This window comes from Cinclus cinclus, chromosome 23 (genome assembly GCF_963662255.1).
Source record: "Cinclus cinclus chromosome 23, bCinCin1.1, whole genome shotgun sequence".
Lineage (NCBI taxonomy): Eukaryota > Metazoa > Chordata > Aves > Passeriformes > Cinclidae > Cinclus > Cinclus cinclus.
Window position 1 is genome coordinate 3394254 of NC_085068.1, and position 71804 is coordinate 3466057.

The 71804-nt window shown below is 48.6% G+C and overlaps 1 protein-coding gene across 1 annotated transcript; it reads right to left on the reverse strand.

Moving 5' to 3' along the window:
- Positions 1-6373: 6373 nt before the first annotated feature.
- Positions 6374-29441, reverse strand: ZBTB40 (zinc finger and BTB domain containing 40). The gene is given in 15 exon segments (XM_062507405.1): positions 6374-6448; positions 7891-7969; positions 8516-8546; positions 8865-8995; positions 9487-9612; positions 12462-12578; positions 12580-12668; positions 20565-20568; positions 20904-20946; positions 20949-21038; positions 21541-21766; positions 27982-28115; positions 28713-29167; positions 29169-29260; positions 29262-29441. Coding segments are annotated over 15 exon segments (1872 nt in total).
- Between the last annotated feature and the right edge of the window lie 42363 nt (positions 29442-71804).

Below are 71804 nucleotides of genomic sequence, written 5' to 3' on the forward strand. Positions count from 1 at the left end.
TGGCAAACAGCCACGGCCAGCATGGAAGCTGAACACAGAGAGAAGTGCTGATGTCTCTGCCTGCCCCGTTGGGATGTTCACAATGATGCACTGCTGAGCTGTGTGGTCCCACCACCTCTAGGACACACCTCGTGGTGTCTTGCACTGTGGCAACCAGCCTGAGGCCCCAACACTACAAGGGGGCTTCCATCCAGCTGGATGTCTGAATACTCATGGAACCTGCATGGTCAGATGAACATCACCAGGACAAGAGGGAAAGAGGGACCCATCACTTGATAACTCCAGAGCCGGGTCCAAACCACATTAAGACAGAGCTAGTAGGACCTGTGGAAAGTGGAATAAGTGAGAAACTGCCTCTTTGTTTCATCATAAAAAGAGGAGCAGTCATAACAGTGCTCTCACAGGGCTATTGCAGCAGGTACAGAGCTCTCAGGTGGTCACCTGAACCTCAGGAAACCTCCCTGGCTCTGCACAGAACAGACTGAAGTACTACACACCCTGGATAAGTGGTAGAACTTTGAGTCAGGTATACCTCAGGAACCTGGTGAGACAAATTGTCCACCTTGAGTTGTCCTGCTCCAACCTGTCTTGGCTCCAGGATTGCACTGGATCACACACTTAGAAGTCCTTTGGGTTTGGTCCATTTTTTCTCTAGCTGAAGAATGGAAGCAGCACTCTTGGGTTCAGGGTTTGCTTAGACTGGAGAGGACATTTTCAGGGGCATGTAGTGACAGGACAAGAGGAAGTGGCCTTAAGGTGAACAAGGGTAGATTTAGATTGGATATTAGGAAGACGTTCTTCCCTGTGAGGGTGGGGAGGCCCTGGCACAGGGTCCCCAGAGAAGCTGTGGCTGCCCCTGGACCCCTGGAAATGTCCAAGACCAGGTTGGATGAGGCTTGGAGCAACCTGGGCTAGTGGAAGGTGTCCCTGTCCGTGGCAGGGTGTGGAACTGGGTGGGCTTTTAGGTCCGTTCCAATCCAAAACATTGCAAGCTTCTATGACAGTTCTCTGCTCCAGTTAGAGAAACACAGCTAAAGCCACGGATTCAATCCTCAGGGAAAAATTGAAAAGATCTGTCAAAAATTTGCAATCACAGAATCACAGAGTAAGTGGAGGTTGGACAGAGGCTATGAAAATCTCCTAGTTCACCACAACCCCCTGCTCAAATAATTATGGCACCTTTTTCTCCCAACTTCACTAAGCTGTTAGAGATGGCACACTGGTGGAGCTGGTCACAACTCAGGGTGTAACAGCACAGAGGCACAGCAGGACACACAGCTGGCACCTTTCTATGGGTGACATCAACAGAGCCCATCAGATATCTGTTTCATTCTTTTTGAGGTCCTGATTTAACAGTTGGAGCTTCCTGGAACTACTCCCCTAGAAAAGAGGGGCCTGGAGCAAGTCCTGCCGAACAACCCCCAAATTAATTCCAACCTGGACAACACCATCGGCTTTGCAGCAGTGTAACAGGGTTTGGCCCTCCAACAGTGACAGCCAAAATATTTACTTAAAATCTGAGGGGATACAGTGCTCCCCTCAGGATCCCAGGGAAAGGCATTTCTTTCCCCCTCGGGCTGCTGCAGAAGTGTTCATGTGGGTGGCAGAGGATTTTTACCTTTAGAGCATGAGTCCGGTCACCTCTGAAGAGGGGACCTGAGTGAGCTGGACCAGCACAGCAAATCCCATTTCCTCATCGATTTTCTCAAAGGATGCTCTGGAAGTAGCTGAGTGTATGTATTTGTGTGAGCAAGGGATATTCGAGACTCATGCCGTGAGATTATAACCAACACCAAAGGTTGTTCTCTCTAAACCCCTCTTTTAAGGTGTTAACGACTTATAAAAAACCCAACTCTTTGTGCTGGAGATGTCTCAATCTTCATCACAGATAAAAGGTTTTGGGGGGGAACCTGAGCCAAAATCTCTATGGGTGTGTTCTGCATTATCTGAGCTTGTATATAAAAAAAAAAAAAAAAAAAAAAGGCAGGGGAAGCGTTCCCTGGTAATACAGTTTGTCATAATCCTCTTCTGCCATCATCCTGCCCAGCAACAGCCACTTGGGTCTTCCCCTGCTCCTCCTCTGAGAACAGGACTGCGTTCTGATTGTGCTCTGCACCTTCCTGCTCCCCGCTTTCCCACTGGAGCCATCCAGTGCCCTGATCCACCTGTGCATGTATACAAGATGCCCTCCTAGACCATCCCTTGGGCAGCAGCTGGGAAATGCTTGTGCCCCCATGAGCTCCCTGCTGCCTCCAGGGCAGAGTGACTGTGCTGACTCCATTTCTCAGTGCCAACAGGGCCATCAGCAATGCCAGGACAAGGCAGGAAGCAAAGAGGCTCAGCAGATAGTGGAATCATGTGTGCTTTGATTCCACAGGGTTGTGAGGGGAAACCTCATCCAGCCTGTCCAGCACACGTGGTAAAGAGCATGGAGGAAGACTCAGCAGGAGAGCTCACTGAAGTCAGGGAGGGACATGGCATGCATGGCATGAGGGACATGGCATGGCATTTCTTCTTCATCCAGAAGAAAATGGAGCAACCCCTCAGTGAGCGGAGACCTGCCCCAAACACACAAGAGCAGAGGGTGGGGACAGCTCCCCTCAGAGCAGGGAGGGAGGCTGAGCCCTCAACACTGCCTCAAATTAAAGAGCTGCAGGTGAAACTGCCAAAGGCTTGTTCAGGGTCCCAGCACTGTGGTTTCCTCCAAAGCACTGCCATCAGTGCTGGGGGTCAGCAGGGCACAGGGCCAAGGCAGCAGAGGCATTCTGAGGATCAGAAATCAGTGGAGATGCCAATGTCTGAAAACTCAGGGCTCAGCCAGTGTCCCCAAGGGATGAGAAGGTCCCAAAATCACTGCTGAAGCTTATCACCACCTTGGGGCTCCATCCATCCCCCTCACCTGCAGCCATTGATTCCAGCTGCTTTTGGAATTCTTTCTGCTTCCCATCATGGCAGACAGAAGTTTCCATATTTAAACCAACACCAATTAGTCCCCCATCAAATTATTGGTCTGAGTAATCCCCCCAGCCCAGGGGAAGGGGGATTCTTCTTCCCAACAGAAGACCTCTCCCTGCAAGCACCTGGCCTGAGCACAGCCCCAGGAATGAGCTTGTCACACAGAAAAAGGAAATTGTGTTCTATCGCTCTTGGCAAGATGAGCTGCCTGCTCCCTGAGGGGAAAGAGGACCACGGGATCCCTGCTGGTGTCACAGGGTTTTGGAAGGGGGAGAGCATCAGGGCAGGCTCAGGGACTGAAGCACAGCAGTGTGTGGGGCTGTCCCAGGGCTGTGGCCCACATCCCTGCATGGGCTGTGACTGACACATGGAGGAGTGCAAGAACCTGAGCACCCTGTCGCTTCCCAGAGCTGCTCCAATATGCTCAAAATAATCTCTGAAGCATCTGCTATTCTTTGCCAAGTGCTGAATCATCTTCCTGCAATGTTTGCATTAGGAATTCAGGAGTGGTAGAGCCCTTTGCAGAGAGCCAGGGAGGTGGGGACAGGTGCAGCACTGAGCAAGGAGAGCATCAGCAAGAATGTGCTCTCTATGCTACCTGCTCTGCTGGGCCTGTTAAGTGCCAACACCTGGGCACGTCCCAGAGGGACACAGGTCTGGACACATGGCTGAGGGTTTGGTTTCATCACCATGAAATGAGACACTGTGAACCCCCAAAGCAAGTCCAGCCTGTTCTCATCCTCCACTAGAGCGGTAGGAAGACCCAACCTCACTTGTGCAAAGCTCCTGGAATCCCAAATCCAATCCCCTACCAGGGGCTCCCATCAGCTGCATCAGTTCCTGGCCAGCTGTGCCACCAATGATCTGAACCAGCTCATCAGGGGAACAGCAATGCCTTGCCTTTAAAACAGAAAAACCCTTGGAACCACAGAGAAATGGATGAGAAAAAGGGGTGTATTTATTTACACTTTGACAGAAACTTTGATAGAATCCTACACTGGGGGATTTGAAATCTTTCAGCACATCCTGGTTACACACAAGGACACAAGAACTCGTGTGTGTTTAATAGATCTACTGAGATGTGGCAGATAGCAAAGGATTATCTGGGTTAGTCTGTGTGAGAGGCTGGAGGGAGCTGCGGAGGGAATTCACTGTTCAGAGACAGGCTGTGTGGCAAGGGGAATGCACTGCTGATAAATGTGAGTTCACATTCACCGTGGGGATCATCTGACCTGCTCTTGAGTACCACCAAACTCACCATCATCTATAACCCTGCTGGAGAGAGCCCCACGCCTACCAGACAGCTCAATAGTAACAGCTTTACATGCTCAGAGACAAAGGAAACAACTTCAGATCTGAAATGCAGCGTTACTAAACCAAGGTGGTGTTAATATGGCATTAAGGATCAACTGATGGGGCACCTCCACTCTATGCAATGTCTCACTGGACCCTCTGAGCTGGAAAAAATAGAAAGAACACAAGTTGGATAAAGGGAACAACTCCCACACTTGTAATCACCAAAAGATCCTTCCAGCCATCCCACACATCTTCTACACAGCACAGAGCCCTCTGTGTGACTCCTGCAGAAGGTCAGAATGGGAACTATTTACCTGCAGCTGTAGACTTTCCAGATGTGCCTCTCATGTCTCTACAGAGAGCAGAGCATGGGCAGACACATGTTGAGAGGTGCCACCTCTGCAGCATGAGCTTTGGGAAGAAGATCTGGGTGATAGCAGACTAGGGGAAGGTGGGTGCAGGGCTGGGGTGAGGCAGTGGGAGGACCTAGTCCAGGTGAAGGACAGCAAAGTGGAGGGACAAGGGTGGCTGGCAACGGCTGGAGTTTAACTCTTCCTTACCAAAGTGGTGGCCAAAAGGCCAAGGTCATCAAGTAGGTGACATATGGCCTTGGCCTCCTTGGGCAGAGAAAGCCAGATTCACATGTCAGGGAAAGATATCATCACACCCATCAGCAGGTTCAGCACAGCTGGAGGGGCATGGATTATCTCCCCAGGCAGCCTGAAACCTGAGGCAGGGCTCTGCTTACCTTATTTCAGCCAAGAGGAGGAGGGCAAACTCCATCTCCAGCAGCAAGCCTCCATTGGGTGGAAAACCTGTGAGCTGAGACAATTTTGCACAGTCCTAAACTAGATCTAATCTATCCAGACAGACCATTTGCTGGCAGCTCCTTTGTGCTGCTAGCAAAGATGTGCACACCAGACCCATCCTGGCCAGCCCTTTCCATCAGCAGGAGGCTCTGGAGCCAGCAGGAAAGGGTCTAAGAGGCACAGAGAAGAGCTTTCCATATGCTGCAGAGTTCTAAGCATCCCTGATGCATGGCATGAAGAAATATAGGCAAAAAAACTTGACCCTGAGCTCCCTGGGAGCAAGACAGGGACTGACTACTCTTGTTAGAAATGGAAAGGTCAGTGTCTGGACTGCCCACAATGCTGGGCATCTCCAGGGTGTCCAAGACAAGGGAAATACGGCCAATCTAATCATTTGTAGTCTGCACAGATGGGCCCTGAGTAGTGTTGATGCTCTTCAGCACTTGCCAGAGAGCAGAGATGGCAGTGAGCACCAGCACAGGGACAAAGGCTGCCACCAGTTCACTCCTCAGCCATGCCAAGCACTGCAAGCTCCCTCACTCTTGTACCCTATGGCAGATTTTCCACCTCTTGACTCATGCTGGTAGTTCTTTCCTGCACAGCCTCCAGTTTGTCATTTACATGTCACATACTGCTATGGATGAACAGCTGTAGGCAATGACATGTCATTGCAGCAAGGCTCAGAGCAGGGCCAGCAGGGAATGCCTTCTGACCTGCCAAAAGCAGCTCCTAAAGCTGCAAACATCACTCAGGACACTACACGCCTCCAGTTCTGACCAGCAGCCCTCAGGATGTGGTCACACATCTGACCAGTTCCCTCCTGTCTCCATGCAGCCAGCATTGCTTCTTCCCAGGCACATGGCCTGACATTTAACAGTGCTGAGCTGCTCAACTGTGCCCATGTTTTGGGCAATTCAGATCCTATAGCTCCTTACTGCTCCTTCAGCCTCTGTCTCAGCAAGGGCTTTCTGTTTCCTTGCAGGTCACAGAAACCAGTGCCACGGCCCACTCCCATTGTAGATGAGAACTCTGTAACACAACTTACAGAGCATCCACGTGTCTGCTATTACATGGACTAAGAATGACACTTTATCAGGTTTACTTAACATGACTTAAAGTCTGCGTAGAGTTTCTGCTTTGAGTAATCATAAATGGTGCAGGGAAAGAAAAGTGAGAGCTTTTGCTTCACATAAAAGGAATGACTGTGCTAACACAGGGAATCAGGAATTGTGGTGAGTTACTGAAGGGGGGCCCATGGAGCTGATGGTACTGGGGGATCAGACACATAAATTGGAGAGGCAGCTGAGTGCCCATCAGCCAGCCAACTCCTTTCCAGGGCAGAAGGTTTCTGAGCCCATCTCCTGGGGACATGCCTCAGATCTCACTGTCTGCAGCAAAAGGCCAAAATTTGGGGAAGCCCCTCTGGTTGCTGAAGCAGCTCATGTCTTGCTATCAAAGGGCACTCAGGTTTGCTGAGCTGGATGGAGGCCACTGGAGACATCACTTACCTTTTCCAGTGCCCAAATTCACTGGGACATGCTGGCAGCCTGCCAGATCAACAATAAAATTTGCCAAGCCATCAGCATCAGCTGGGGCTGCCAGGGCTTGTCCAAACCACAAGGAGGGTTTTCAGACCACTGGTATTCATTCTCCTCCTGCTCTCCCCCACAAGAGGCTTCAAAGAACATCCATGCTGCCTCTGTGCTCCCACCACTGCCATCCCTCACTTCTGGGCAAGCAGCAGATCTTTGTACCTAATTACACACAGGTCGGATTTAAAAATAATAAAAACCTTAACCCCAAAACGAAGCCTAGAGCACTAAATTTTATATACTGTGTTAAAATAACACCTGGGGGCTGTAAAATGACACTTTGCATGGGAAATGTCAAGTGATGGCTGCTCGGGGCCACTACTGTACCCAGGGTACTCTGCCTTCTTCCAAATGATCCCTCAGCAACATGACAGACACCGGGTCAAAACTGGAAGTTGTGCAGAAAACAGACATTTCTTAATGGTCACAGGTTTAGTCCTGCACCTAAACGCACTAAATGCAAGGAGATTGTGCTGTTTTTGGCTGGGGTGGAGTTAACTCTTCATAGTGGCTGATGTAGGGCTGTGTTTTGAATTTATGCTGAATGCAGGGTTAACATAGAGATGGTTTTGTTATTGCTGAATGGGGCTTACACAGGGCCAAGGCCTTTTCTGCTTTTCCTAAGGCCATGCTGGGGAAGAGGTTGGGAGGAGGCACAGCCAGGACAGGTGACTCAAACTGACCACAGGGATATTCCAGACCACATGACATCATGCTCAGTGTATAAAGCTGGAGGGAAGAAGGAGGAAAGGGGGACATTTAGAGTGATGGTGCTTGTCTGCCCAAGTTGCTGTTCCATGGGATGTGGGGCCCTGCTCTCCTGGAGGTGTTGAATACCTCCCTGCCCATGGGAAACAGTGAATTAATTCTGTTTTTCTTTGCTTGTGTGTGTGGCTTTTGGTTTCCCTACTGAACTGTCTTTATGTCCTGGTTAAACCAGGACAGAGATGTATAAATCATAGAATCATAGGATGGTTTGGGTTGGAAAGGACCTTAAAGCTCATCCAGTCCCACCTCTTGCCATGCGCAGGGACACCTTCCACTAGACCAGGCTGCTCCAAGTCCCATCCAGCCTGACCTTGGACTCTTCCAGGGATCCAGGGGCAGCCACAGCTCTGGGCAACCTGGGCCAGGGCCTCCCCGCCCTTACAGGGAGGAATTCCATCCTAATATCCATTCTAAATCTACCTTCTTTCAGCTTTAAGCCATTCCCCTTTGTCCTGTCACTCTACCATTACCTGATCTAACATCCTCCTTGGGATGTCACTTCCCAGTTCGTTAAAGGCACTCTGCCATTTCCCCAAAAGCATCTGGCAGCTGCAACGGGAGGACACAGTGAAGGACAGGATGCTCTCATAGTCCAACCTGATGTTACAACAGCTTCTCTGCTTCCTTAGAGGATGGCACCAAAGTCAAGAGGGTCACAGGACCACCTCCCAAAACCCAACAAGTCACACAGCACCCAGGACAAGACTTGAAAAAATCATGTTTTCAAAAATGAAGGATTTTTCCTTCCAGAGAATTGCTTCACATGAAGCTCTGCAGCTACATGTCTCCTTCTCCATATTTTATTTTTACAGAGAAAAAAAAATAAATTGCAGCATAACAAGAAACCACCAGCAATCAGTATTTCCAGTGTGGTACACACCAGACCAGGACATGTCCTGGGCAATTCATCTCCCTCCCAGATAAAACAGAGGTGTTGCTAACACTGCAATTTGCTCTGCTGTGCGTATCGCATCCATCAAGAAGGAACTGGAATGGGGGGATGTGAGTTATTATCGCCTCATAATGATATGGGAGATGCTCCATGGGCTCTGTAAAGCCACAGAGCTCTTGCTGGGTGTGTGCTGCTGGCAGTACTCTGCTGAGGATATGTCCACACAGGGTCTTGCTGGGCAGAAAAACAGAAGAAAGTCCCAAACAGGATGGGTAAGCCTGAACCACCTCTGATGTAACACCTACACTGTCCTACACTCCAGCAACAAGGACCAAAGGGATCACAGCCAACAGGCCCCATATTCATGTTCTGTCCTGTCTGAGCTACCTCTGCCCTAGGACAGGGCTAGAAATAAAGCAATTTCTCCTCAAGCCCTGCTGAACCACAGCTTTTCAGGAACAAAGAGCACTGTCATGCTCCCTGCAGATACTAGCTCACATGTAAAGGCCAGGACACCTGTAAAGCATTGTCAGGACAATCCATTTCCCATACCAGAGCACTCCCACAGCTTGTGCAGGACTTCCACAACTCCCAGCTCCCACAAAGTCAGAAAACGGGGAACAGCTTCCAACTTCACCAGCCTCTGGGACAGAATCCACTGCTTTCCTCCCAACACATCTGTTCTGAAACCACCAAGAATAGTTCATCGTTCTGTCATTATCCCCACTGCTCATCCAAAGTGCTGTGCACAGTGTCCAGGCAGGCAGGAGATGGGCTCCAGCAGTTCCCCCTCTGGCCCCTCTCCTCCTGGCCAAGGGGCATCCCAGATTTTCCATCTCTTCACCTCATTAACAGGTGCATTCCACTCTCTCCACAGGTGGCCAAAACCCAGTTTCAGGTTCTTTAAGCAGTGATATAGAGGGTTTGGAGATGACCTGTTCAGAGCTTGAAGTTTTCTTTCAGCCTGGCAGTGGCTCAAGATTTCCCCACAGCTGGCAGCCCAGGAGCTGAGGAGGCTCAGAGGAGCCTTCCACAAAAGTGCAGAGGCACATGGGCATTAGCACTAATCCTCAAGGCCTTGAGCACCATCTCCTGGTCATTCATGGATTTAGTGTCAACCTCACCTCATTGCTTCCTCCGTGTCACCATCCCGGCAAAGCCTGAGGGGACAAACCGTACATGGGAGCCTTTCAAGATGTGCAACATTTGAGCAGGGTCACTCATGCACTTGCTGCCAGACACGCAAAATGCCATGAACTCTGCCAGCCTCTCTCCCGAGAGCTCTGCTGCTCTCTTCCTCCTTCCAAGTTTTAACAGGAACAAATTCTCACACTTGCACAGCCACACTGGCACACTCCCGTGCCACCATCTCTGCCTGGTGGCACTGAGCAGCAGGCACAAGATGGTTCTGGAAAGCTCCAATCTGTTCCCCTGCCGTGCTGCCGTGGCTCTGGGCAGCAGGATACAACAGGCACTGCTCACGGCGTGTTCCCAGGCTCTGGGATGCAGCAGGATCACTGCTCCATGTGTAAATATCTCAGTGCCAGAGTTCAACCTTTTGGCATGAGGAAAAGGAAGATAAATGCTACCAGTCCCCTCAGAGCCACAGGAGCCCTGCATCTATCTAATTGTACTTCATGATGGATTCAGCAAGCCATTAATTATCAGATTATATTTTAGGAAGCTGCAGATAAAAAAGCTTTAGGAAATTTAGTCTTAAAGGAACTGGTGTGGACAATGAAGCTGTTGCATCACACCAGTACCAGAGAAGCAAACTTTACAGTAGGTACTGAGTGTGTTTTACACAGCAGTGCCCCGTGTGCCAGGGGAAGGTTCACATGCAGTCATGGCACACTTCAACACCTTCATTAGTGCCACTCCACAAGGGACACTGGCACACAGGCATAGCTCCTTCCCTTTTTTCAGCATGTCCCTGGGGAATTAGAGGGTGATGGCAGATCTCAGGGTTGTCTGCTTGCAGAGAGGATGGATATGCACAGACCTGCCTGGGACCCTCCTTCCTAACAGACCCACAGCAAAATGGATGGGATCAGACCTGTGTGGCACAAGGTGCCATCAAAACAGTGCTCAAGTCATTTAGCACAAGTCCCGGGAAGTCTCTACTGGAGAAGAGATGCCCAAAGGTCAGCTCTTCAGCTCTGTGCTGGAAGAGTTCTCCAGCTTCACAACAATACAGGTGAGAGCAGAAGAACAAAGCAGCCCTTACACCTTGCAGAAAAAGATACCTGTAAGCACATGATTCAACCATAAAAATCTCCAACCTAAACTCTCAGGACAGCTTTTTTTTGTTTGTTTCCTGTATCCATAAGCCCCAGCTTTGTTTTGTACCAGTCCTCTGCTCTCTGTTCACAGCAGTGGAGGATCATACCTGACTCCCATTTTTTCCTCTGCTGCTTTATCTCTTATGTGTTGGGGGAGATGAGTGCTCTATCAGCAGCTGACTGCAGGGAGACTTGCCAGGCAGTGAATGTCTGTGAACCTCTCCTGTCCATGGTCATGCTGTGCTTGCTGCATGCCTGGGATTGCTTTCCCAAAGAAGCCCCAAATCTCCCAGGTGAAGCAGCACAGGTGCTAAAGAAGCCCAGTGGATACCAGGTGCCAGGCACAGGCACCCTCCCCTGTCCCTCACTTGATTTCTTCGCAAATCAGAGTGACTGCCATCAAACAAGTTCTCCATAGTCACTGCCACCAGCTCAGAGCCAGTTTGGCTCACTTGGGATTTGGGCAACATCACAAGTTTGGCACCATCCAAAGAGATTAATGTGCTCTGCTGCTCCTTGCTCCGATGTCTGAGTCACCTGTGTGGAAGGAAGATGAGCCAAGAGTCAGACATGTACAGCACCACTTTCCCCTGGATCCCTTTGCTGCTCACACCTTTTCCAGCCCCAGGTAATAACATTTAGCTTCACACCACAGGTCTGAAATTACAGCAGGCATGAGACTAATAGGAAATACCAAACCACACATACCAGTGATGCAAAAGAAGACAGGAGAGTAATTTAAATATTTCTCTCCACAAATTGCTATAATTTAGCTCCACAAGCAGTTGTAGACAGTAAGCAATCTGTGATTATCCACTGGAGGAATGCCATCCCAGGGAATCTTGCACACTGGGCACCCAAAGGTACCACCAGTTAATCCATCAATTGCCAGAAGACTCAAATCATCCCCTGTGGGAAATAGAAAAAATATAAAACTCTCAGATAGCTGTGTGAAAGCAAATCTCAAGATGGAGAAATGCAAGAATGCTGAAGATGCAAAGACAAGAAACAATAGGGCTATAAGCTGTGCAGAGATAGGCCCCATCCTATTGTTTGTGTATATATATATATATATATAAATATAAGATTTTTAGAGAAATCCCAAGACCAACAATCTCCCCCTCCCTCTTCATTTTCATCATAAGAAATATTTGTGCCCTGTTTGCTCAAGCTGCAATTTGAGGAAATTCAGTTCTGTGTAATTAAGGAATGCCCCTCCTTGGAATGAGTACTACCATGAGATAATTAACCATGCTGGGAATCTGGTGTTTTGAGAAAGCAATCGTGCTTAACAAATGACAAAGCCAAGTGCCTGTCGGGAATGTTTGCTACAGAGGAAATTATCAGCATTATGAGCACAGTTTTGCTTTCTATTAAATCCTCATTTACATTTAACTGCATGTTAATTTTGTTTTAAATTTTATGTGACTTCAGAGTCTCTTGATCTGAATTGTTCAGGGTGTGCCTAAACCCACCTAAACCTGGAAGTTGTCCCACCAGGGAAAAGATGGGGGCTCCTGAATCCCTGAGCCATCACAGGCAGGCAGCACACAATCAAGTCCCACCAAAACAAGTAAGAGGAATGGCCTGGCCATCCAACAGAATTATGTGTAATGGGGGACATTAAGTGTAGGATTCCCATCAGCACACTCTGCTACACACAGGAGACCACGAGTCAGTGACCAAGACAAGCAGAGATGCTACTTAGATCAAGGAAAGAAGTGCAGCCCAAAAAGCTTTTCCCCCATCTCCCCCAACCAAAAGGAATTCCAAGTAAGATGCTGTCTGTATTTGATGTCATCTCCATCTTAGGGGAATTTTCAGATATTTGTTTTCAAAGGCAGTCACTACCATACAGTAAAGTCACCAATGGAAGTTTAGTTTACTCATACCCTTATCACCAGAGATGTTTGCTGCTGCCACCACATCGTGCAGCAGAAGCTGGAATCCAGGGAACGATGCATTCAGAGTCCCCAGAAGCTTCCACTTTAAGGGTTTTCTCTTCATCCACCTTCCTGAACAGATTGTCCATGGCTTCCCTCTGAGAGATGCCTTCACAGCAATCTAAAACTACCTGTAACAAAGAAACAGCCACAGAACTATCTGTGACAGTTTCCTACAAACTCTGGAATCTGAACAGAGATCAGGAAAACAGGAACAGCATCACAATACTGCACTAGATCCCTACCCACTGCCTATACAATTTAACAGGAAGGGGTTGCAGGGTGGCAGTTACAGGAACATCCAAATGTGGCCAAGGTGTAACATACGTGCCACCTTGAAAACAAACCTGGTGGGTTCTTCCACCAAGTCCAGCTCTTGGAAGTGGCTGACAAGCAAAAACTACTTTTCAAAAGAAAACAAAAGTAAACTTAAAGGGAGTGTTCAAAACAATATTTCATGTAATATTTTTAGCGAACACTTTTGAAACTGACAGTCTTGTTTCCCTTGTCTCCGCAATTTTTCTGCTTGCCATCAAAAAAATTGATGGCCAGAAGAAAATAGTCTTATTATTCAAATAAGCACCTATTAACTGAATTATTATTTCTGTGATGAGGCCATGTGAAACATCTCTTATGTGAGATGCAACCAGGGTAGTTTGGAAAAGCTCTAGGATGCCACTAAAATACCTCCAAGGCTCCTACAAGAGAGAGGCACTTGGCAAATACAGGCTGACCTCCTTTCCACCATCACCATGCTCCTGAGCAGAACCTCTACAGGGCACCAGTCCGGTTCCCTCATGACAATAAGCACTACACAGTCCTATCAATAAAATTATTAAGATCTGTCCTAAAACTAGTTACATTTTTGCTGCCTTTCCTCTGGTTGGTAAGCTCTTCCACAGCCTAATTCCCCTGGTGATTCTTCTAATTTTCAGCTGAAGTTTATTCATGGCCAGTGTATGTCTGTTTGTTCATGTGCCAACATTATCTTTTAGCTTAAAAAGCCTTTTAAATTCTCTGAGGTGTTTACCTTACCCTTCCTCTCTGATTTCATTATAAGAGCACGATCACATTTCCTCTCAGTCTTCATCTCCCTTGTCTAAATAAGGCAGCTCCTCTTATAAAAGAGCTTCTAAACTCCCCTGGACTGCCCACTGCAGATCTGTCGAGTTCCAATATGAATTCACCTTTCTTGAACCAGACTGGAACAGAAATTTTGGATGAGGTCTTAACTCTTGGTTCTCATTACTACAGCCAATGCACACCCCTCACTTCATACCACCACATCAGCCAATTCTCACTACTCAGTTGTCCAGCCATGGAACTCATACACAATCATAGAATCATTTAGGCTGGAAATAGGACCATCAAGATCATCCATCAACAAGCATCACCACCCATGTTCACCATTTACCCATGTCCTCAAGTACCACATCCACACATCTTTTAAATCTCTCCAGGCATGGTGACTCCACCACTTCCTTGGGCAGCCTATGTCCAATGTAAACCTCTCCTGGCACAACTTGAGGCTATTTCACCTTATCCTTTTAGTTGTTACATGGGAGAAGAAACTAACTCCCACCTGGCTTGGACCTCCTTTCAGGGAGTTATAGAGAGTGAGAAGGTCCCTCCTGAGCCTCTTTTTCTCCAGCCTGAGCTGCCCCAGCTCCCTCAGCCATTCCTTGTGCTCCTTATCTGAACACTTCAGTTCTTTTGTCATGAGGGGTCCAAAACCGAACACAGTTTATTCTTCTTTCTCTTGCAGATCCTCCTGTGTGGACAAAAGATTTTGATTGTGCTCATCATCAAGATTTGCTAAACATGCCTTAGTATTTTTGTGTCCATAACATCAGAGTTAAGTAAGTACCACGAATCCCACTGGTGACCTTGCTCCAAGTTGTGAGTCCTGCCTTCAGCACAACCTGCAGTTGTTTCCTCAAAAAAATGCATCCTTTTTACAATTATTGTTTCTCCTAGTTTAACAACTTCCTCACATGAAATTCAAATGCTTTGCTCTAGATCTAGATCAAGGCAGGAAAAATCCCACATTTTTATCTCATCAAATAAAGAACCCAGGTCAAGCAGAAGCAATTTAGTGAACACCTGAGAGGGACCAATATGATTTTTATTTATGCCTCAACATCTGCTATGTTCTTATAGGGCTGTACAGGTGCTTGCAGCCCTGTCCCCAGGCAGGCTTCACCTGGCAACCCATCAAGGCAGAGAAAGTCTCCACTATTGGACTGTGAGTGACTCCGGATGCCCAGGATGAACGCCCAGAAAATGAGGCTGTGGGAGGAACCTTAGCACATAAAAGCAGCTAACTGCACCGCAACAGGAGCCATTCCCTTTAGGTACCTTGAAGGGAGCGGGGGGCTTGCCTGTAGGCACCGCTCAGCCCTTCTCGCCTTTCCCTCCCTGTGGTCCTGCTTCACCGCTCCCGGAAAACCAGTTTGTCATGAAGAGCAAAAAAACTCTCTACAAACCACAAAATAAGTTATCAGAGTAAGGTATGTATTTATTCAGCGCGTGGGGGATAGCACCTCCAAAACCATACACACCTTCGGAGATTTGCGCCTCTCTTTTCATTCTCTACAAACGAGGATTACACAATACACCTAGTACATAGTCATTGCCTGTTCCCGCTTCGTATTAAAATTAGCCCCACGCCTCTTTGCGGGTGAGCATTGTTCCTCTTTGGTTCTGGTGGTCGCCTGGGGGTCTCCGGGATGAAGTAAACAGTCTTCCTCTCAGTTGAACTTTTCACCTTGTCTCCTCGCCCATACTATTTTTTAGTCTTTTGGTCATCTTCTGGACTTCGATACCAGTTTTCCTGGCTCAGGGGTCTGAAGAATCCCCCTCATCCTGTGGTGCCTTCGTCCTGCCATCCTGTTTGCGCATTCTAGCTCTTTATCTCATCTCAGTCTTGCTCCCCTCCTGTTCTTGTAGGCCCAGTAAATGTTTATGCACTCCATACGGTTTTGTCAGCCCTATTTTAGTCAAAGCATTTCTTGATGCTTGATTCTTAATTTCTCTGTCTCTGATTGCGACGACCTGGTGCTGCGCTGCCTCCGATGCGGCCAGCTGTCCCTCCTGCACCCAGCCGTGCCCGCAGCTGCCATCCCGCAGCACAAGCCCGCTTGTAACCCCAGCATCACGGCTGGGTTCCCTGCGCCGCCCATCCTCTGCCACGGCACTAGCCCGGAGCCCCCAGCCTGTAGCCGCCGCCCACCCCCGCACACCCGCGGCTGCTCCCGCGGCCACGGCTCCCCGCTGTCCCCGACGGAAGGAACACGCAGCCCGCCGCCGTTTGAAAATCGTGCCCAGCCCATCGCTGGAGCTACGCGGACGCACCGCGGTTCGCAGCCCGCCCGCTCCCCCTGCTAAGCTGACAGTGACACCGGGGTTCGTGTGGTCACGCTGTCCCTGTCTGCCGTTTCTTTCTCCTTTCTTTTCCCCTCTCTGCTCCTTTTCCTATCCTGCTTTAGTAGGAGCACCTAGCGTTTTTTATCAAGAAACAGTTCTCAGATCTATTGTTGCATTTGCACTTCATTTTCGTCCAAGAAATCTATCAGAAGCATCCTTCCCAACTCCCCCTTTTATAGCAGAACAGGACAACACCCTTTACTGCATTTTCTCTTTCACCTGTATGTTCTCTCCAGCCTGTCCCAATACCTTCCTGTGCACCCACTGAGCTCAGATCACTGCCTTTCTCTCCTAAATGCCTGGTCCTACTCATCAATTGTCAGGACCACTCTCAACTTGGAGAACAATAAATAAGTCTTCTGTCACTTGCAGGGCATGGGTGTCAGCTCTTCTCATCTGTTCACAGAATCACAGAATAGTTATATTTGGAAGTGACCCCTGGAGATCATTTAGGTCAACCCCCCTGCCATGGCAGGATCACCCAGAGCAGGTGACACAGGAACTCATCCAGGGGGTTTGGATTGTCTCCAGAGAGGGAGACTCCACACCCTCCCTGGGCAGCCTGTTCCAATTGTCTGCCACTCTCAATAAAAATAAGTTTTTCCTCATGTTGAAGTGGAGCTTCTTACGTTTTATGGCCGTAGCTACTTGTTCTGTCACTGGGCACCACTGAACAGTCTGGCATCATCCTCTTGGCACCTACCTTTGAGATATTTGTATGCATTCATGACCCATTCTCAGTCTTCTCCAGACTATCCAGGCCTAGCTCCCACCATCTCCCGTAAGAGATATGCTCCAGGCCACTCATCACGTTTTTGGCTTCCCTTGGACCCTTTTCAGTAGCCCCTTGTCCTTCTTGGGCAGAACTGGACACAGCACTCCAGGTGTCCCTCACCAGGGACAAGTGGAGGGGCAGGATGACCTCCCTTGACCTGCTGATCACAGTTTTCCCGATGCCCCCCAGGATCCCACTAGCCCTCCTGGCTGCAAGGACACACTGCCAGCTCATGGACAGCTTGTCACCTACCAAGATTCCCAGGGCCTTTTCAGCAGAGCTGCTCTCCAGTAATTCAGCCCCCAAGTCGTTCTGGTACTGGGGATTATCCCTCCCCACGTGCAGGACCCTACACTTGCCCTTACTGAACCTCATTTGGTTTCTCTCCACCCAGTTCTTTAGCCTTTCAAGGTCCTGCTGAATGGCAGCTCAGCCTTCAGGTACATCAGTCGCTCTCTCCAGTTCTGTATCATCACCAAACCTACTCAGGGCCCATTCTATTCTTCATCCAGATTATTGATAAATAAATTGAATACATATTGACCCCCCGGGGAATGACACTGACTACAGGCCCCCAGCTGGATTCTATGCCACTGTTCACAACCCTCTGCCATTCAGCCAGTTCTTGATCCATCTCACTGTCCATTTATCTAACCCACATTTCCTGAGCATACCCATGAGGATGTTGTGGGAGACAGAATCAAAAGCCCTGATGAAGTTGAGGTAGGCACCATCCACTGCTCTCCCCTCATCAATCCATCCTGCTGTGCCATCATAGAAGGCTTTCAGATTGGTCCTAATTGATTGCTGAGGGATGTCATTTGAGTTGTGATTTTCCTTCAGCTGCAGGAAATTTCTGTTTCTGTGTTTCTCCTGGATCAGGCTCCAGGCTAAGCCATGAATTTGCAGGTCATCTCTTCTCGTTATTCTTTTTCTTGGTCAGACAATATCTGCTGTGATGCCTAGCAGCCTAATGTGCCACAAGCCTCTCCATAGCTCTACAGAATGTTTGCTTGCCTCTCAGACATTTCAGCCATTGCCTGAACATCCTAAAGCTCTTCCTCAAGTTATTCACTCACTCAGGTCTGTAACCTCTCATATAAGATCCTCTCTCTTATTCAGGATGCAAACTTCAGACAGTTCCCCTACCTTTAACATAAAAGAAACTAATCCAACAGCTCCTCCTGCACTTTAATGAGCACCTGAACTCCTTAATTAGTTTCTCTCACTTCTAAAAATCTGTCCTTTTATAGCCCAAACTGTTAGTGAACCTGCTGATGTATTTTTCCCTTCAATTCACACCGACCTGCCTCTAGATCCCTTAATCTGAAGTCCCCTTCTGAGAAAACACAAAAAGAGGTACAAGAGCAGCATCCTTTGGGGAGCTCCTGCTGTAACCTACCACTGCTCCCAGGCAGAAATGTCCCTGGCACTGGGAGATGCGGTGGTGATATTTTAAGACTTATTTTGATACTACTAGGTGAGACAATTAGAAAACATCCCCCAGTTCTTCTTGCAGCAGGATTTTTCTGTCCCTGGTGTACCCAGTTAAGATTCCTGCAGTGGCCAACAACCTGCTTGTACTAGCCCTGATACCTGTCTGAGCTCTGAAGCAGCTTGGTTGGAGCGTCAAGGTCTGCAGGCACTGGAGTCAAAAGGGAGAGAAACCATATAGCTCAGAATACCCAGGTGCCCTCTAGAAGAGAGCCTGAACAGAAGGAAAGGGCTGGTGTTTCTACTGCCTACTCTGATTTTCTAGGTTCGCAGTTGTATTGTGGACTGGTCACTCTGAATTCTGCAAAAACCTAAGGGGTGTGGGGTAGCATGCAGGAAAAGTTGCCCACTCTTCCTCTGTATCCACTTTATTTCTCTTAAGTGTTCAAATCCTCCACCCCTTCCCAATTACAGAAACACCAAAAAAGCCACAGAAGTCAAGCACAGAAAAAAAGAGAAAGGCTAGATTCAAAAGTTACCCAGAAAAAACAGATTTATAAAGACACTTCATGAAACATCATGTGCTGGCTTTCCAGCAACAAAAATCAAACTTGCCCCATTGTACAGCTTGGACAAGCCACAGGAAGAACACAGTTGTCAAGAAAAAAGGCTGTTCCATGAGAAACTCTTGCTCATCTTCCTGAGTAAGTGTGTAGCTAATGAGGCAACACAGTGAGAAGAAAAAGGAAAGCCTCATCTTTATGAACCTTTGGAGAACTAGATCACATCCCTGCCAGCTCAGAGCTCCAGTGCAACACTGGATGAACCAGGTAAGACAAAACCTTCAGAGGTGGCTGCTAATTCAATGTTTGTTTTCCCAGTCCTACACCTGAGACACCAGAGATCCCATCTGCATACATGCCATGGGTCCATCATTTTAATCAGTTTAACTTCTGGAATAATTAAACACTTTCCCACTTGTCTGGGGGGGAGGGGTGGAATTAAACAAATAAACCCCCCCAAGGTCAGTCTACAGTTTGCAATTTTTCTCTTGTTTTCTTGTGCCACAGCAGGACAGAGCTCTATCCACAGCCTCACTGGAGTGCTCCCCAAATAGATCTGTCATTTGATGGAAACTGTGGGCTGAAACAAGAGCACAAAGGGATCCCATAGGGAGGAGTAGGATTTCATATTCGGAGCAGGGTTTGGAGGCTCTGTAGCAAACAGAGCACACAGTGACTGGTGAGGATGAAAAGAAATACTGTTCCTCCACCAAACAAGGCAGGAGCTCTGCAGTACATAATGATGCAGTTACAGGCTGCATCCTGTGCCCAAGGAGCAGAATTATGATGGCAGAATGTTTTTGGTTTATTATTGAGGAGCTGTGTTTGTTTTTTTCAATGTGAAGGGAGATAAAAAATTGCTGAGTTTTAACTACCTAATTCTATGAAGACAAAGAGAAGAGAGCAGAGAAAAGGTGAAGCCTTTAAAAGAAAGGCTGCACTGCAATATGAACAGGCATATATGAAAATCCTCATCTCCCCACTGCTGATGGAGCTTCAGCTCCAGGCCTCCCACATGGGTCTCTGCTGACACCCACAATGCCCCCAGAAGATGCCAAGTCCTTTGCTGTGCTCATACCCTGCTCTCTCCTCTCACATCTCCATTCCAGGCTCAGCTGTGTGCTTTCAGAGGCAAACATTCATCAGTCACCAGTCACACACCAGTCACACCCCAGCCCATGAGGACAGGACAGATGCCTCTGTGGGCAATACTGTTTTAGGTACCCTATTCCAATCTGTGTTTGTTCTCAGGGATGCTCCATGCTAGATGTGGTGAGGGACCATGAGACCTTAATTGAGAGGCTTATGAGCTGGGCAGAAGTTCTCAGCCCACCTGTTGTGGCCCTGGTCAGGCTTACTCAGGCAGAAAGCAGAGATCATTCATGCCACTGAGCACAACTTTCCATTCACTATAATCCTGTGTCAGGGGAGTTTAATGATGTGACAAACTAGGACAGGAGGTCAAGCTGCATCCTGATCACAGCATGTCAGGGCACCCTGTAAGTTCCAGCTGCACAGGGTACAGCCAGCTCTCCTCAAAAAAAAAGGAAAGCAGGTTATAAACTGCATTTTGTCCTTTATGACTTCTGAAAATCAGCATAAGGGTGCAGTTGCTTACAGAAAAGGAAAGCCACAATCCTCCCCACCAACTGCTGCCTGCAACACATAAAAAATAAAACCAAATTATTTAGTGGATGTGCTAGTCTTGCAGGCAACTATGTGGTAAGAGTTGCAAAAATGACATAAAGCTGGGAGACAGCTGAAAGGGAAGCCGATGACCAGGTAATGAGAAGCAAGTAGCAGAGAAGTATTAGTGGTTCTGCTCAAACTCTCCTTTAGAGCCTTGTTCTTGTTCCCAAAAAAAAGGCTTTTTCAGGGTATGAGGAGTACCAGGCACCTCCTCTGGCCCAGGCTCCCCTTACAGGGGTAGTCTGACACTTACCCTATTCTCCAGGTTGCCTTCACTGCTCAGTTTTCACTATTCCCACAGTGCTGCACAGAAGGACCTGAAAGCACACACATGTGCAGTCAATGCTGTGTAGAAGGCAGGTGGAAGTGCCAATGAGGCTTGCCCATCACCTGGCAAACCATGTGTATGATGCTACCGGGAAGACACTAACACCCCACCCTGGTGACACAGTTTCCCTCTTTCAGATTTTCTTATCTGCTTCTCTGAGGCAGTCAGGAATCCCTCTTCTACTGCCTCCAAAGCTCTGTGATGGGGCTCAGCTGTGTCACGCTCTGGATCAGCTCCTCCCGGCAGCACAGCAAGCGAGCGGTCAGCTCTTCCTTGGCTGTGCTCTCTGGGGGGAAAAAAGATTCAGAAACACAAGAGAAGAAATAAGTCAGTCTGAAGAAACTGACAGGTTCCTGAAGCGAGGGAGACTCTCTGAAAGATCTAAGTGAAGAGCAAAGCTGATCCCAAGCACAAGCAGCAGAGGAAAATCACTTTACTATTCTCTTTAAACTCTGTGAAATGAAAATGTCTCATTTATGTAACAGAGCACAAAGCCATAAAGCAAGCTGGAGGTTAACACCAGGTTTGAAAGGCCACTGTTTTGTGTCAAACTCGAGTAAAAAAGAAGTTTTCAATCCCAAACCTCAGCTGTGCTCACACTGGCTGCCAGCCATTGATCTAGCCCTCCAGGCAGCAGTGGGGAGAGCCCTGCACAGCTACACCTCCTGCTACAGGCAGAAGTGCTCCAGGATCTTGGCCAGCATGTGATAAGCCTCCCACATCTGGATACAGGGTTTCCCTGTAAGGTTGCCCACCCACTTTGCCAGAGGTTGCACCCAATTTCCTACCTGCTTGCTGTGAGGCTTCTCCACTGCCCTGTTCCCTCTCCAGCAAAGCCACTCTCAGCTCAGGATTTGTGTCTTGAAACAGCTTCAGAAAAGACACGAGGGTCTGAGTGTCCAGCAGCCGAGCGTCCCAAGTGTCACTATCCTGGGTGTGAGCATCCTTCACTTAGACCAGCAGCTTCTTGAACACTGACTGTTCCTCTGCCTTGGCCAGACAGGCAGCCAGAGCCTACAGCAGAACACAAATGCAGGAAGGTTTAGAGAACAGAGTCAACTGCCCTATACAGACAGACACAACAAGCAGAACCCTGGAGTTTATGTCAGGGGACAAAAAATTAAACAGAACAAAAAATAACCACACAGACACACACCACTGAACCTAAGCTCTGGCCTGTGGCCACCCACCCTGGAAAGAAGGGCAACAAGCCGTCCTGCCAGCCCTTATCCATACAGCAAATCCCACAAGCTGGAACTGGTTCCAGCACCAAACATTTCTGCATGTCCAAGTAGCCAAAGACCACTAGGTGTAAAAGACTACATAAAGTGAGAATTTAACACTGCTACTTTGGAAGGCAAAGCTAGGACAAGAGATACTGAATCTTGCTGCAGAACAGAGGGATCACTTGCACAGAAAGCAGAGAGCATTTCAAGTGGAACTTTCAGGAACCTCCTTTCTCAATTACAATGGAATTTTGTCTCCTAGAGAAAACTCTGGAGAGGAGGCACACAAACTGAGTGCCGTGGGCTCTCAGCACACCTGGCAATCAAACCCAGAGGTCCAAAATCTACTTCAGTGACCTGAAACAGCAACCAGAGGCAGACATGCCTGTACAGTTATGGAAATAAAAGGCAAAGAAATAAGCTGGAACTCTTACTCCCATTTCCCCAGAGTCTTTTAATGCTGTAAATATTGCCCCTGAAGACATATGCTCCCCAGCTCTTCAGGAGAGATGCCAGCCTTTCAGAGCAGGCAGCCTTTATTGGAGACTCCAAGGATTCGATAAAGGTACCTTTGAAGTGGGAAGTTCAGCTCAGCTCCAGGGAGAACGGCCATTTTCTGCTGTCATTGTCATTTTTATTCAGATGATAAAAAGCCGGTATGCAACTGCTTGGGGCCGCACCAGGGGCTGGGGGACTGGCTTTTCCTAGCAGGTGTAAATGCTCACACATTAGGGCAGTGTGGCAGTGCCATGACCTATTGCAGACAGGAAACTGCATTCCCACTCACAGCAGTTTAATCTGCTGAACAGAGCGTGTGGACATGAAGGGCTCTGGTGTAAAGAAAACACAGATGTGCTGAAGAACAAATGTAAAGGTAATTTTTAATGCAAACATTAATTTGTACTGAGACTTGATAACCAGATCATGATTGTTCTCAAGGTTTACATGCCTGGCCCCTTCCAGATCAAAATGAGCATATAAAACACAAAACATCTCCACTCTCACCACCTTAAAGGTGCTCAGATCCTGTCAAATCCATGTTTTCACTAACATGGATGAGAATTTTAATTAAAATCAGGACAGCATTCCTACCCAGAGCCCCAGGTAACATCCCTTCGTCAGTGCATGGATTTAGTTAATAGAAATGATTTTTCAGCAACTGAAATATTCTGCTATTTACAGGCTCTTTCTGGAATATCTTTCCTTGGACATGTTGCTCAGTGGGAACAACAGCCTTTTAGCATTGCTGTGAAAGCGCACACAGTATATTTCAGACTTACTTTGAAGTCCTAATAATTCCCAAAGATCCTGGAAAAAATGGAGAAATACTGATAAACAGCAGGAATTCCAGCTTCCACTTAGTCATAATGTGCCCCCACATTATAACGTGATCCACCAGGTTTTCATTGTCTGGGACACTGCAAAACCCTCCATGGCCAAGTTGGCACGAATTAGCTCATCTCCAGCTTCCACACAGGAGGAAGAGACTGCCTCTCTGCCCCAGAAAACTGCATCACCAAGACCCGGCTTAAGTGTGATCAAAGCTGTGCCCCCAAACAGATTCCATGGCACCCCAGAGGTTTGTTCCCAATTGAAGATATCAGTTCTGGTGGCCAAAACACCCCCACCTCAGCACCATGGAACATGTCACACACCATGGAACAGCCTTCCCAGTTCATCTCAAACATCCCCATGTCCACAGCAGCCCCCTGCAAGCTCTGAACAGGAACCTCTGATGGTTAAAGATCCAGGAGGTAGGTCTCCTGTCTCCATAGCACCTCCACATCTTCCATGTTTTTCCAGAGATGACCTCAACCACAGGCACAAGTAATGTACATCCCCCTGAGCAATGTGCAGTGGCCCATAACTGAGACTCAAGAGGATATGAGGAGAGAGGCAGGGCATGCAGCACAGTCATTAACCCAGCTGGCCATTAACTCTTCTCTGCAGGTGGGTGAGCACAGTTATGGCTTTTCATGCCTTATCCATGCTCCTGCTCCCACCATGAGAGCACATCCCAGCAAAAACCCACTTTATTGACTATTTTCTGAGTGATCTCCTTCAAGCATCAGCTTTTGAGTGAATGCAAGCATCCAGAGGGTGGTGGGTAGGGATCTGCAAGAGACAGACTGGGAAGCACCTGCTCAGGGTGGCAGAAAAAGCTGAGTCCCCTCAGGAACACTCAGGTACACTGCAGGAGGCCGAGCACTGTGGGGAAACTTCCACAGCCACAATCATCAATCCTCAGTAAATGCACACTGCTTTGGATTTTGATGTACAGAAGTTGAAGAAAATATAAAAAAGCGATTGGAAACTTGCATGGTTAGGGACTGTTTCACTGCTGGCTCTTCTGTGGCTCCGTGGTAATCCAACCTTTGGAAGCTGAGCAGTGCTGCTCCATAGGCTGCTGCTGCTGCTCGCAGGGCCAGGGGCATGGATAACCCCAGGACTGGCTCTACACACCTGACCCTCAAAGAAGCTCCTTGGCTGTAACCCCACCATTAAGCCAATCAATCATTGTGTTGTGCATACAATAACCAGAGAAAAGCTACATTCATGTTTTTCCTATAGAAACCGAAAGGGATTTTTTTGCAAGCCCACATCGTACATGACTCATGAGGGAGACCCCAGGAAGGCTCTGTGGAAAACACTGCCCTCTCCTTGATCCACACAAGAACAAAAGCTCAGCCCAAACTTCTACAAAAATACACCAGAACAGAGGGGAAAAAAGCTCTGTAGCTCTGTCACCATGAAAAAAACTGCCAAACCCTCACAAGCTCTCTCTCCTAATCAGGATGCAGAAGATAACAGGAAACTTCTTTCTTCTACCTCATCCAGAAAACCCTGCAGCTGCAAATGAAGGGCGACAATGACTGGACAGGCCCACAGGCCATGGAAATGATCCACAAACACAGTGACATTTATTCTAAGTGGGAGAATCAATGCTCCCCCACTTCATCTGAACATGGTAGTAGAGGGAACAAATGAGCTGTGCAATAATTTGAATTGAGTTTCTCTAAAAGAGCACAGGAAGATAAGACTTGACATTGGCAAAGCTCTTCTACGCTTCCCTAAATTACTGCAATTTCAGTCTTGTTCTCATTTCCAAGCAGGTTTCATCCAAGCCAAAACCAAATTAGACAGGAATAGTTTATGTGAAATACAGAGAAACTATAAAACAGAAACAACCCCAAAAATCACATCTCCCTAAACTGAAAAGCAATTCATCTGCATTTTTCAGTCTGGGGAGCAGAAGAGAACATCAAACTCAGAAAGAAGCAATAGTTCTCACAAAAGCCAGCCCTGCACCACAAACCTTGCTGGGGAAAAAACCCACAGTCAAATGAGTTTCCACTGGAGGTAGGAGTAAATAGGCAGGAACAGTAGAGGGGGGCAGACTGGAGCGCTGCACAAAACAAGATACCACGCAGGGATGAGTTCGCCAGCAAAGGTAAAATAGAGAGGCCAAATTCCACAGAAACCACAGCAGCATGAGCACTAGGACAGCCAACAGGTAGGCTGGCAAAACTCCCCTAAACCCCTATGCTTCCCAGGCTTTACTGCCCAAAACCGGTGCTTTCCTGGAGAGATCAGCTGCTTACAAAAGGCTCCCGAGAGAATATCCCCCGAGGAATGGGACATCTCCCCTGCAGCAGGGCGAGCACACCCAGCAAAAATGCTTTCTACAAAGAAACAGCATCTTCACCGGCCTCCAGACACACTTTTACTTGCCCCGAGGCACTCGAGACTTCAAATGACTAGCAAAAGAATACAAAAAAAGAGAGGGAAAACAAAAAGAGAGAGAAAAAAAATCCATTGACATCTACCACTGGCACAACCTTAGCCTGAGTAACACATCCCAGTTCAGCTCTTTGGAGCTGAACTAGCACTTCAAGTATGACTTTAAAAATACACCGCTGTGTTCCCCCCCAAGGAAACACCAGGCTCTTGCGGGGAAAAGCTGCTCTGTGTGCTGGAAACAGAGTCAGCGCTAAGGTCCACAGGTCCTGCTGGTCCCAGAGGGGAGCTCAGACACGGGCAGATCTGGCTGAGCCCTTGCTTATAACAGGCTGCAGCCTGTTCTCCCACTGCCCTGGGGCTGACACTTTTCATGCTTGTCACAGTTGAAAAGTGATTTTTCAGGAAGGCTTAAAGAAAATCCATTTCTCATTTATTCAGCATTTATTTATAGCTGCAGAAAAACTGTCCAGCTACCACTTTGCAGTCAGACACCCAAACTGGCTCTGAGCTCCACAACCTCTCCCTTGGCTCCTGCTGTAACAGCTCATTTGGGAGCACAAAAGGCCAGGAATGGATCTGTGAACCTTCCCTACTGGGTGTGAAGTGCTGAAGGAACACGAAATAGCAGCGACTGCAAAGCAATAGCAAACGGGGCTGTTGAGCAGTGCAGAAGCTGCAGCTCAGCTGCCTGAGCACTCTGCCCTGCCCTACCACGAGGAATAAGAGGAGGCAGGAGCAGGGACAGGACCTGCTGGCACCGGGATATGGAGCTGCCAAATCCCTTCTGGGATCCACACTGCACAGCACCCACCCCAGCTCGGCTCCATTTGTAAAAGTGCACAACAGGTAAAAAATCTAATCCTGACATATTTATCTGATCATGGTGAAAAACAAACATACAAAAATCTAATCCTTTTCTGAGCAGGGAACTCAGAGGTGCTTGTCTGCCCAGCCAGGCTTTGGCTTGCTACTGCAAATATGAATTAGGACCCACATCTCTCTCTTAAAGCCCTCAATATGTTATAGTCCACAACATCAGGAGAACCAGCTGCTAAGAGAACACGAGCTTCTCTTCATAAACATTTAAGAAATGTTCAACAGAAAACAATCCTGCTCTCCCCAGCTCAAGGATTCTCCCCCCTGATGTCACAGGTTTGGGTTTTTTCCTATAAAGATGTGGTCTTGGGCTTTTATAAGCAGAATGCCACAATGGTCAAAATGTGCCATGTCCTGTGATCACACTGCTACTGGAGAGACTTGGTTCCAGAGAGATTCCAGCCAGCAACTACATAGGAACCTAGAGAGCATGGCAACCGCCGGCCCATGGAACAGCACTGCTCAGCTTCCAAAGCTTGAATAACCAGGGAGCCACTGAAGAGCCAGCAGTGAAACAGTAATACCTTTACCCCTTCCGAAAGGCATGCAGGGCAGTTCGTGCAGCTCGGTAGGAAAAAGGCTTTACCAGAAATGGCTGGGCTGAGGACAGCAAGCACAGTCCCATCCTTGCTCTACACTGGCCACAGCTTTTCTGCTGGCAGACCCTGCACTGCACAGCAGTGTGCAGCCAGCTCAAGTGCCCACCTAGACTCACCACAATCATTCACAAGCTCTGGGTCCTCCTGCTCCAGTATCACACCAGTACAGACATCACATTCTGTTTCTTGTGTCGCTCTCGATCTGGGACAATGGGTGGCATCTGGCTAGCACAGCTCAGAGCCCAGAGAGCCCTTCAGCATAAGCCCAGCAGCACTGTTACCCCCTCCAACAGGAACACAGGAATCGAGCATCGTTTACGGACTCTGCTCTTAAAGTACCACACTGGCAGAAGCACCACGGGGCAGCACCCAGCTCCCCCTGCCACGCCCTGCCCCACTTCCCCCCTCAGCAGCTCTGCCGTACAGAGAGCAGCAGACACTTCACAGCAAGACAGTGCCCAAGGGCTCGGGAAATCTATTTTGGGATCTCATATGTCAGTCGTTTACAAGTCGATACAATTCCTGAAGCAAATGCCATAAACAGAGGAGAGAAATCTGTGCTGGAGCTCTCCTACAACACAAGGTTGTCTTCAGGGCAGGACATACTTCTTTACCTGCATGCCTAAGCAACTTGCACTTACAGATGCTTTTCTCTAGGGTGCTGCACATGTTGCCCTTCAAGCAACCAGGTACCAGTTTTCACATTTCCTAAACAAGGCACAAACTATTACAGCTCTTAGCAGGGTGAAAAAAAACTTGCATGATTTATGGAAGTAAACACACCTACCTCCTTTTGAGAGGCATAAAGTTCTCTGCACTCTTAGAGTCTTTTCAGCACAGCCTGGGCATCAGAAAGAGCCTCAGAGAAAACACTTTCATATTGAACAAAGAAATCCAGTTTACAGCTTTTGCTCTCTGCTTCTGTGTGAGAGAAACAAGACGAGTTATTTGCTAATTGAATGGATTTGCAGAAAGCATGATGTGATTGAAAGGCATCAGTTTGTAACCAGCACATTGGCTATAATAGGAAAACTGTGACTTATAAATCTCTTCTGAAGACATCACACAGCCTGGAGGAAAAACCAACAGTTTATTTAACACCAGTTATAAATGGAACATTTATTTTAAACCCAGTACAGCCTCTGTTTTCCTCCCATGCTGAACAGGAGTTTAAAGGATAAGGTAGCATTAGCAAGCAACTCTGTTCACTTGCTGTTAGACAGATTGTCTAATCAGCCCCATGTCCTGCAGTAACACAGATCCCACTGCATGGCAATCACATGCCTGGGCAGTAAAAGTTTTGCTCACTACAGCTCTGGCAAAGCAATGAGCGTGAAGCAACTACAAAAGCCAAAGGAAGAAAATACTTGCAGAACAGGGGGATATGTTGCTGTTGCTCCCAACCCAGGGCAAACTAAATAAAGATCAAACACAGAGTCAAAATACCCCAAAACAGGCAACGTGAGCCAAGGTGTTGCAAGTAAAAGGTAATGCTGTGCCCAGACCGCGAGGTCTCACCTAAATCCCTCAATCGCCCTTTCCCCTCTGGAGGCTCAGCAAGCTCCTCTTCCATCCAGCCACTCCACTCAGCATGGGCAGGCTGGTCAGGGCCAGAGCCTGAATCCTCCTGGAAGGACCTGGAGTCACTTGACATTGTGTCCTGGTGAACCCAGGCATGATTCACAGTAAGTTCCTAGCCAGGAGGAGAAACACCTGCTTCCATTTCTGCTTCTACAGGACCAGCTAAAGGAGAGACTCTCTGAGTGAGGATGATAAATGTTTTTCCTTCATCAGGTCTTCCAGACTGGGGCAGGTAATTAGCTTCAGCTTGGTTTCCAGATGAATCTGCTTCCTGGCTGGAGACTCCTCTCACTACCTGGTCCTGAGCAGAACAACTTATGAGATCCCTGAGGAGGTTTTTGCAACTAACAGCCACATCAAACATCTGCAGACTATCTGCCACAGAGATAACTGGTGAAATTGTATTTCCCCAGTGGGAGTTTGCCACTGTACATCATCTCAAGTAAGAGTGCAAACTCCTCAGGTGTTAGCACAGAAGCATCAATGGGAGATGGTGTCTGTGCTGTCCAACAGGGATTTAAACAGCAGGCTGGCAGCAGCCAGAACCACCTTGTGTGCTCTAAAATGCACATTCCCAGTGAAGATGGTGCAGTCACAGAAGTGCTGCTCCTTGCAGAGAGTGTACAACTGGGGCAGCAGCTGCCAGCCATAACTGGGAAGTTCCATGGCACCTACTGGCCTCCTCTTGCCTTGGTCTCCATACTGCTTTCACAAAGCCCAGATAATGAAAAGGAAATGGATTCTGGTAGCATTTCTCTCTACAAGACAGAAGGAAAGAGTAAGAAAATTACTTTTCAGTTTACATGTTTTAGTAGTTTACTATGCTTCAATTCTTTGGTTACAGCAAGATCCTCATTCTGAACTCACACTCCTCAAATTCAGCAACTTACTCTGAGACCTGAAGAGTCTAGATCGTGTTCAAACCTAAATAAGTAGATGTGGACTGAGTACTGAAAGTACAGGAGCTATAAAAAGGGAGTAGAGCCTCCCTGCTGTGCCATACATCTCACAGAAGTGAGAGTGCCCATCAGATCAGGCACTGCAGTGCCAGGCTGTGCCTGCAGCCAGGGGCTGAAGATGATGCTGAATTCAGCAACTTTTTTCTGAAAGGGCAAGTGGGAAAGCAGGGCATGAAGACTTGTTCAGACCATCTACAAAACACAGAGGAGAATCTGAGGTGTTAGTTTGGGCCTGCAAAGCATTAAGTGATTTGGGACCAGTTCAATTTCTCCCCCAAATCCCTGGTAAGATGAGCAGGGCCATGGGAACATAAGAGACAGGGGTCTGCTTGCAGCCCACGGCCTTCAGCACCCTCTTCTCAGCACACCATGGTCTCAGCTCATCAATTTAGGAGTCTTTTCCTCTAAAATGTAATTTTTGGCAGAAGTCCATAACCCTAATTCCATCTACTAGAACCTCCCTTTAACTTCCCCCCCTCCCCACCCCATTACAGGAGGGAAAACAGATAGGACATCTACTAACAGAATTTTTATCAGTGGGACACCTGGAGTTTTTTATCTCAGATAGACAAGATAAAGATGTTACTGTCTTGTCCACATACTAGGGTGCCTAACACTGGCGTGGGCCACAAAGACATGCAAGCATTAGAGGGAGAGCACCTGGATGGACATGAATTACATGACCTTCAACACTTAACATCTCTGCACTCAGTTTCCTGCTTTCTTGTAGAGAACAGGAACTTTAACAAGCCAAAGCACATACATCAATCTCAAAGCTCTGCCTCGCATGAAATCAGGCTCAGAGCAACTCCCAGCTTGTACCAAATCACATCATAAGCAGATGCTGGGTGCAGGCTGAGATGGCATCTCACTTCTTCAAGGCACCAAACCCTCTGGAGCTCAACTTTTGTGGGAAACAGGCCTTCCTGTCCCCAGCTGTCCTTCTGTGTGGCACTGCCTGTGATGGCTGCAGGAAGACAGAAGAATAAAAGAGACATCACTTCATCCCAGAGCTACAGAAGGCTGAACAACAGGTTGGTCAATCCCAGAAATGCAGGAAAGCTTTCCTGTGCAGCCAAGAGCTCCCTCAGACTTTTAAGATTTAAGTGCTATGAAACTTATTTTTCAAGCACCAGAAGATCACAGATGATTTTGACATCACCTCAAAGCAGAGGTGTTATGCTCCTCAGTACTTCCGACTACTTCTGAAGCAAGAGCACAGAGTTGGTGGGTCCTTCTCTGGAAGGCAGAAAAACCTGAGTGGGCTCACAGCCCACTCTCCTGCTCCCCAGAGCCAGAACTTCTCCAGGCACATCACTACCAAAGGCTGGCTGATCTGCAGCTCATCTTTCTGAGTACCAGATCCACCTCCTCCCCCATGCACAGGGCCAGCCACCTGCACTTCCAGTCGATCCAACATGCAGGCTCTGCTCTCCTCCCACGCCATTTTAAATCACAAGGAAGCAAGCTGCCATCAGCAGAGTTGCTGCTGGTCACGGGAGTAGAGACAAACCCAATTCTTCAGCCAGACTCCATGTAATAGCACTTTTAGTCCACCCACTCCTTCCCAGGAGCTGAAGAACTTCCAGTATCTGAGTTGAAATTGGGTCTGCTGGCTAAATAATAATAGCTGTTCCTACAAAAGGATAAGCAGGAAACATCCATGCCCTGGAAGAGACGTCTGCTCACTTTGCCATGAATAGCCTCTTGTGTGAAACCTATTGCTTGCACCATGGCAAGCTGGAGGAAGCAGCAGCACCGTCTGCTCCCTCTATTCCTGGCAGGAATACAGAAGACATATTTGCTCATGAGTGCTCAAAACAGTGAAGCTCTAAGCAGCCTACCAGCATGTCCCCTTCTTCATTACAGCAACTCAGAGCACTGGAAAATGTGTCCTGACTAATTAGCACAGACATATTTGTTTAAGTACATTTTATTTCTTTCATTACAGGGACCCAAACCATCCAGTACCACCAAAGAGAACAGGCATTTGTAACAAGGGGTGTTAGCCTCTCTACTCAGGGGACATTTCAGGCTTTTATTCAAAGCCTAGAGCCAGAAGGGACCACCAGCAGCAATCTGATTGCTCATCCATCACTGCCTCCCAGATTTCCAGGCTCAGTAACTTGGGTTTGGCTAAAGTCTCTCTTCCAGTAAGGAGCCCGGTCTAGATAACTGATTTTTAGGTGGAGGATCCTCCACTTCCACACTGTTAAATTAAGTCTCGTTTTTCACCTCAGTTTGTGTGACTATGTCTCCCAGACATCCTCTAGATGAATTTTGGGAGATTTGGCTGAGGGATTGGGCAGAACTGGGAATCTCTGAGAGCAGGTAACTGATACTTCAGCAGCAATGAGTGCTTACAGAGCCTGCACTGCCTGCTTCTGCCAACACCACTGGTAGTAAAAAGCCAATTGTCACTTCTTCAGCTTAAAGCTGCTTCTCTGACTCCTCTCAGAAGTCAGGCCCACTGGGAACTTCAAACTTGAGGTAAAACATGGCTTAAGCAGACTGTTCCTGGGACATCTGACACCTGAGCCACATGAGAACTGCCCTCTTCCAAAATACCAATCACTGGAGTCAGAAAGGGGACAAAGGAGACAGGGCATTTGCCCAACCAAGCAGCACAACAAACAGGCCTTGCAAAATTAATCCTTTGGGGGGACATTTTAAGCCCCATCCTGTCAGCTTTCCAGGGGAAGCACCAAGGTGGCTTAGGAGTTTTCCTTCCACTGACTTCCCATGAAACTGTGAGATCAATCCATTTAAGCCAAATTTTCAACAGTGCCTACAATTTCTAAGGCTCTACTTGATAACACGTTGATAAATGTCCCCCTTTAAGCCGCAGTTGTCATCTGCAACTGCTCTCAGGACCCACTTCAACAAAGATGACCCTTTTTCTTCTGAATCTACAAAGTATAGGAGGTCCAGAACATGTCTGCAGAAAACATCACCCTCCACTGTCCAGTTTCAGCTCTTTATGCCTTTTTTCCACTTATTTCTGTCCTCCCACACATCCACAGTTTGAGACTATCATATTGCTTTCTTTAAGCTACATTAGAACAGGAAAAAGATCTCTTGATAGCAACATCCTTTCTAGGGGGAAGTTGAAGGAAGAATGAAGGAGGAAAGGGGTTACCCAATTCTATCCACAGAACTGAAAAGCGTGCCCAAATTAAATCACTTCATTATTCACATAATTACTTCCATCTAGATGCAACAGACTCAAAAGCCATGAACATCACCAGGTTCATCAAAAGATAATTGAAATTTAGGACCAAGCACTTTAGCAATCACACTCTACAGAGACAAGTGCTCCAAAGGATCACGGATGAGGCCATCTCTCCCTCGTAGCTCCTGCTGCCACAGCACCCACTGTGGAACATCCACCACAAGGCACAGAAAGAATTGTAATGCCTCTAAGGTTTAAGCAAGAGGATTGTGTATATCCCTTGCTATATAATTAAGGACTTTTACAAAGTGTGGTCAACACAGCTGTTGCCATTAATAACATAGCAACAAAAGCTCTTCCTGTATCCATCTCAGTGGCTAGCTTGAGGATGTATTCCATGCCTGAAATTCTTATCAGAGATGCACACGGAGCAGGCTTTTAAACCCCAACAAATATCGCCACACTGCCAAAAGGCAAAGCCATCTGAGCATAGTGGTTCTGTATGGCACAGACCCACAGCCTACTGCTCTGCTGCAGCATTGCAGAGACAGGGAACTTGCAGTGCTCACATAGATAATGAAGCTGTATGAAATCACCCTTCGCACCTGGGGCAAAACTAGAAGAAAGGAAGTCCTATGTAAGCTCTATAAAGCTAAAACTAAGAAGGCGGGGGGAAAAAAAGTAGACAGAAAGAGATAAGCAAAATTGAAAAATCCAACTTTTCTGTCCTCGGTTACTGCCACTTCTGTTCGAGTTGATGAGAGGGGCTCACAGGAGCACCCCACAACCGTCCCGTTCCCCACATTCAGCTCTCTGCTTGGGGCCCTAAAATCCAAAGTGGTCATTGCAGGAGGCGTGGTTGCCAGACCGAGAAAGGCTCCCCGCCCAGTGAGAGGAGCTCACCCCATCCCAGCCCATTTGCACTCAATCAAAAGCTCATTTCACAATCCTCACGGAAATCAGTGACCGAAGCAGGCCAGAAAGCTGGGATACATCTCTGGTGTTACTCCGCCCTGCAGTCCCTTGGGCATGACAGTGGCCTCTGAGTGAGGGGCAATGTTCTGTTTTTAGCTCAGGGTAGTTAAGAACACTGACAGCCTTAAATCACAATCTGAATACTTTCTGCGCCTATTTACCAGTTTCCTGTTTTCTTGTTACCAAGATGATTATCTTACACTGAGGGTTATTGGAAAGCCAGAAAATCAACGACTGCAATTCAATTTTCTTACCTCTCCCACAAAAAGTAATTCAGCTTTTGAAGTGCTGAAAGAGGCTGAGGGGTCATTACTTGTCTCTGGGGTGCTTCAAAGGGGCAGAGCAGGCAGTTCGCCCAGAGGATAATGTGAAATCCAGCACAAGGAACCAGGGCACACCAATTTGTTTTTCAATCTATTTTGTTGCAGTTCAGAGCATCAGTGCAGACTGGTTACAGAAGAAAATAAGCAACACTTTGGCTGAATTCAGCACTCCACAGGATCTAAAGGCAGCAGAATATACCACTCAAACCCCACACATTTTGGCTGTCTTCACTGATGCTTTGAATAGAAATACAACAGATCGAAAAACAAACAGCTCTGCTACAACTCTTTAAGGCAAGTTTTCTTCAAACCAAGAGCTGCCCCAAAAAAGCAAGCAAAATCGTGCAGTGGAAAACCTGCACAAACCCAAAGAAACAGCCAAAGTTTGCTCCAGTCACTGCTCAGTGACAGATCACTGTGCCCAAGAACGCCAAAAGTGCCAATTATATTCTGCAGGTTCCCTTAACATCCTCAAAAAAGAAAAGCTGGGCATCCAAACTGCTTTTTGTCAGGTAGGTTTTCATCACAGAGGACAGTTTGTTGCAATGTTTTATTGATTTGTTAAAAAAAAAATAAAACTACACTACTTTGGCCAGTTTTTGTGACCCATTTTGGATCAGCAAAAGTACAGGAGCCATTTGTTCCCACAGCCAAGGGCACATATGGATGGATCTACACTCCTAAGGAGTGTAAATACATTGATGCAAAGTCTTTAAAATGACACTTCTCAGGCATGGTTATCCCAAAATTGGTCTTATTCCCTCAGACTTCTTAGTAAGTACACAGAATTACTGGGAGCTGAGTCTATTCAGACACCTAGACTTCCACAACTGTCACCCCTTGCATCAGGCTGTCAGAGGCACCTCTTCACCCCCAAAAGTCCATTAAGATAAAAGGACTTTCAACAACTCTTCAAACATAAGTGCAGCTGCTCCAAAACAGCAGAGAAAGATGCAGCATTGTGAGAGCCAAGCAGGGCTCACCCCAGAAAGTCAACCATACTTCCTCCATCTCCAGGAAGAATTTTATATCTGCTGAGCTGCTTTTTGAGGAACAACAGGGACATTTTGAGTACTTTCTTTAAGTGGTATGTCCAGGCAGTTAAATATACTGAAAAGAGAAGAAACGAGTCAATGAGTAGGGGATGGAGGCTGGGAAAGAACTGTTCTGGTCCATTCTGCAACGGGCTGCTCCTGCAACACCCTGTCTTTGAACTGGGGTGCCTTATATGATGCCTGGTCCATAAATCAGGTGTGTCAGTCTTCCTGAGCAGCACCGGAGAGCAAACTGTCCCAGAGCCCCATCTCACTGCAGCTTCTCCCTCTGCAGGGAAGAGGTAGGCTTCCCTGATCACGACCCACCCCTGCAGCAGCTCAACTGAGCTGGAGATCACAAAGGAAACCAAATGAGACTGCGTGTTTTTTCGGGGTTTTTTTGGTGTAGTGAAAAAAAAAACCCTATTTGTCTCTTCGTGGGTCAGTCTTCATGGATCATCCAAAGAACAGATGTGATTAGTGGTCCAGTACAAGGAGAAGAATGTGCTGTGACCAAAGCACAAGATAAACCACTTCCATGCCTACCTTTAAAAAACTTCTCGGAGGGTCACAGCTGTCCAAGCAGGGGCACAGCCCTAATGAACAACTAACAGAACAGAACAACTAACAACAACAACTAACAACTAACTAACAGAACACCTTTGGAGGGTCAATGGCACCCAGTGGAAAGGCTTTGGCTCGCTGGTAGAGACACAATTTTGGAGGAAACATCTTGTATGTGTAGGCTACCAAAGGAAAGGCTCCTGCCACAAGGCAGCGATGGCAGAGGGAACATGGGAGTGTTTTAAATGAGAAGAAGTGCATTTTTTAGGCGCTCAAGGAGCACCTACAAGGCTGACTTTGATTTAACATGGGTGGGGTGTGGGCGTCCCCAATCCCGGCCAGGTTGAAGCACCCTTCAGCCTCCCTCAACCTCTTCATCCACCTCAGGAGCTTCCTAGAGGCCGGTCCCTCCCTGAAGGTGGGGATGGCACCCACCCATCCCGTCCCGTTCCCCGGCTCCCCGGCGCAGGTCGGGGGGAGAGGCATGGCTGGAGCCGGGACAGCCGGGCGGGGTCGCGGGGGGAGCCGAGTCGCCCCGACTTCCCTACGCCGAGCGGGCCCGGCCGATCCCGCCGTGGTTTTACCTTTCTTGGGCTCGGCGAGGCGGACAGGGCGGGCGGCGGAGCAATTAAGCTTTCTGAAGCTTTCTTCAGCAGGAGCCGCTGCTGTCCCGGCCGCTCCCCCCTCACGGCGCCGCCATCTTGGGGCCGCCGCAGGACCTCTCGCCCCCTCCCCGCTGCTGTCTTCCAGCCGAATTTTGTGTCCCCTGGCTGAATTTTCTCACTTTTTGTAAACGTAACTGATGTAGTCACATAACTGGTACAACAGAAGTTGCTTAATGAAGAAAAGAACTCAGTGATTCAAGCACTGCGCAAGGCCACATCACCGAAAGAAATTTGCAGTAGGTAGGCGGAGAATACGTGTTAGATAGGCAGGTTCGTGTGAATGGAAGACACACCTTTTTACCCCTTGGTGTACTTGATTTGCGGAAACCTCCTTACAGGGGTAAGGAAGCCTCCTCTCCGTTTGCAGATTAAACGATGTCTCCTTTCTGAACTAGACGTTGTGCCTGTGTTTTGGGAGCTCCTAAAACGGGTGACACCGGCACACCGGCACCCCGTCCCCGGGCAGCCCTGAGGGCCCCGCCGGCCATGGTGGGTGCTGCGTGTGGCAGGGACACAGTCCTGCCTCGTGCCCACACCACCCTGCCGCTGTGGACTCTGGAAGGGGCTGCCCAGGGAGGTGGTGGAGTCACTGTTTGTGGAGGTATTTAAGGAAACACCGGGCATTGTGCTTAGTGACATGGTCTTAAGTTGACAAGCTGGTGTTGGCTCATAGGTTGGACTCGATCTCGAAGGTGTTTTTAAACCTAATTGTTTCTGTGATTCTCTAATAAAACATCACATTGCTTTGTTAGAGCTGGGGCTCGTTCCCTGAGGGAGGTGGTAGTGGTGGCTGGGTGCAGGCTGTGGGCAAGCAGCCAGCTGTGAGGGGCATGTGGGGCTGAGGCAGCAGGAGACAAGTCCATGTCAGGATCACCTGCCCTTGGCCTGGGCCAAGGGAATGCTTGGGCACTTCTGGATCTTCCAGCCCACACAGTGGATGTACTTTGGGATGCTGTGTAGGACATGGGGCAGGTGGACACAGCCCTGATCTGCTCCATTATCTGCTTGCCCAGTTTCCAGCCATTGGCTCCCCCACATGCTGCAGGCACAGCTCCCTGCACCCTCCTGGCAGCATCTCACCACGGTGTGCTGGGGAGGACACCTGAACACCAGGGTTGTCTAGAGTTGGGGTGCTGAAGGGTGTGTGTATCACAGGCAGGGACCCTGGGGCTGCCCCTAAGATATGCAAATAGCTAAGAAGTCCCCCGATGTTGAATGCCACCATGCTTACCCATGTTTTGTGCACATCAGCCGTGTGTCAGTCTGTGGGCAACAGGGTGCAGGGTGAGACCAGGCTGTTCTCACAGCCCATGTGCAGGCATCCTGCTCTTGGGGCAGAGGTGACAAGACCCTGATCTGTATTTCTGTCATAGCAGGGGTGCTCCTTATTCCTTCCCAAGACCCCAGTCTATATTTCTGCCGTAAGCAGGGATGCGCCTCATTCCTCCCCTAGACCCCAATCTGTATTTCTGCCATAGCAGAGGTACTCCTTGTTCCTCCAGGAGACCTCGCTGTGTTTCTGTTCCCTGTCCCTCTGTCGGTAACCTGACCCAGCCCGTGGCTCACAAAGGGCCCTCGGCTGCATTTTTTTCAGCAGCTGTGAGAGCTTCCAGATGGCCCCAGTGAGTGGGACTCGCCCTGCTACCAGCAGCCAGTGCAGCAAAGGCCACCGAGTGTCCCCACTGGGCTCACTACGGCACAGCTGTGTGGGGACAGTGCCCTGGCCAGCTCAGAGAGACCCCTCTCCTATGTGCTAAAGTCAAGCACACATTCTCTGCTCTCTGTATAGTTGCACACCTGAAAGCTGTTAGTCCCTCTGAGCTTGGCTCTAAACAGAGCTCTGGGAAAGTTTTGTCTGACTCATGTCATTGGAGAAGCAGAAAGATTTTGGCTGAAATTTATATGAAAAATTAAAACAAAACCAAAAAAAAATAAAACAAAAAACCAAACGCTATCTCACCAGGCAGTACATGGAGTAGCAGGCTAGTTTCTATTCGCATTCCCAGGCCTGGAAGAGCGTTATCTGCTCCATCTACTGATAGATTTCAGAGGAGAGCTAATGAACTGGCTCATTTGCATAAACAAGTGCTAATTGCTGGATAAGTGTGCAGAGGTGTGGAGACTGATATCCTGGGCTGTGTGTGACCTGGTGATCAGTAGCAGGAAGGCAGTAGGGCCTGGGACTGCAGGTCCTGATGGCTGCCAAGCCCTGTCTCCAGGGAAGAAGATGAAATTCTGAGGCTGGCATGTGGTCAAGCAGATCAGCTTGCAGACAAATGGGTATTAATTAGAAACCCACAATACCACGATGAGACCTGTTCTGTGCTAGGGCCTCTGCTCTGCCAGGGAAATGCCTCTTGGCCAGGCCTGTCAGCCAAGAGTGGCATGGCAGCTATTCTGCCATTACAATAGCAATGGCATCACAGCAGCAGGTTTCAAGTCACTTTTGGTGAATGCAGCAAAAGCAGGACAGGATGTTTTCTTGTGGAGGTGTGGAGAGAGGTTCATGGGGACCTGCTCAGACTATGGTCCTTTGCTGCATTGAGTTGTCTTTGCTACAGCTGTCAGTCACTGCTCCACTAGTTTTCTCCTGAGTCCTCCTGTTTTATGTGTTGAAGGGATCCCTGTGAGAGATCTGGACCCCGATCTGGTTATTTTTATCCCCAGGCTGGTAATCAAAACCAGGTGATACTGAGAAGTCACCAGTGGCTCTTGCACTATGGCTGCTGACAGCAGCTGACCTGGAGATGACACCTCAGCTGTGAGAATGACCTGCTCCAGGCTGCTGGGGGAGAGGCAGGCATTTGCTAAGGAGTATTGATGAGATGAAAGGCAGTGGCTGCTACATCCCCATCGCTGTCAGATCTACACTTGCTGCAGGGCTATCTCATGCTGTCTGAGGCATGCTGAGCCACAGCAGAGCAGGAGCTGTCTGTTGCAGTAGGTGTTTTCCCTGCAGAAGCAAAACTTTTCCTGCAAGGCCATCCTTGATGGCAGAGAAGAGTTCCGATGTCTCCAATACCTTGAGAATTTTTCCTTGTACAAGCAACTTGCAGCTTTGGCACTAAAACAGGTGAGGTTTTGGCTACAGGTCTGTAAGCCTGCCTGTCTGTTTGGTGTTGTGATACCACTTCCTGCGAGCACTTGGTGCAGGTACCTGTGGGAACAGCTTTTGGCCAGAATTAAGGAGAAGAAGCTGAATGTCCCTGCCCAGATCGAGGCAGTGCAGCAAAAGGTCATAGAGGGTTGGCTCTTTGCTGAAACCAGCTCTGGAACTGAAATTGGTATTTGCTGGGTGGTGTCTGTGATCCAGGGGGGCCTAATGGGATGACAGCAGCCTGCTGGAAGAGCACCTGTGGTCTCCTACCTTGGAGAGGATGGATGGTGGTGTGTGAAGGTGACAGAACAGTGGCATGGTGAGCAGCAGTGGAAGAGAACAACACACATGCCTTCAGAGAAGCCACACAGACTTTTTTCCAAAGGTTGGGGTAAGATGGTCAGAGGCACCATGACACTCTGACTACAGGGACAAAAACAGACTTGGAAGTTCCTGTCCCTGTTTCCCTGTTTCTGTCCCCTCTACTGCTTAACTCATTGGGATTTGTGTCCATGCCACGTAAATGAAACCAGTGCCATGATCCAGGAGTAGTCTCCCCAAATAAGAGAAAGGATGAGGGAACAGGGGACTTGAAGAGATTCCCAGTGTAGCTTTGTCAGTTCCCAACACAGTAACACTCAGTTGCCCCTTGAAAACATCTTAATTCTAGTACAGCAGGTCCTGCTGAGTGGAGCTGTACCATTGAGTGCTTCCTTTCCCCAAAGTGTAGGACTGCAGGATAAAGCTCTACCAGGTGACTCTCCAAGGAACCCACAGGCAAAGACCTGAGTGAGGTGAGCTGGTTTTGAGTTCAGCATCCTGCCAGGGATCACCTCAGTGTCCCACAAAGGAGTCCAGGTGACCATGTGCCATGTCTCACTGGGAGCAGGCAGAAGTCCCACAGATGCAAACAGGCCTTACCTCCTTTCCCTTGAAAGAGCCTCTCCTGCTGAGACACCCAGCTCACTGAGAACTGCCCTGTGTAGCTCTGCCAAAACAGCCTCCACACAGCTTGAAAAGCTCACTGCAGGGAACCAGATGGGGTGAAACCCAACCTCCCCTCTGGAGCTGGGACACTGAGATGCTGTCCTCTCCTCTCCAGAGATCATGTCTTCTGAATGAATGGATCCAGGAAGTCTGGCTGGGTGGGATCACTCTGGTGGCTAAATCCAAACTATGCTGTTTCCACAAGTTTGTGACGTGTGCATCTTTTCCGGGTAGCTCAGACCTTAAATCTGTTTTTGATGCTCTTGGAGCATCTCTTGATGACAGATAGGCTATCGGCACAGATCTGCCCATTTGGGGAAAAGAAGTAGGAAAAGACACAGACATTTCACCTTAGGTCAGGCAGGGACAGCAGTGAGTTACTAAGGCCATGCAACCATATCTCTCTGCTCCACATTATTCAGTTTCCTCTGCCTCGCAGACTGGGCGGTAGCAAGCTCCATCCTTGGCTTGCGGCTTCTCCTTTGAGCACTTGAGGGCACTGTTGGAGTTTGGAAAGAGGCAGATTCCTGGGGTGAAAGGTTGTCTGGTGTTGTACCATGCAGAGGCACATCAGTTTTGTGGCTTCTGTTCTCAGGGATTTTTAGCTTTGGCCTGAATGCTCCGTCTTGGGCAAAACCTTTCACAGAAAGTATCAGGTCATGTGGAATTATTTTATCTTCATTTTTTCTGTAAGCATTTCTCCCATCTTTTTAACCACAAGGCTTCTTTCATGAGGGTCAGATCTCAGGGAAAAGGCTGGGCTGAACAATGAGATCTTGAGGGGAAGCAGAGATTTTGGTCACATGGAATTATACTTCACCTGCACAGATGGTTTAATTTTCCAAAGCACTGTTGATGCAAGGACATGCAGCCTGTCCACGTGTGAACACAAATCTCACTCCTGGTGCTGGTCTCCAAGAAAGGCAGGAGCACAGTCAGTGCTGCACTGGCTCTGAAGGGCTGCACACAGCTCTCTGCTGGGAACCTGTGCCAGAATAATTATTTACATGTGCTGGCATAAAGTAATTGCTAATGGAGCGGAACACCATGCACGACCCCTCCGAGCTGTCCCAGAGGATACACTGGGAGTTACCAAGCAAAGCACACTCTCCATGTACCAAAAAGATTTCCTCCCACTGTGGTCCTCCTCCCTCCTGCCACTGGAGCAGCTAGTTCATGGCAGAGGAGTCTCTGCCCCCCTTTGCCCCATCCTCTTGCCTTTGCCAGCACATTCCAGGCTTGCACTCAGAGACTGTAAGTTGCCATGTTATTCCATCTAAACTGCCCTCAAAATTTGAGTTGAATGGTGTCTTGGGGAAGGGAAGTCACTGCTCCCATGAAGAAGCAGAGATTGTAAATGGGTTTGAAATATTTCAGTTCTGTGTTTCTCCAGCTAAAGTGAAGTTTCCCTGAAGAGATGGACTGCTGGCACCCAGACTGACTTTGTAATGCCCTCTTGTAGTTCCTGGTCTATCAGCTTCCTTGGCTTTTGACTTGATTACTTTTTATTGCAGTGATTCCCAGGAGAGACCATCTCCATGGCACTTGCCATTCCTGCATCTTTCTGTGGGATATGTGAGGTAAGAAGTTTTTTGTCCAGTTTCTCACAGGATACTGAACTGTGTTCACTCTGTTGCTGAGTGTGGTGGTCCAATCTGAGCAGATCATGTTGAGATCAGGCTTTCCAAAGGCCATCTTCTGCTCCTCCATCAGATTCTGACTTCTGTGGCCTCTGTAAAGTCCAGTTCCCAGGCTATGTAGTTGCTATTGCAGCTATCACATATCTGTGATCCGTTACTAAATGTGATCAGGTTTCTTCCAGTCTTTCCACAGACAGGTTGGAGTTTCAGAAGGCTGCAGAGATTCGTTTCAGGATGGGGCACAGCACTTGTCTTCAGCTAAGCATCAATATCCAGCCTTGGCATCACTCCAGGCATGCCTTCATCCTCCGCTCAGCATGCCTAGGCATCTGTCCATGATGTCAGCTCTCCAGTCCCCTGCTATTAGTGCCTGGCCTCTTCTGAGCAAAATCCTACCTTAAATGTGGCACAGAGTTCACCTCTTATCTGCTGCTGGCAGGTAGGAGCTACTGGTACCTGTCACATTGTGTTTTTTTGTGATCTCACCAACCTTGTTGTACAAATTATTGTCCTTCCTCAGTAACTGTGTCTGTTGGGATCTTTGAAACATCCCTTGGGCCTCTCCTTCCAGCCAAACCAGTGCTATCTCAAGCTAACAGACTGAAGATCCATCTGCATGTGGTGAAAGGGATGCCCAGCTCAACTTGAACTCTCTGCTTTCCAAGGCTTCCCAGAAGGGGCTTCATAGCAAGCAGAGATAGCTCAGCATCAGTGTCACAGTGAGCTGGGCAGTTCTCCCTGCAGCCAGAGGCTGCAGTCAACAGCTCCTGCTCTGTGTGAGCACAACCTCCCTCCTCTCTGTCACTGCTGTTAGCAGAGCAGCAAACTCTTGGCTTGGCAGGATCCCTGCTCTGAGAGCTGCAGACTGCCCTAGGCACTGAGCATATGCACTTCTTACACTGCTTTATTCCCTTTGCAGGCCCTTGCTGCTGCAGAGTTCCCTGCTTCAGAACCAAGTATCTATTTCTTCTCCCGTGCCTTGGCTTTAGGTAAAAAACAGTATCTCTGTACTCTCATTTTTTCTGGTGACAGGCCCCATCAACACCTCTCTCAGCTGTTCTAGTGCTTCAAACACCATTCCTGGGCTGAAGAGTCTGTTCTTCCAGAAATCGTATCCCCATTTAGATAATAAAGTGTTTTCATTTTCCTGCCTTTGCTCTGGGTGGCCAGCTCTTCTCGCAGCCTGTGTTTCCTTCCATGCATGTGCCTGGGTTTGTCTGTGATCCAGCATCCCTGGTGGTCTGGATCCCTATGTGTTGTCCATTTGCTCTGTTTCTAGGTGCTGATTTGTTTTCCTATTAATCTCCCTCCCTCCCTTGCTCAGCTCTCCCTAGACTGACTGCTGCCAACATGTTTCATGTATCCTGTGCTGCGTAATAACCCAAGGGAAGGGGACTTCATGCCTGGACCCTGGGGCTCTGTAAGAGCTATTTCCAGAGGTGGCAGGTGCTGGCAGGGTTCCAGCCATGCGTTCCCTTGCTGATTTAGTTGCTCTTCCTCCAAACTACCCCCCATGGCACATGTCCTTCTGCACGTCCCAACCTAGTTGTTGCATGGACCATGTTCTCCTGGGGCAGAGCACTGCCAATCCCTTTTTGGCCCTCAGCACAGGGAGGCAGCTGCACACCAGTGCCTCTGCTGGCTGGGAGTGGGGAGCATGCTCAGCTTGCCTGTGACTGTGCTTTGCTTTTGCTGCTGGAGGAGCAGAGGATGGAATCACCTGCAGTCCCAGGTTCCACGGTAGTGATCAGAAGCTCCTCACTGGACAGCAGTGTTGAGCTGCAGAACAGAGAAGGGCTTGATCGTGGAATCACAGAATGGGTTGGGTTGGCAGGCACCTTAAAACTCATTCTGTTCCACCCCACTTCCATGGGCAGGAACTATCCCACATTTCTCCAAGCTCTGTCTAGCCTTGCCTTGAATGCTTCCAGGGATGGGACAGCCACAGCTTCTCTGGGCACCCTGTGCTAGGGCCTCACCACCCCTATAAGGAAGGATCTCTTCCTATCATCCAGCCTAAATCTATCTTCCTTCAGCTGTTTCCTCTTGTCCTGTCAAGGGGGATGTTCTACATCACTCAGCTACGCAGGTAAATCTGTGCCCTGTGCACCTGCTTGGGGAGCATCAAGCCTCCAGGCCTCCACCACAGAGGAGCAGTGCCTCAAGCACTTGACAAGGATCCTTTCTTGTGGACTGGGACCTGTCCTGTTATAGGATGAATGGAGGCCAGGTGGGAGAGGTCCCAATGGGTGGCATCTAGCAAAGTGAGATCCATCTTTAACTGATGCAGGCAGAGCAGCATGCACATTTTTGCCAGACATTTTGGGAAGTGGTGTTGCAGAGCAAGCTTTATTTAAAAATCAGTTTATGGGGTTGCCGATGATCATCTCTCCATCCTCAACCACAGTGTGCTATCCCTGCGGCCTGCTGACTCCTTTGTTTGGGCTAAAGATTGAGTCCTGGGCATGACTTGAGGGCAGGGAAGCGGTAGATATAACCCCTGTCTGCTTTCTACAGCAGTCACCATCAGCTGGATGGGAGCAGTGCAGGGGATGGCAAGGCATGAGAGAGGGGAGAGAAATTAGTAAAATCATCTTTGTTCCCCAAGAAAACATGCTCCTGGTAAGGGGAAAGCTGACCTGAAACCTGGATGTGGGAGGATAGAGTCAGTCTCCAGTGTCTACAGTTACCACCCACTCCTTCTGCTGTCACAGAGGAGCCCCCCAGCTCTTTCTGATGTGGGAAACCAGCCAGCCTCACTGGACAACTTTATCCTAACAGCATTGGCACTGAATTCCCTCTGAAGTTCATTGTGTTTTCATATAGGAAATTCAAGCTCTCTGTGAGCTACTGCTGCCCAGCAGCCTCCCTGAACAGTCCAGACTTCCTCCTCAGGCTGCCCCAGTGCATCCTGCTCCCCTGGGAGCAGCCAAAATGATGGATACTGTCCCTGCCCACGGGCCCAGCCAGGGCTGCAGCAACCCTGCCCAACCTGGGTCCCAGATAAATCACCAGGGCATGGAAGTGGCAGCATTTAAAGTATTGATCCTCTCTTTGGGGAAGTTCACCATTTTGGAGAGGGAGGTTTTTCTAAATACCATTAAATAGAGTTGCTGGAATTATTCTTGGCTCTGTCAACAGCACAGATCTGTGTGGCTGCCCTGTGTGTGGGGCTGAGTGCTCTGGCCTGGGCCCACTCCCTGCTCCTGCTTGTCTCCCTTGGGGCTTCAGGCCTCATGGTTATTTATTTTGGGATCTCTCCCAGCAGGGCAGACATGGAAAAGGTTTGTCTGTCACAGGGCTCTTTGCAAGGGAAGTGTTTTAGGCCTTTGGCTGTTTTAGCTTTGTCCCCATGCATTGGGGACAGGTTGTGCATGACCACCCACCCCCTTCACAGCTGGCACAGGGCACCACTAACCCTGTGCAGGCTGTATGCTGTGCAGTCTTCTAATATATGGGACCCAACAACAGTCATCCTCTGGGAAAAACTCCATTGGCACCTCCTCTGTACCTCACAGGCACCTGCACCATCTGGAAAAATGGAGGGGAGACTCAGAAATTGGGTGGTGAAAGGTTTCCAGCAAGCTTGCAAGGCTCCATGTGGGTTATGTGGATTAAGCATTTCTTATCAAGCCTGTGGGTCCACCTCTGGAGGTCTTTTACTCTAGGATGAAGAGTGGCACGTTCTGGTGGGCTGGAACACTGCTCCTGGATGTGAAAGGTCTCTAGGTGAAAAGCAGAGACCTTGATTTAGCCTGATCTCCTGGGATGGGAACCTCCAGAAAGAGAAAGTGGTCCAGTCATGGTAAAATGGTTTCAAATTCAACTCAATTTCAACATTTCAAATTCATGTAATCTCTCAGCAAGTAGTGCTGGACATCTCTCTAGCAACAATTCCTTAAATATGTGGGCAAGACTGCCGTGTCTGGGGGCACAGTAGAGATCAGACAGATAAACACAATGGGTCAACAGAAGAAACCAAACCTGTGCTCATTAATCTGGGCAGCTTGGGAAGATACTGTGAACCAGATGTCATCCTCTCTACAGACGTTCAGAGACATTTTGCTCTTTGCCCCGACCTGGCAGCTGAGGACATTTCTTCCTGAGGCTGATCTACAGGAGAGGACAGGCAGACCAGATGGATGGTGAGTATTTGGTCATCCTCCCATGAGAGCCTCCGGCCTAGCCAGGCCCCAGGGGCAGCTCAGAGCTCCTCAATGTTACTGTGGTCTGGTGAGGATTTTGAGCAGTAAAGTGTCAAGCAGTATGGGCTGGCAGGTGCCAGGACAGCATAGGGGGCTCAGGGGGACTGCAGGCATCCCAGAGATCCCAGTGCTGAACTCAAACCAGCTCTGTATGAGCCAGCCTGTCCTCCCTCCTCAGCCCACTGGGTTTGCTGCTCCAACAATGCTGGAACACAACTAGGCTGAAGAGGCTCCATTCCTGAGACCAGCAGGGACAAATGAAGGGCCAATCCTGAACCCTCTTGACTTGGAGTGGATCCTCTGCTTTCATCCCAAGGGTTGAACTGTTTCTCACAAGAAGCACAGGAAGCTGTTGGAAGGACACCTTTCTGGGTAACTGGATCTCTTGAGGGGTGAGAGATCTCTGGTCAGATGGGCTTTGGAGCACAGGGTGCACTGGACATCTTAAGGCAAGGTGAGCCACACTTACCAGGCAGCCAGAGCAAGTTCTGGGCTGGCACACACCTATCCTGGTCACTCCTTTTTTCTGACATCTGCCCTGTTCACCACCTGGGCAAGGCTCTGTATCCCTTCCTGAGGAGGAAGGCAGATTGCTCTGTGTGTCCCCACATCCCCCATTCCAGAGGGGAGAGCAGAAAGGCCGGTCTGCAGCACCAGGCAGCAGCAGCCAGGTGCCTCACTGGTGATGTGTGTGGCCAGCCTAGAGCAGAGCACACCTCAGACTGGAGCCCTGGACTAAGGCTGTGCAGCTGCAAGTGGGAACAGTCAGACAGCACCTGTTCCAGGCAGCTTCCTCCTGGAAGCTATCACTGGAGGCTGAAGTGGAGCTCTTGAGCTCCCCTGCCCTGCCCAGAGAACAGGTAGCCAGTTGAGGCAATACCTGTGTGCAGAGCTCTGTTCTACACATCAACAGCCAAACCATGAACTCATCTGTAATTTGTCAGACACTTTTGTCATCTTTGGTGCTGCTGGTGCTCACCTGTGCAGGGCTGAGCCTCCTTGCCCCAGGAAGAGCATCCCCATGTGTGGGGGTCTTTTATGTTGGCAGAACAGACTAACTCGTGGCAATGGAAACTCAGCCTTGGAGTGAGTCAGATTCATGAGTCAGCTGGTCCCAGAGTACAGGCTGCAGCCAGCCTTGTGCAGGGAGAGGTCAGCATCCTGCTCGTGCAGGCTGGGTCTGCGTGGGAGCAGCCAGGGCAGGCCTGAGTCTATCCACAGGACACAGAAGTGTCTGAGCAGGGGAACAGGCCAGGTGGGTACCTCCTCACCTGCCATGCTCTGCTCCGTGGGATCTGTGGCCGTGGCAAAGGGGATCTGCAGGATTTATGACCCTGGTGAGCAAGACACCTTCTGTCCTGGGAAGGAAGAGCCCCAGGTCCATGCTTACCTGCCATGGCTGAGTGTGGAGGACAGAGCACTTGATGGGAAGAGTCCCTTCACTGCAATCCCTGTGCCATGGTCCCTGCACTCCACAGTGGTTCCTCTCTGCTGCTTGCCCATCTGTTTATTTGCAAAGAGCAGGCAGTTGAACTGCCCCTCCTGCCCCCAGTGTCCTGCATGCACTGTGCTGGGTGCAGTGGATAGGGGCATGATGGCCATCTGTGTCCAGCCACCAGAATCCTCACTGGAGAGCTGCCACTGTGGACACCAGGCTCAGGAGCCAAGTGCAAGCTCTACCTGGTTTTGCTGGGGAGGAACCATACAAGCATGAGACCAGGAGGAGTTGTGGGATGAACATAAAGCCAGGGAGATGCTTAGCTTGATGCTGTTCTCAAGATGACCTTACCCCATCATCTGTGCTGAAGCAGAAGCTGAAGCAGATGTAACATTTCAGGAGCATTTCAGGAGAACAGAAACTTTACAAATAAATGTCCACCTTCAAAGCCCTTCTTATGGACCATCACAACCACAGTTACAGTGTGCTGGTGAACCAGAGCTCTGTTCTTTAACCCTGACCCTGGAAAAACATCTTCCTTTGACACAGCTTAACCTTTGTAGTGAGCCTTGAGAATCCTAACCACAGCAGTGCTTCTGCAGAGCAAAGTCTTGGGATCTTCAGGCAACTCTGGAAGCAGGGTGAGACACATCAACCATTCTCCTGCAAATGCTCCAAGACCACATGCAGCCCAGTGTTAAATAAATGCATGTTTATGGTAAACCACCAGGGACACTCGCCTGTGAGATATTTGATCTAAAGTTGCCATCACAATTTTGCTGTTCCTCACCTTGAGGTTAAACCACAAAAGCGTTTTCATTCTGCAGAACTGAGAGAAGTCCTGACATTTGCTGTAGCAGTAGGTCACTTGCATCTGCAACTACCAATGCGGGTTGCTGGAACAAGAGCAATACCCTATAAAGAAACTATAAATTCAGAAGGACTGTAGCCAACCCCATGAACAAGGCATTTGATATTTTTAGGATATATTTTCGAGGAACTAAATGTTCACTCACCACAGTTAGAGCCCCAAGAGAAGATCCTCCAGATCTCCTCTGAAGTTAAACAGAGGATAGAAACCTGAAGGCTCTAATTTTCATATACTAAGGGTGGTTCAGTTAATAATTAAAATGATCAAGAGGCTGGAGGGGTTGTCTTGTGAAAAGCACAGAAAAGGTTGGGATTCATCAGTTTGAAGAGAAGAAAACTGGGAGGGATGTGACTGAAGTGACCGAAGGGAGTGAATCAGGTGAAATTGAAATCAATCCCAAGGCCCAGAGCTAGGGGCAGTCAATGGCACTGGTAGGATATCACTCTGAAAGAGAGAAAAGGAAAGATTTCTTCATGCAGTGAGTAAAATCTCAAGAATTTGCTGCCACAAGAGGCTGTCAGCATGGGTAGAAAGGGATTAGACCAGCTAATGAAGAACAGGTCCATAAGGGAATATCAGAGGGAACAGTCAGACATGTGCCTTCTGCTGTCCCAAGCCCAGTGACCATGAATGCTGAAGTAGGAGGTGCTTAGGCTGCAGAAGGCTCCCCCAAAACAGCATCTCCTATTGCCTTTGCTAGTTGCAGCCAAGACCAGCTGTATTTCTGACCCAGTATGGTTTCTATTCCCTTTCCTGTTCCATTTTTCTTTTGCAGGATTTTTCCATTAATTAGCACTCAGCTAATGGGGCATCTCAGCAACAGGACTGAGCCCATGGGGATAACCTCCACCCTCATCATGGTGAGGACAAGCTCCTGTTGATGGGGATGGAACAGATGGGAAGCGTGTGCTGTGCCCATGTCCAGGCAGTGAGACCATCCACACAGCTACAAACACGTAATGCCCTTGGCAGCTGCATCCTTGCCTGCACAGCCCCCAACTTCCTGTGCTTCATGCTGAAGCCAAAGCCTTGCTGTGCTTCTGTTCTGGACATGCAAGCCCAGGGTGGGCCCCAAGTGCATCCTGAAAAAAGAAAATGCAGGCACTGTTTGAAGTTGTCCTGGTCCAGACAAGATCTGTACCATTATGGGTCCAATGGGGACATACCACTGTTGCACAAATCCTGCACACTAATCTGCAGAGCTGTGTACCACACACCATACAGACTCATGCAGACTATGCAGTTTTAATTTTTTCTCTTCAGCAGAGGCAAATAACCCATCTGCTATTTCAACATATTTCTCCTAAATTGTTTGGACTACTTTGGATGTGGCTCAGAGCAACCTGGTCTAGTACCAGGGGTCCCTGCCCATGGCAGAGGGTTGAAATAAGAGGGTCCTTAAAGTTCCATCCAGCATAAACCATTCCTGGGACTCTGTGAGTCCTGAACAGGAGGCATGGTATGATGTTCAGACAGACCTAGGATGTCATAATAATGAACCATCTTCCCAGCCAAGCTAACACCCATCTCACTCCAAGTGCTCCATGACTAGAAAGTGCTCATAAGGTTATATAGGAAGCAACTAGGGATGGTAAAATGGGTTTGGTTTGATTAGGAAGAAGGCTCTGTCTTCACCTCTCAGTTTCCAACATATTCCTAGTTTTACAGAGAAGAAATTTTTAGAAGATTTTTAAGTTCTTCCCAGGGCACAGAAACCTGTGTGTAAGGATACAGCTGTGTTTCTTCACATCTGCATCAGGATTCAGTACTCCTCACAGTCCAGGATTTCAGTTTGACCAAAGCATCCACTCTGGTGGATTTTCAGGCATGAGATGGGTTTCAAAACGTGATTGGTCAGGGATAAAAGCTGCCATTGTTCAGCAGGACAAAGCTGCTGATGAATTTCCCTCTCTTCTGAATCCTTCCCAGGTTATCTCAGTTCCTGGCAGTGACTCCCTCAGTCAGGAGTCTTGGTCAAGTTACTTGGACAAACAATATTTAGCCTCAAACTATTTTGAGAATATTTTTTCTTATTTGCTTTTCATTCCCCACACTGCCTGACTGGGCTGCTTGGCCACATGCAGTGGCTTCTGATCATGCATTGGGTAGGCCTGAATCTTCACAAACAGAAGGAAGGTAGGTGCAGCCAGCACAGACGTGTGTTTGTTCTGTCCTCCAGCCAGTGCCAGCATCCACAGTTGCTGTTTGCATCAGCCTTCATGCTGGGCAGAGCACCAGAAAGGTGGCCAGCTTGGCTGCCCACCGTGTGGGAAGCCTGCAATTTCAGTTATATCAATGTCAGATGCCATGATCCTGCCATGATGCTTGTCTGAGTCCTCCCACATCAGAGAAAGGGTGCTTGAGATGCAAAGACCACCTACACAAACCTTCATCTGACTGACCAGAAGACATCTTTTTGTGGCAGTGCTGCAACCTTCTTAAAACCACAAGACACAGAGGAAGGACCCCAGCCCCACTTAGCAAAACTACATTATTTGTATGCTGTGATTGTTGTAGTATCATCCAGCAATGCCCTGGGAGTTCCTGCAGTGTCTCCCAGTCTCCCTAATTCACAAACTCTGGTTTGTTGTGATACCACAGAAGGTGCCCGGAGAAGTGATGAGTCCACTGACTCCTCCTGGGCCAAAGCAGCTCATAAAAGGCTTTGCTGTGCCAGCTGCAGCCCAGCAGTTTTCATCACCATGCTCACGAAAGATGTATTTTTCCTTTCTAAAGGTAGAATGACATAATCCCCAAATGAAAATATTAACCTCCAGTGTAAGTGGGAAGAAGGAATTCCTGAGCATCTGCAGGACCCAACATTCCCTCTGCTGACCCTTGATCAGACAATGTCAAGAGGAGTTTAGGCTGAACTAATTTAATATTTTCATTAAGAAAATTTCTTGTCAGTTTTGTTCTGAGAAGCCTAACCTGTTGCTTTCTTAGACTGAAGTATGGTTCTGTTGTTCTGCCTTTTAGGAGAATTACAGAAATTTTCATATGAGGCAACCCAATGAGTTTGGGAGTAATGAGTCCGGGGGGCTGCCTCCAGAAGTGCCTGGGGAAATTAATTGTAATTAATTGAAATGAATTACATGCTGAGGGAAAGGACTCCACCTTCCAAGGGTCAGCAGGCAGGATCCTCTCCTAAAGTGACATTCTGCACACTCATGAAATCCTGCCCTTGATACCTTCCTGTTATCAACATTGTTAGGCTGGGCTGAGCCATATAACACCAATTCACTCCTGTAGGTTGGGCTGAGTGCAAAAAGGAGCAACTGAACTGCCACAGGTCCCAGCACTCCTGTGTCACCAATTTTTGTTCTATATAACTTCCCAGGAGCTTTCTCCTAATGAAATGTCAGTCAGCTGCAGAAAGGTATTCATTCACATTTTGAACAAGCACCTGTGGACAATGCATTGACGGAAAAGAAGAAAGAATTACAGGAAGGTTCAATAGCAGACATCTTGCAGCCTCAGGCAGCACTTGGTGCACAGGAAGAGCAGCTTTGTGCTTGTCTGCCTTTGCCAGTGTCAGTGGGAGCTGAGCCTGGCCCTGCCACCATCTCAGCATGATAGAGATCTCTCTCATACTGCCATGGGTAATTTCAGGTTTTCTTAGCTGAAAATTCACATTTTTAACTTCACCAAGACCAACAGCTTTATGATTCAGTTCACATCCACAGAAAAGTGGCCAGTCTATGTTCGAAGGCTGTACGGGATGAAGAGTTCACCACGTCTCTGGGCTCCTTGTTCCAATGGTCAGTTATTCCCACTGTTAAAAATAGTTCCTTTATCTCAAGCCCAACAACCACCAGCTTTGCTTTCCAATCCCTGGATCTTTTTCTGTCTTTGTCTGCCCTCTTAAAGAGCCTTTGCTCTCAAAGTATTCTCCCACATCAGTTCTCACAGACCACGATTAAATCACCTCTTAAAAACCAGATAAACTAAACAGATCATATTCCATTTGTCTCTCACTGAGAATGATTTCTAGCCCTGGGATAATTTTCTAGTTCTTTTCTGAGTCTTTTCCAAGTTTTCAGTGTCACTCTCAAGCATAAGCACTAGACCTTGAATGTGCCATTTCAGTGATGATGTCACTAAAATCACATGCAGGAGCAGTGTCACCTCTGTGATACTCTGTGCATGTCAAGGTCCTGTCCAGCCTTGCAGTGGCAGTGGGACTGTCTGTTCTTGGGTTTCAGCTGAAGCCTGAACCCTCACAGGAGTCCCTGTTCTCCCTGTACCATCATGGCAGAGTGGCCTGCACATCTTATATCAAGCCATCGTTAAATGTTAAGTGTCCCTGATTGTCTGTATTCCAGTGCCTATGAACCCCTCATCCCTCCAGCTTGATTTCTTCCTGTGCCACCAAGTCTGTGTTTTTCTTTAGATAAGGTTTTATCCCATCCCAGACAGCCATTCTGTGCTGTCAGTAATCCCATAAACAAGCTTTTCCCATGATGTTCTTGTTCTTGCAGCATATCAGTTGCTTCCAAGAGGGAAAGAAAATCTGTACTATCCCTTTGCAGTACAAACCAGGTGATTTCTGTAGCATTAAGTCAGGTATTTCTAAAATGAGAATGTTTTAGGAAGCATCACATGTAGTCCAATGTTTGCATTCTGGGAGGGGTATCATAGGCTTGGCAGAGACAGTGCATCCCACTCTGAAAAAGCATCTGAACTACTGAAAGGAGTTTCCATTTGGAAGGATCCACTTTTCTTCTTCAGCTGCAGAGAATCCCAGAGAGCTCCTAGACTAGACAGTAAAGTGACACAAAGCCAAATGACAAAGTCAAATGTTTCAATTAGCAAACAAGAGTAACAGAACTAGAGAATCACAGAATATCCTGAGCTGGAAGGGACCCAGAGGGATCAAGGAGTGAAACCCCTGGACCTGCACAGACACCCCAACAATCCCACCCTGTGCTTGAGGGCATTGTCCAAATTCTCCTGGAGCTGTGGCAGCCTTGGGACTGTTTTCATTCCCTGGGGAGGCTGTTCAGTGCCCGGCACCCTCTGGGGGAAGGTCCTGTCACCAGAGAGCAGAGATCAGCACTGGCCTCTCCACTGACCCTTGTGAGGAAGATGCAGATTGTTTCCTCAGGAAGCTGTAAGAGTCAATGAAATGCAGCCTTCAAATCCCATTAAATTCTTGGTCCAGCATTCATGCATATACCTTTTAGGAGAGCTCAGGATCCTCCTGCAGCCCCAGGATGGGTGGAGCTAGGGCAGCAGCATCACGGTGCACCCCATCCTAGGCACTGTGGCTGTGGCTGCCCCTTGTTCCCCCACCAGGTTCTCACACTCTCCTCCAGCTCCCCTCACTGCACATCTCACAGGAGTCCTTCCCATCTCACTGTCAAGGCTCTTAGTTAACAAAGTATGTAAGAGGTTTTGGTGCCTCTTAATAATGCACTTAGAAATATCTTTGATGTTAAGAGGTGAACTTCAGTGAAGTACTTTGCCATAGGAGGAGCATGGAAAAGTCAGCTGGATTGTACCTGTTTGAACTGTATTGATGAGGGGACAGTGTCAAACCCAAGCCCTGTGAAGCCAGAGGCAACCTGCAAGATTTCAGCAGAGAAGCTGGATCGGTTCCAGTCTGAGCCCAGAGCCCTTCACTGCCTCCCTGCAAATCCCACTTGGCTCTGCACGTGGCCAGGAGAGGGGTGGGCTGAGGCTGTGGGAACTGTTTGATGGACCATAAATTGCCTTGTCTCAGCCATGAACAGCACAGGGCAGCCTGTGCCCCGTGTCCTCTCTTGGGCAGCCTGGGCAGAGGCTGGTGGATTTCTGATGAAATAGTTAAAAAAGAGTATTTGAAGGAAGGGGAGAGTGAAGTCAGCTGAGAAAAAAGAATCTTGTTCCCAGATGTTAGGGATAATGGAATGGGGAACTACCAAAGGCTGTGAGGCCCCCACTCCAGAGTAAACCCAGATCTTCATCCCAGGGCAGAGAGAAGGACCCCAGCATGGGTTCCACATGGGTGTCAGCTAAAGAGGTGGCAGTCTGCACGCCTCTGACCAGCTCAGACCTGGGATGAGGTCTCAGGAGCTGAGAAGGGCTTTAATTTCAGAGGAACAGGCTCATGGAAGGTTCCCTTTGGAGATAAGATGAATCCCTGGATCTTTCCTGGCACCATCTCATCAGAGCTGTGCTTTCCCCAAGCACCAGGAAGATGCATTCAGCTCCTGCTGTTTGTTTGACTGTACCAAAACATCCTACACCTCTCACTGCTCTCACCATCCATCCACAGGAACCCAGCAATGGACAAGCAGAGGAAATAACCAACACTGAAGCAGCTGTGTCTCAGATGGCAAAAGCTGGTAAGAAGCTTCTAGCTTTTCTGGATGGCTTTTGTACCTGTATTTGTTTCATTCCTTTGCTAAGTGCAAGTTCCTGACCCAGGAACCCTCCCTGGCTTTCTGGGCCCAGGCCACCCCGCAGCCCCCACACCAACTCACACAAGCTCTGCAAGGAGGAGAACCTGGCAAGAAGTCTGGGAAATATTGTCACTTCAGTTGAGGTCACTCTGCTGCCCCTCTTGTACCCAAGAGACCTCAAATGAAGACACTGGAAAATAACACTGGAACAAATTCAGATGTTACTCTCCAGCCTGTCATTACCCTGAGTCAGACAGAGACAAGTGAAGAGCCTCTACCCAGGCTGGATTGCAATTGGAGTGATGGAAAAGACCATTAGGTCATCTGGGCCATCTACCCCCGCCAACACACGCCTGTTTTCTGCTTCATGTTATCTAGTGCTGAGCTTGGAGTGAGTCAAGTGATGCAGCTTCCAGTTTCCCATGGGAGACTTCTCCTAATAAAACTAATAGCTGAGATGGAGACGTTTCACGATACCCTGCCTAAATATGCTGTTGCTCACATTTATGCCATTACTCTTGCTGATCCTCCCTCTGAAAGCACATCTCTCCTTGGTGTTCATGCCCGTCACCCTCTTGCTGACAATTACAGTCAGATTTTCCATGGGTTGCCATCTAGACAAGCTGCATTTTGCTGTTTGGTGGTAATGACTCCAGACCCAAGGCTGCAAAAAGCTTTCTTTGTCCTTGGAGCCTTTGGACCCCTCCTAAGAAGCTAGATTCCCCAGATATTCTGCAAAGAGAAATATTCAGAAGAGTTTTTTGTAGAAAATTAAGGATGAGCCTTAGAGAGATGGACCATTAAGTCAAGTTTCTTATGATAATTCTTCATCTTTTGTTCTGATCTAGTTTTCTTTCTTTAAAATTTATTCTCTGATTTCTCCAGGGATCTCCATCCTGTTTGCACACTTAATTAGAGCTTGAAGCCCCAACAAGGCACATGATGGCACTTGGAGAAATGCTCCAGGTGCTAGGTGAAAGGTATTCAGTTTGTAAAGAGACTCTGGCATTTCCTTGAAAGGTAGAAGATGGAAAAAAAGGAAGACAGGTAAATCTATAGGTTAATGCCTTCAGGACCAAGAGATGCAGCCATGAAACTTTCTAAAGGTTTCAGTGCACACAGCCTGTCTCCTTCCCCTCACTGTGAATAAGAGACTTATTAAAAATAAGTGGTTTTCATGGTTGTGTAAGCCCCGTGGCAGAGCAGTTCTCCATCATTAGATGCTGTAAGAGTGGAGAATCCCCTCAGTCCCTGGTGAGCTCAGTGTGGCATGTGCTCCTTGCCCACCCGGTGCTGCTCAGCCCTTGGAGGTGAGCGGAGCACCCTCTCCTCCTTGCAGCTTCCTCCAAGGACACAACTGGGAGCATCCTGGCAGCAGTGAAGAACATGGAGAGGAAGGGCCTGAATGAGTCAGAGACACGCACAAGGTGTGTCATATCACATGTTTTTTTCTCAGAATTGGACCTGGCTTTCAAAACACTTCTTACCATTAGCTTCTGACAAAAAACCTTGCCATGCAAAATCCTGCCATGCTGCCTCAATGCCAGCAGCCTGGAAGGCCATCATCCCTGAGGGGAGCAGTGTCTTGCAGTGAGCAGGATGAGCCACAATCCAAGATGGAGCCTCTGTGTAGAACAGATAAACAGAGCTGTGCCTGCAACAGGAAATTACCTTAAATTTAGAAGAAATAATTTTTCCCTTGGTTGAATGAGATGGGAGATCCTCCTTCTGTTCTTCATTAAGCAACAAAGGGTGAAACCAACAGCAAATTGTATGCAAACCACCCAGCCGCGGCCCTGAACTCCTGAAACATCTTTATTCACTTAATCTGGGATTCAGGAAATTCTCATCCAAGCCAGTTTTATTGGGTGGTTTGCATTGAGCTCTCAGCCTCCCAATCAGTAACAGATGAACAATTTTGCATAACATTTTTCTCCTGGATTTTTGGCTCTGCTCCTCCTTTCTAGCGGCTGAGCTGATGAAGCAGGCCTGTTGTTCACCCTTTCAGAGACATCAGCCTTGCTCTGATTCTGGGAATGGGTGCAGGCTGTCCTGATCAAGGCCAAGCCCTACCTTTCACCTCCATTGGTGTTTTGTCTCCCTATCTCCTGTGTCCCCACCTTCTTCCTAATTCCTTCCTCTGGCTGCTTCCAGGGCTGGCATCAGGTACAGAGCCCTTAAAGAGCAGCCCAAACTAGGTCCCAGCTGCTAAAGGGCAGCAGTAGTTGCCACTGGGATGTCTCCAGCACTAGTGTCCACGCTGGTCCATTACCCCATGCTTGTGAGGCTGTGGGACACACTGTGCCTGCAGACCTGCCGGGCAGTGTGAGCACACATGTGCCAGAAGTGGTGGGGATGGGTTGGTGCATGTGCCCACACTCATCCTGTGGCTAAGGTGGTGCCAGTCCACGGGGCTCTTCTGCCCCACTGGGAATGCACAGCATTTGGATCACTGAGAGAAAGCAAAAGGAAAAGGGTGAGACCCTGGACAAAAGGGGCCTGGAGAAATCCCAGCTTTCTGGCAAGGGACTGTTGATGTGTGCACCCCATGGCCTCGCATGTGTGTTACTTGTAAGCATCTCTCTGCTTCCACCCCTGTGCCTTGGCTGCCCGGAGCTGCCAGGACTCAGCTGAAGGCCAGGCAGGAAATGAAATAGGTGCTATGTCCCTGCCTTGTGTCCCCTCATGGGTGGGCTCCCTCACCTGCCCATCACCTCCTCACCCTTGCAGACCCTCTGGCAGCCGATTTCACAGGAGGACGTTGCCACCTTGATATTTCAGCACTGCCAGTTCCCAGAATAACTGGGTCCAGGGGCTGGGGAAAAACACTTTGCTCAGCTGATGTGTTTGCTCAGACGCTTCAGCACAGGCTTTTAATATTATAATGCCTCTGAGATCTGGGACTTAGAGGGGGATTTGCTGCCATGTGCCTGACAAAGAGGAGTGACCTCAGCGACAGCAGAGATGAGATGATATATAAAACCTTTCTGGGCTCTGTGTAGGAGTGCTGCTTCTCTTTTTGGCTGCTCTCAGCTCCATCTGCTCTCTCCACACATGGATAGACCCTGATAGACCCTCTTGGGTGGAGAGACGACTGGGCAGGAGATGAGTGTTCACACAAATGGGCTTCATATTATTTACAGAGCTCCCAGTATTGTGCCCTGAATTATAAGCACAAGAGTGATTCCCCTCATTCCATCAGATCTACACCTTCTGTTTTTCATCCTTCTTCCTCTCCATCCTCTAATCCATCTGTATGAACTTCTCCAAGGGTAAAGGAGTTCCCTTCTCCCTCCCTCCAGTTGCCCACGGGGACCTGATTCTGACTCCATTTTTCATCCAGGTCTCTCCTATGCGGTTGGGTGATCACCACTGTGTTGCAAAGTTGGAACTGTGTCAAATCAACATGTCAAAGATCATATTAGACATTCCTTCACTCACGCTGTGAAATATTGGCCATTTTCTGCCACATGGAGAAAAGTAAGTTGCAAACCCAATGGGAAAGGCAGGAAAAACAGTCATTAATAACTGTACTTAATTACAAACTAATTTCTTGAAAAATGTGTTTGAAAGCAGCTGGCAACAAGTTGAACTGTGTGGAAAGTTTGAAGAACACCAGACCAGACATTAATAAGTCAACAGCCTCCAGAAAAGGTCAAGCTCTGGAAATGTTTAAAGGCCCTTTAATAAAATGAATTTTAATTCCAATGCTGAATTAAAACTTCATTGCAAATCCCCAGAAAATACTCACTCCCCACAGACATGCTGCACATGTTTGAAGGAGTCTTGCTTTCCACACACCACAAGCTCCCTATGGGGTTTCCCAAACCATCTCTTCTGGTGGCTTCCTTCTGGTTGGAAATGCCATAAAAGCACCTTCTTTCTATGAAGGGCTACTGTCAGTGCAAGTTCAACCTCTTCAAATTATCAACTGGCATCTGTTGTGCAGCAAAACCTCTCTAGAAGCCTGGTGCCACTGGTGAACTCTCATCTGAAACCCACCCTTGGGCACGGAGAGAGATGATCTCTTGGAAAGGCCTTGAGAGATACTGTGACCATATTCAGTGTGAACAATAATATTTTTTGGAAGGGACCACACATTATTTGCTTCCAGCAGCCCGACAAACATCACCGTTGCACTGTTCCTGATGGTTTAACTGAACTCTGAAACACAAGGGTATGGATGGGTATGGCTCATGGTGTGAGTATCTGCAGTTCTGGCAGGAGCAAGGATCTTTCCCTTTGCCACACCAGGAATCATGTCCTGGGGGTAGGAGCTGTTCACCAAACAAAAAAAATCCCAAGGAGAAAAGGAAAGAAAAGTACCTGTCTGTAAAGGGTGACATTCACCCACGAGGCATTGGACAAAGCCACTCCCAGCAGATGCATTCCATGCCTCTGTTTTTACAATATTTCATTGTTCCTTGCTCATTCTCCAACCTTGTCCTTATCCTGACCTTCTTCAAGAGCACCCCTTGGCAGGTACCCTGCGGGAGAACCTGTGTGAGAGCAGTGGGAATGCCTTGACACTTAGAGGGGCTCATAGACCAGTCACCTTCCCTGTGGAAACACACATAGCCCCAGCTGGCATCCCATCATAGCCACTATCACCTCCCATATAAAGGTACCCCTGCTAAGGCTGTGTGGCAGTGCCCCAAAAGCATGGATCCCAGAGGTGCATGGGAAGAGCATTCCTGGTCCTGTGGTGTGGGAGCCACATGCTGAGCCTTCCCAATAACTGCCCACTGCTTACCCATCCTGGCTGCTACTCCTTCCTGCTGCAACCTGCTAAATGACACAAATCTCCCCAGGAAGTGGGGCTGGGGCAAGCCAGGAGCTCACTGGTGGATGGTTTTTTGGCAGCACACAGTATCACTGAACAGACATCATGCACATTTGACTGAGTGTAAGCTGGTACCTCTGAGCTTCCCACTTTTGCTGGCTCATCTGCCCACCTGGTTCTGAGGCAATTGCAAATTCCAGACCCTCCCATGCTCCTCAGCCAATTCCAGAGCAGCTGGCAGGAAGCAGCACCTTCCAGGTCTGCAAGAAGTTGTGAATAACTTGGTTTCAGAAATAGCTAAGTGTTTGGACTCCAGGTGTTTCCAAAACAAAACATCTCAGTAGCTTTCCTTATTTGAAAGGTTTTATGAAGTTTGTGTCAGTCCAACTCAGACAAAAGCATTTTCCTAAGATTTCAAATATTTCAGGGGAGGCAGTTCTGCCATGTGAAGGCAAAATATTGCCAGTGCCAACAATCACAGAATCAGAGAATGGTTTTTGTTGGAAGGTACTTTAAAGCTCATGTCATTCCATCCCCCTGCCATGGGCAGGGTCACCTTCCACTAGACCAGAATGCTCAAAGCCCTGTTCAGCCTGGCCAAGAAGACTTCCAGGAATGGGGAGTCCACAACTCATTCTCAAGACATTGGCAAGGCTTTGGAGCCATGTGTCTGACCACCAAAACATTGCTCTGTTCTCCTTCTCTCCTGCTGACACATCTCCTGCAGGATAGGAAGACAGGTGCAGTCTCACATTCTGTCACTAACTGAGAGGTAGGAAGCAGCAAAACAAAATTCCTAAGCCTTTCCCATAAGTGGCAGTGTTTTTCAATAAAAATTGTGAGTTATCCTTTTCTTATCCCAACCTTGGACTGGTTTGCTGGAGCTGGAAGAACTGTTTCTGTCCTCTACTTGCTATTCAAAGGTGCTTGGTCCAGCTTTGAAGTATCTGTGCAAGGTTACCAGAGAGGCCAAGCTCCAAATCCAGACCTAAAAGTTGCATGGAGCAAATAGAGAGGATGGGTTTGTCTGGAGTTCATTTCAGAGGTTTCCTTTCCTTCTGCCCCACATCATCTCAGCACTCCCCTTTCATCCAGGAGATGGCACAGCAGCTGCTACTTCTGAGGAGACACCAGAACCAGCTAGGTGATCCACGTGCTTGAAACTCTTGCTTTCAGATCAACTATCCCCTTATGCCAGACAGAGTTTGAGTGGTTCATTGATCCATTTTGGGGGACACATTACAACAAGAGGGGGACAGAGAGAGAGAGAGAGAGAAAGAGAGAGAGAGAGAGAGAAAGAGAGGGGAAACTCTCCTGTAAGCCAATGAAAAGAGATGCTGGAAATACACAGGAGAAATTCTGGCAATGAGAATGGGCTCAAGTCTCTGGGGATCCAAGGCAACAAAACAGTGATACATTTTATCCTTTTTGAGGTAATTTTTTGGATCAGACAGAAACAGCACACTGGTATCTGGCCATCTTCAAATGAGCCCTGAGATCCAAGGAGCTTCACCAAAGCAGAGCACAGCACACCCACAGGGAAACCATGTGTCTGATGACAAAAGTAAAGGTGTCTTCAGAACAAACATGAAGTGTCTTTCTAGCAATTGCTGTAGACTTAGATCCTTGGCCTCCACCATGTTTACAGCTAAGGTATGTATCACATCTCTCATCCACCTGAAGAAGAGCTGTACTGCTCCATGCCATGACTAAAGGCTATACTGACATAAATACCTGCATTCCTCAAGCCCTCGGAGTCCTTCCTTGGTACAACCTTGTTGTATCATCGTAGGAGATTGTGGCACTGGAGCTCATTGGAGCAGAAGCAGGGGAGAAGAGGGGGATAAGGGGAGGGGAGGGGAGGGGAGGGGAGAGGAGAGGAGAGGAGAGGAGAGGAGAGGAGAGGAGAGGAGAGGAGAGGAGAGGAGAGGAGAGGAGAGGAGAGGAGAGGAGAGGAGAGGAGAGGAGAGGAGAGGAGAGGAGAGGAGAGGAGAGGAGAGGAGAGGAGAGGAGAGGAGAGGAGAGGAGAGGAGAGGAGAGGAGAGGAGAGGAGAGGAGAGGAGAGGAGAGGAGAGGAGAGGAGAGGAGAGGAGAGGAGAGGAGAGGAGAGGAGAGGAGAGGAGAGGAGAGGAGAGGAGAGGAGAGGAGAGGAGAGGAGAGGATCCTCTTAGCTGTTGTCATTCCAGGAGCAATACTGTGCACAAACTGTTGCCTGTGGTCCTGCCAGAATGGCTGCACAGCACACCACAGAAACCACCAAGGATGTTCACCCTGCAGGGATGTCCTGCTTTTCAGGTGATCTAGGGCTCTAGGGGAAGTGTGGCTGCTCTAACAGCCCACATCAGAGGCTTCAGTCCTCTTAGTGCTTTCCACCTGGAGAGACTAGGAGACAACAGTGATCACAAGGTCCTGGAAAATCATCTCTTTGAGTTCCTCTGGCATCACTAGTGGATGGAGGAAGGAACAGAACGCATGGACTCACAGACAGAGGGCTAAGACATCCTGCCTCAACATGGCCAGCTATTTTTGTGAGTCTGTCCCTGACCCACAAGCCAAAGCACTGGTAGCCAGTGTTCTGCTGCCAGCCACTATGTTTATGAATCAACAGTTCAGTATTTTATGACTTGGGCTGAGGTGATCAGTCCCCTGCAGCTGGACTGCCTGGCTGGGCTGAGTCACCTCCCTGCCCGTGGGTTCTGCTGGTTGCAGGGTGACAAATGGCAAAGATGCCCTGAAGTAACTGCTCTTGAGGGCTTTTCATGCAAAGCAAACTTGCTCAAGCCTTACTCCAGTCCAAAATTCAGAACTAATGGGAAATGCTGCAGGCAGCCTGCAAGGAGCTCTGCAGTACCACAAACAGCCCAGGCTGCAGAAAGACATCACTGACTTCAGCTGATATCAGGCAGAAAACCTCCTGGACCCCACCTTCATCAGTGGAAAGTGAATCCATTTTCTGGGAAAGGAGATGATCTCTGGGCTGTGTCAGGGAGCCTGCCCTTGACATCTTGGCATCAGAAGGGACAGTCCCAGCTCAGTCCTGTGGGCTGCCACCCAGAAAAGCCAGTGTGCCATGTCCCCACCTCTTCTGCCCGAGGCCAGTACAGAGCATCCATGAGGCTGCCAAATATCTCCTTCACCTTGACCCTAAATCCCTCTTCCCCACTGGGCAGTGAATGCTCTCAGCTGTCAGTGTAGCAGAACTGGGTGAGGAGTAAGTCAAGGGCTTGGAAGTTTTTCCTCTGTGCAGTGATTCATGGCTCATGCTTGTCAGTAGATGGGAGTGTTTGGAGAAGAGCCAAGTCATCATGAAACATTTACAAATCCCAGACGTTTTGTGGATTTCACCACAAATTATCTTCTGTCCAACACAGCTAACCCACACGTTCATCGACATTTCTGAGCTGCAGTTTATTAATCCTCTGTTTCCAGCCATGGTGTGAAGATAGCAATGGCCAGGAAGAGGGGACACGCCACTGGAGTTGTGCCAGCTGGACAGGAGAGGGGTAGTGGTTGAAAGCCCAATGACTCCTCTCTTCTCCATGGCTGCTTCACCTTGCCCAGCAGTCAAAGAAATATGGATCAAGAATTCCCTGGGGGAAAAGGAAGAAAAGACTGTTCCTAAGAGGGCAAAGACCATGCCAGCTCCTCCAAAAGACCTGTCTGAGAGCATCTATGGAGAGGTGTAGTAGAAACATAAAGTCTAAATGAGGGGTCAAAGCCCAGGAAAAAGTGACAAAATGGGATAGAAGAGTATCAGGCATTGATGGCACCAAAGCCATTCAGATTGCAGCACACCTGTGAGTAGCTTTTCAAGACCCACATCCTGGGAAAGTAAGAGCAGCCCAAAACAAAGAACAGCATAAAATTAAGGACAGACTATGCCTATGGAAAAGGAGTCTAAAAGAGTCTTTAAAAAAAATGAGGCAAAAGTGATACCCATGGGACCTACATGAAAATACAGCTCGGCTCCTAAATGTATCCAAAGCCAGTGCATGGGCAGTAACTGAGACCCTAGGAGTTGTGAGGACTCACCAGCTGACATCCCTTCTCCTCCCTAGTCTGAATGCTGGACATTTGTCCAGGTGGGTGTGAGACACTGAGTGTCTGAAAATAGTTTCATTTGAAATAAAATAACCTTTTCTGTCACCTTTGCCTCTCACAGATATGGGAAAATATGTGGGTATATGGGAAAACATGTGAGGAGATCTGTGGAAGCATTTGCATGTGGTGGGGGCAAGTCTCAGCTTGCTATTCTAAGGAGAGCAAAAATCCATCCTTTTAAATGGCATTTTGGGCTGATTCCTCAAAGAAGATATAGACCCCACTTAACTGGATGTTTTGGGATGTAACAGTTGATTTTTTTTCTCCCCCTACTTTACAGTGCAGGCTGTCCCTCCATTACAAGGTGGAAAGGAAATCTGGCATGCTGGAGAATTCATTCATGGCCTCTCCACTTGCAGTGACTTTCTGGGACGGGACACAGCTCAGCTTTCCTGCTCGTTGAGCATGGGAAGCAGATCCATGAAGGTCATGGAAAGCTGTTTACACATCTCTGAGAAAGTGAGGTCCTAGGGACATCTCTCATTATTCACCAGGCTTTGAAGGCAAGAAGGTGAACCCTTGAGGAGGACTGGTCCTGGAAAGGTTCATCTGAGAGAGGCAATCCCTTTCAGGCTGATGCTGGGATGCTCTTAGCGATCAGGGAACAGCAGTCCCCAGTTTTACTATGCCCAAGTATCTCCAATTGGTTCATTGTATCTGATTCAGATTTTCTCTCTTGCAACAGCCAATGCCTCTGGCAGCAGCTATGGCTAACACTGCCAAGATGTTCTGCTGTGCACCCTTGTGGAGTGGCTCTTGGCTGACTCCAGCCCTCAGATTTGGACCTGAAAGTGTATTTCTGATACTTTAATGTCCATCAGCTCCTATACCTTGTTAGTGTGGGTAGATTGTGAAATACAGCAGGAGAAATTACCTGCCACCATCCACAAGAGCCCATGGTGAAGCCTGAAACCAGACAGTAGTACACATGGTGGCAGGTGCAAAGCCTGGCCCATATCTGGACGGGTAGGTGTTGGCTTGCTTTGGCCATCCCTCCTCCCCATGCTGTGGCCATCCTCCCCCATCCTGGCAATGCCAGGTTTTACACCTGTGCAGTGGAAATGCTGCCAGGACCCAGCAAGTTGAGCCCAGGGTGCCCCTTCATGCCATGAACAGGCAACAGGTCACATTGCACCTTTTGGTGCCAAACACTGAGGAATGTCCATGCCAGCCAGTGCCCGAGGTGTCCCCAGGTGTTTAATAGACACTTACCAGGACTGGATCCCAGGGCTGCCATCCCATAGCTCAGAGCCAAAACCTCTGGACTGCGGCCAGACTGTGTCAGGACCCTTATAAGTTCATGTGGATTCCAGCTAGCAAGACTGTGTAAATCATGAGAAAAATAGTAGATTACCTAATCCAACCTCCTGGGTATCTTAGGCCTTTGATATTTGCCTTGATTTTTCTATATTAGGGCTAAAAATTTGGCTCAAGCTTCTCTTCCAGATAGCAATGCTACTGGATTGCACCAGCACTGCTTCATTGAAGAAAATCCTTGCCTCACTGCTCAATCGGGATTTCATGGTGCTGACAGCAGGGCCATTAATAATGAACCCATTTTTTGATGTATTTTTTAACACAGAATGATTTACCACAACTTTCACAACTGTTTTGACAATAAGCTTCCCTCAGAGCAGTGTGGAAGCTGCAGGAACAACCAAGTCCCAAAACTGGCAGAAGGAGGAGATGGGACAACCTTGTCAAGACCATCCAGGGCAGGGGACTGCCAGATCACAGGGGGACAGGGCAAGGTGGAAGGCAGTCTCACCCCTCAAAAAAGGGACAGCGTGGCTGGGAGAGAAATGTAAATGACCGTGTTCCCTCAGCACAAGTCCCAGGATGTCCTTACTGAATGAAGGACAGGGGCTGGATGGTTCTCTGGAGCACCCCCATTTATCAAGCAGAATAATCACAGTAAAATTAGACAAGAAGTGTTGGCTAGGGGTTCAAATCTCCTGACCCAGGCTTTGAAATGGCTCTTTGGGGTTAGCAGGAAAGCAGCTTGCTTGCATCAATGGATTTTCCTCAGCCTCCCTCCAACTGGCTGCTCCCTTGCACAGCTCAGGGGAAACCAATGTAGCCCCTCTGTCTCTCACCCCCCACACCAGCACAAGGGTGAACCCAGCCCCCACCTTGCCAGTGAATGAATTAGAAAAACTTAAAGCTCAGTTATTTCTTTTCTCCCGTTCTCAGAGTCCTTCTGAATATCTGCTCCAGCTCCTCAGGCTCCAGGGATTTGGCTCTGGTAAATAAGCTCAGGCAAGCAGGAGCTGACTGTTACATGACCCTTCTTGTAATTTTCTGGAAATCTCGTCTGTAGGATAAACAGACCAATGTTAACCTTTATATAGTAAATAAAACTCCAGTGAATATGGCCACTTAACATGTCTAAAAGATGCATTTTTACTCCTAATATTAACACATTTTAAAAGAAATCTTTCTTTGGCAAAAGCCAAAAAATATTTGTTTCCTGTTTCAGTAAATAGTCACCATGGCAGAGCAATTCCATCTGATACTTACTCCCTGCTCTATACAGATGATCCCCCTTTATCTCTGTTTACTGCAGAGATACTATTAAATACCTTCAGCCGCTCCTGCTTGCAGATTTCCAGAGAGCCCATATCCTGTTTATAGCATCTCTGCCAAGGCTGCTTATGGGGGAGCTCCAAATAGGAGAGAGAAAGGGTTGAGGGAGAGATGCTGAAAGAAGGGGGTGGAGAGATGTCTGCTGCCACCTCCAAGCACATTCCACTGAGAGCAACAGCAACAGAGAATCTCAGAATCAGAAAGGTTTGGGGTGGAAGGAACCTTCAAGCCCATCCCATCCCTCCCCCTGCCATGGGCAGGGACACCTTCCAGTGTCCCAAATTGCTTCAAGCCCCATCCAACCTGGCCTTGGACCCTTCCAGGGATGGGGAATCCACAACCTCTCAGGGCAACCTGTGCCAGGGTTTCATCACCATCAAAGGGAAGAATTTCTTCAGACTTCAGCATAGCCAAGTATATCTTCCCATCATCCCAAATGCATCCAGGGAATCCCTGGATTCCAGCAGATGCTCTGGTCTCCAGAGCAACTGGGCTGCACTGGTGATGGAAGGACCTACCCTAGGCTGTGGCTGCTGCAGTGCTGTCCATTCCCACAGCCATTCCTGCATCCAGCTTTCCCTGAGCATCAGAAGTCCCTACAGCCCCTGTGAAGCCCCTGATGCAACCCCTGCTTTGAGCTTGGAGCCTGGGGCTCTCAGCACATGCAGCAGACAAGCAGGGAAGTCTTTGGAGCCTGATTTATTTTGCTCTTCCCAGCTGTTGTGTCCAGATGGAGCAAGGCTCTTCTGTTCTGTTTGGAAAGGACTGCACCCACTCAGCCATCTGCACGCTGCTGTTGGGGATCTGTGTGGCCGTGAGCTGTGTGAACTGTGCCTGGGTACCTGCAGACACACCTATGCAACATTTGCACACCTCTGGGAAGGATCTTCCATGGTATCTACTGGGGACTTCAGCCCTGTATCCCTTCATTAGACACTCACAGTGATTTCTCACTTCCTCTCGGCCTAGAATGGATCTGGGTTTTTTTTAAGCCACGTGTTTTCTCTGCAAGAGAGTTTATGAGAGCAGTAAAAGGCAGAATGATGATTAAGGGAGACAGGGAAGGGTTTGCACATCTTGCTGAGAGCAATCTTGGTTTTGTTTTTGGGCCAATCTGACTCACATGTGATGTTTCACGTCACATCTGGCTTGCATTCAGAAGGAATGCAAATGCTTCCAGCATCAACTTGGTCTCCTATAACAGGATGAGCCTCTATGGGCACCATCAGGGGCTTGTGGAATACCAGATATGGGGAGGAGGACTTCTCCTTTTACTTTTGCAGCAGGATGACTGAGAAGCCTGAACCTCACAGAAATGTTTGTCAGGAACTGGAAGAGGCTGCCCAGAGCAGCTGTGGAGTTCCAACCCCTTGAAGTACTCAGAAAATATGTGGATGAGGCATGTGGGCACATGGTTTAGCAGTGGACCTGGCAGTGCTGGGTTAGTGGCTGGAACTGGTGATCTTGCAGGGCTTTACCAGCCTGAGTGATTCCATGATCTTGTAAAACCAGCTGAAGCCACCATACACACTGGGTTTCAGAGTCAAGGAGGGGGTTTGCTGCAATGCTCTGCACTGCACAGTCTGGGTATAGTTTTTTGGATCAAGAGATGGATTTGCGAGGCTGGAATACCCCTGTGGTGGACAGGGAAGCTGGGGAGGGGCCAGGGCAGCTTCCCAATATCCTGCACTGGGAGCATCGGACCAGAGATCATTGACGAGCAAGGCAGAGTCTCCAAGGCACAGGAAGGGATTGGGCAGGGAGGCCCTGGCTGCAGTCTGGAGGTTTTGGCTCTCAGCTGAGGCATGGAAGCCCTGATATGGAAAGTCCTCTTCTCCTCTCCATGGAAGTCCTCTCCTCCTGGGGGGATTGTGCACATCACATTTGACAGTCCCTGGCAGAAGAGCAGAAATGTTGTAGGGTCTCTGAGCTGAGTAATTTGCATCCTAGGGGGTCTGTGGCATACACTGCAGCCTGCATTCAGGCACTGCTGGGTGAGGGAAATTCTGTGGACCACTTCCAACTTGGTGTCTCCTGGTGAAGGAGAGTATGAAGACTAATAGCCTCTGCAATGCTTCCTCAGTATATACCTCCCAAAATGAGTTATCCTCCATCCCTCTCAAACCCAGTTTCAGTGCTGAGATTACCACTCACCTCCAAGCCCAACCTGTCTGACTCAAAAGTCAGTCTTGGTGTGACCACCCACTCCATCCCAGCTCAGGGCTTGCTGTGGAGGAGCACAGAGATAGGGGAACACTAGTCACCCCAGCAGTCTTGGCCAGGTCAGCAGCTCAGAGACAGGAGACCACATGCAGAGCTGGTCCTAAAACCATCACAGTTCAAGCCTCACCATTGCATTGACATGAGCAAGGCTTGCAGACTTGAGAGAGCCATCCCATCCAGAAGTTTGGCAGACCTGGAGCCAAGAGCATGGCTGGCAGCCACCTGCCCGGAGTTATGTTCTCCTCTGCCCCCCAAGACAAGTGGGTTTTGTTCGGGGTGTGTGCAGGATGTGGCTCGGTGACCCCTCTGGGCGAGAGGCAGCTGCTCTGCCACCGCTTCCCAAGCCGCGGCCGGGGCACGAGGCAGAAAGCTCTCTTTGTGCTGGGGAAGGTGTCAGGTACTCACCGTGCAGGAGCTGAATTGGGGCTTTTCATCGGGTCAGAGGCTTGCAGGCTCTGAGGAATGCTGGCTGCAGGCTGGAGCTGGCAGGGAGCTGCCTGCACTGGGCTTGCCGGGTCCCACAGCCTGGCCGCCCTGACCAGGGGCTGTTTGTGGGCTGAGGGCAGCAGGAGCTGTGTGCCCTCGGTGGGATAAAGTTATTTATAAATGAGCAGAACCCTCCAGGGGGAGAAGTTGCTTTGCTGTTTGGGAAGGCAATTCCTGGTGGTGCATCTTGGGCAGGATGAGGCACTCTGAACATGCCAACCCAGGCTACGCCCAAGCTGGGGATGCATCACAGGTCCTCAGCAGAAGACCTGCAGCATCCAGGCAGCCCTAGTGGACAGCCCAGAGAGACATGCTTTAGGGAATAGTTTCTCACCACAGCACACACAAGATACTTTTGCAAGGGATGCTTTTAAGACACACATTTCTCAGCCCAGGAGTATAACTGTGCTTTCAAGTTTACTCTGGTTCGAAAAGTTGGGGAATCTGTAGTATTTGGGGAAATGTCTGCTGCTTCAAGCCTCATTTTCATGTCTATTTTGGAGGCAAGGAATCCATAACCCATCTGAAAAAACAGCTTTGATTTCTAAAATGAGCTTCTGTGTACCTCAAAACTGACTGTAATGTCTGTTATTAAAATTGACATTTCCCCCACCATAACTGCAACTGCTGTACCAAGGGTTTGGATTCTAGTTCAGGCAGAGATGACTGATAAGAACCAGATAGAAACACACACAGTTATGGCTACTGCCTAGGTTGTTTATTTAGGGTTTTTTTAACAGGTATTTTGTCATTTCTGCCTCAAAGTTGCATGGAGGTTTCACCCCAAGAAGCTGCCAGTGATGAGCCATTAACTTCCAGTGATCACCATGCTATTAGCCAGAGTCACTGGGAAAAATGCTGCCTCCAAAACTGCTGGAGGCTGCTCAGTGTTAGAAAGTGGGAACTTACTTCAAAATAAATAAATGAGGAGAGTTCATTTAAAGGGCCCTAAAGGCAAATTCATTTCAGGCCCTGGCTTTGATATGGAAGCTGTGGATGTGCCCATCAATGAGGGTCTGAAGGCCGCACAACTTAAGACAAAAAGCAGAAAGGCCCATGTGGGAAAGAAAATCAACATCATTTGCTGAAATGACATTGCGTATTAGAGCTGAACAGGGCACCTCAGAAAAAGGAAATCCAGCCTTAGTACAGGCAATAGAGACAATATAAAGCATGCCAAGGATTACCTAACAAGGGAATTAGGATGGGATTTCATCAGAGCAAATGGCAAAAAATGTTATAAAGTAAAAAGGTACAAAAATAAGCAATGAAAAGACATAAGAACACATAAAATCTGATGTTTGCAAGTAGGCAGAATCCTGGGAGGGAAACATAGCGTGATGGCAAAAAGTAGGAATGGGAAGCTATGGGGTTTCTTTGGATTGTTCAGGCCCATGGAGGGTGGGGGTAGAAAGCTACTCTGGATCAACTCGTTTCATGTTTTAAAATGAGCAATGGGGGTATCAGAAGAAGATGCTGGAATAAATTGACATGCTGAAGAGCAATAAGTCACCGAGCACCGATGAGGCATCCAAGACTTGTGTAGGAACATAAGAATGAAATGACTGAACTTCTGACAGAAATATGCACACGAAGGTCTGTGCTCAGCAGCAATCAAAAATAACCAGGGAAATGATAGGACACAGCAGGGATGGGGATGGGTGGAATCTGGAATACATTATAAAGCCATCACAGAGCCAACAGAGTGCCCTCCTCCCGAGCTGTGCCCTCTCCTGGAGTCCCATCCTGCCCCACCCCATGGGATATGGGGGAGCAGAGGGGCAGAAAGGCTGGGGGGAAACAGTGGAGGGCTCCAGGGACACCAGGAGGGAGGGTGGTTTGGTGGGGCGAGCAGGCAAGGAGGAGATGTTGGGATGGGGATACCCACACAACTCAGTATCCTCCACCTCACCCTCTTCTGTTACCCAAAAATGAGGTGTGAGGGAGTAACTCACACGAGATCCTGTGGGACTCACTGATGTGGTGCAGTGCAGCAGTTCTTATCTCAGCAGCAATTTGTAGCAGCTCATGTGGCCTCACACAGACACCCACAGCTTGTCCAGTGTTCCAAGTGCAAGGGAAGGTTGTAAAGCATCTGACTTCTTTGGGCTGCTGACAGGGAAGAAGATGTCCTCCTCACATGTCAGCTGCAAGGCCCTGGAAGATCTCTTTAAAACACCACCAGGGCTCAGGGGAGGAGGAGGAGGGGTGCAAGCAGCAGGGGAGTGGGACCTATGGGGCAGGGTGCTGAGAAAACCTTTCCCTCCCAGGGGACAGAGAAAGATAGGAAGGCATTAGGAGAGAGGAGAGGAATTCCCTTTGGGTGTGTCTTTTCTGATGAGTGTTTTTACTCATGTCTGAACAGGCTGAAGGTTTTTTACAGCATTTTCCAGTCCTAGAGGATCTGTTCATGGTGGTATCCCAGCATGATTGTCAATGCTGTCTTGGTCATTTTGAATCCCCAGAGAGAAGCAGCAGGGGACAAAACAAGTAGATGAGAATAATTCCTGCTACCTGTTTTACCTGGCCTTGTC